The 71080-nt window shown below is 53.2% G+C and overlaps 1 protein-coding gene across 7 annotated transcripts; it reads right to left on the bottom strand.

Moving 5' to 3' along the window:
* Window positions 1-33934: 33934 nt before the first annotated feature.
* CTBP1 (C-terminal binding protein 1) lies at window positions 33935-68132 on the bottom strand. 7 transcript variants are annotated; one of them, XM_012783378.3, is made up of 10 exons: window positions 67903-68132; window positions 60218-60412; window positions 57419-57573; window positions 49259-49403; window positions 47126-47332; window positions 38416-38630; window positions 36812-36942; window positions 35943-36070; window positions 35354-35471; window positions 33935-34910 (listed from the first exon to the last, which is right to left on the bottom strand). In XM_012783378.3, exons 2-10 carry the CDS (start codon window positions 60222-60224, stop codon window positions 34724-34726), a joined length of 1293 nt encoding a protein of 430 aa, XP_012638832.1. In that variant the 5' UTR covers window positions 60225-60412; window positions 67903-68132; the 3' UTR covers window positions 33935-34723. The 7 variants fall into 7 exon arrangements, with proteins under 7 accessions (XP_012638832.1, XP_012638835.1, XP_012638834.1 ...); XM_012783381.3 differs by having other exon boundaries at window positions 33935-34907; XM_012783380.3 differs by lacking the exon at window positions 67903-68132 and adding an exon at window positions 66181-66200.
* Window positions 68133-71080: the final 2948 nt, after the last annotated feature.

The raw sequence follows: 71080 nt of genomic DNA, 5'->3' as shown, positions 1-71080 counted from the left end.
TTCTAAATCATAACAGAAATGTCCAGAAAACTTATTAATTCACTTAGGAATGGCAAAATGAGGCTCTTACACATTAACATAAAGAGCCTAATGTTTTATGGAAAACAACTATATTTTTCAAAATAAAAAACCTTAGTGAGAAAAGTGACAGTGGTTCTCCATTTCTGCAAATCTTTTTATTGTCTGGCTTAGTAGAAGCTGGGCTCTCATTTCTGCGTCTACGTTTAATCTGATAAAATGTGTCGTGTTAGTTGAAGTGTATGAAGAGAATTCAGCTTTACACGGCTATGTGGTTGGAAAAGGAAGGCATCCTTGACGGCCTTGTCAGAAAACTGTGGCTGTGGAACACAGCCTCCGAAAACTGCACAATAGGCCGGGCGTGGTGGCTCACGCCTATAATCCTAGCACTCTGGGAGGCCGAGGTGGGGAGGATCGCTCAAGGTCAGGAGTTTGAAACCAGCCTGAGCAAGAGCGAGACCCTGTCTCTACTAAAAATAGAAAGAAATTAATTGGCCAACTAAAAATATATATAGAAAAAATTAGCCAGCATGGTGGTGCATGCCCGTAGTCCCAGCTACTCAGGAGGCTGAGGCGGAAGGATCACTTGAGCCCAGGAGTTGGAGGTTGCTGTGAGCTAGGCTGACGCCTCGGCACTCTAGCCCAGGCAAAGAGTGAGACTCTGTCTCAAAACAAAACACAAAAAACAACCCTGCACCATATCCCCATCAGAGCATGAGGGTAAAAGGGTGCTCTCATGGAAATGGCTTTGACCTCACCACCCCGCGGAAGGCCCTCCAGGGGTCCCACAGCACACATGGGCAACTGCTGTTCCAAACAGACACAGGACGCTGGTTCACAGGCTCTTTTCGCACAGAGGCATGGGTTAACAGATCTGCAACTGCTCTGTGTGTTCTGGGACCGAACCGTGCGTGCCCGTGTGTCACAGAAGCCAAGTTTCTCACCGCCGAAGACGGAGTTACAGGCGAGGGAACGGGCAGGTGCGGGAGCCGTGCATTGTGGGAGAGGAACTGCAGGGCAGCGTGAGCTTGTGCTTTCCAAGTTAGATGGTGGAGATGTGTGTGCATGTGCGTGTAAGGCTGCACACCATCCTTCCTGGCTGTGTCAGCTGAGAGAGCCTAAGAGCAGCGACACACCCATAGCGGAGAACATGCCTGGCCCCAGACCTTGGTTTCTAAGCACCGTTCCCCACTGAAAGGCCCTTGGGCTCCTTGGAGATATGGCTGATTCTGAGTTGGAGGGAAGGGAGTAGATGGGCTGGGAAAATCTTGTGCTGGGGAGCCAGAGATGCTGCAGGCCGCTCTCTGCTGTGGTTCACTCAGGTGCAGTCTGGATCTCACCCCAGATCCAGCAGTGGCAGCAGCCTCAGGGCTCTCCCCATTTTACTGGAGGTCAAGGCTAGTTTAAACACAGCCTGAGTGGCATCTGGAATCTCCCTCCACTCAGCCCCCACCCCACCCCCACCTCAGGAAGGCTTTGCAACCTGGGGCTGCAGCTGTGATGTGCAGCTGGGGGGATTGCAGGCCTGGGGCACCTCCAGGCAGGGCCACAGCTGATTTGCCTGGGGCTGCCCCAGGAGGGTGCTGGGCTGGTTTGGAGGGCCAGATAAGAGAGTGGCCAGGGAGGAACTTCCTTTGGTGGTGTGAGTGCCCCCCCTCAAAAGCATGCCTGAGAAGTTTTGTGGGACATAGAAAGGGTTTTTTGCTCTGCACAGAGGGGCAGAGAGAGCAGCCTGGGGACAGGTGGGCTTAATTTCTGGAACCTACAGCCCCTTGGGTTGTGTTGGGCTGGGGTCTCAGGGGGAGCAGTTTCTGTGCTCAGGCAAAGACCCCCAGCCAGTTAAGGAGTCAGCTTGCTTGACTCCATGCTTTCATGGACTCACTGAGAACCCCTTTGACCCTCAGCTACTCCTCTTTAAACCTGGATGCTGTGTCCGACCCCCTGCTGTGGATCACATGAGGCAGCACTCCACAAGGTATTGCCCCACACAGAAGGGTTTGTGTGTGTACACAGGCAGGAGTGCTCCCACAGTACCTTCACCCTTTCATTAGCTACATGGTGAACACCTCTTGCACCTCATAGATGAGGCCACAGAAGTGACCCCAGTAGACCCGAGGCTGCAGTGGGCTGAGGTGGAGAGGATACATTCTGCAGACCGGACTCTGTTACTCAATAGGTGTTTAGTTAGTTGGTTGACACTAGTGTCCTCACCAGAGAACACTCAGTGTCCTCTGAGGACAAGGCCTTCCTGGAAGTCACTCCTAGCCACTCACCCCAAGGTGTTTTCCAGGGGAGTGTGGCACAGGGCTGTGGCTGCGGTCGGCAGGGCAGTCCTGTCCACACCCAGCCCTGTCTCCAGTGGCCCTGCAGGCCCCCCCAGTCACTGACTAGTCCCTGACTGCCCATGCCTGCTGAGGCTCGGGCTAGTGGAGAGGACAGTGTGAGTAATCGGTGGTCCCAGCACTCCCAGGGTGTTGGCAATTTTTAAAAGGTGTCTGTTAACCAAAATGAGTTGCTAATGTTGGACTTTTGGATGACCACAGGTGCTATAAAGTTCCCTTCCTAACTGGGAATGGGAGGTTGGAGTTTGTGCTGCTTAAATTGGATCTGAGCAGGCGGGTGTGGGTTTCCATGACTCTGTCTGTGAGCTGCTCAGAGGAGGCAGGACACAGGCATGCTCGGCCAGTGTTCCCTGCCTCCCAGCCACACCCTGTTCCATCCCGGAACCCAGATGCTCCCAGAGTGCTGGGGTTCCAGCTAGAAGGGGAAGGCCTTCTTTCCCGCCAAGGGCTAGCCAAGGGGGCCCTCTAGGACTGACACAACAACAGCTCCTTCGGGGCTTGCCTGTGCCCCTCCCTGAGGCATGGCGCAGGACCCCAGGCCTGCTGGGGCAGAGCTGAGGCTCCCAGCCACATCTGCTGACTCAGACCGAGAGTTTCCACCGTGGGGCAGGTTGTTTCCTCCAGAACAAATGCCAGGCATCGGTATCTGGCTCCCCAAGCAGACCCTGCCACAAATTTAAAAACTCACATGCAGTTACCCACATATGCCGGCCCACACAGGCGCGGCTCATCCGCTCCTGTGCTCACCCACAGACATGTACCAGAGGGCCTCACTCCTGCCAGATGCCACAGTCTCTGCACACCTCTGCTTTCTACAGGGTACTTCAATCTTTGGGCTGTGGTGTTCCCAGGAATGGGGCTGTCTAGCTGGCTCTCCCTAGCCCACTGCCCTTCGTCTTCAGCACCTCAGTATGCTCTCTGTGCTGGGACACCCCCACGCTGCTCAGACCACATGGCCTTGCCCTTGCAGCACCCTCTTCCTAAGTAACAACTCTTCCCAGTTGGCTTCTTCCAGTCCTACAGGTCTCAGGGAGAACACCCCCGGAACCCTAGCCAGAGGAGCACCTCCCACGGCATGGCATTATTTTCAATCAGGGCTCCTGTAGAGAAAAAAATCTACTGTAACTACTATAAGCAGTCAGGGATTTATGACAGGATGCTAAGTGGCTTATAGAATTGTGAGGAGGGTTGAAGAAAGACTCTGCCCTGCACTTCAAAGGACAACTTCCAAAGCTGCACAGCAGGACTGGCTGCCGGTCCTGCTCGGGAGCTGCCACCCACAGTAGCAAACAGCTGCCTCGCACTGGCCCCTCCCTCCTGCTCACCTCCATTCCAGGATCAGATTCTCTGAACACTCCTGGTGGGCAGAGCCTGAATCAGGTCAGGGTTTTTAGGGTCTTGGGCTCAGCTTTTCAGCTTCTGCAGTCCAGGGAGGCACCTGGAAGGGGGATGGGAACAGGTGCTGAGCCACAGCACCCACTCCCACTCGATCCTCCCCAACTTACTGAGCTAATGCTGAGCAGGGAACTTGCATGGCCAGCTCACCTTCCGGAAGCATGACCACTGTGCCAGACCTGGCTCACAGGAGGGCCTGGATGCAGCACTCCCGCCAAGTATCACAGTAAATCCCCTACTTGCACATTAGAGAGGAGCCTGGCCACAATTGTTGGGCGCAGAGCTGGGAAAAGAATTCACTGCTACCATCTGGCTATAAATACTGATGTTTTCCTCTTCTGTGCAACAGTCCACCTCTCTTAAATATGGGCCTGCCCATTTTCAGTAACATTTGCCAAAGTGCCTTTATTTATCCAAATTAAGATACCAGGACTTGGCCGGGCGTGGTGGCTCATGCCTGTAATCCTAGCACTCTGGGAGGCCGAGGCAGACGGATTGCTCAAGGTCAGGAGTTTGAAATCAGCCTGAACAAGACCCTTTCTCTACTAAAAATAGAAAGAAATTAATTGACCATCTAAAAATATATATACAAAAAAAAAAAATTAGCCGTGCATGGTGGCACAAGCCTGTAGTCACAGCTACTTGGGAGGCTGAGGTAGTAGGATCCCTTGAGCCTAGGAGATTGTGACGCCATGGCACTCACTCTAGCCTGGGCAACAAAGTGAGACTCTGTCTCAAAAAAAAAAAAAAAAAAAAAGATATCAGGACCTCAGCAAAAATGGCAGAGGAAGGACCTCTGAAAACTCTCTTCATCAAAGCAGTGAGAATACTGGCAAAAATGTCAAAATAAACTTTTTCAGTACTCTTGAAATTAACCAAAGTCTCGCAGCAATCTATGGAGAGTTATTTTACTTTATCAAGAAAACAGGCTGAACCTTGATAAGAACAGCAAACTTTGTGGTGTTTTAAATTGCCCTAGGCCCATCCCCCACTCTCTAGTTCTGTAGTAGTCTTGAGAATTAACAGCCTACATTCATGGCAAAAACCAATAGCCTGGCAGCCACTGGGTTGAACCGAATGGGGCAGGAGCTCTTTCAAAGCCTCATTTCCAGAAAGTCGTCATTATTTGACCTAGCTGGTGGTTCCCTAGAAGACTCCACTTGCAAAACTGTATGTACTTGACTGGATTCAGAGCTCACCCAGTGTGAAAGGCCTTTCCCAGGGGCTATTGTTGAAAACAATTACAGGTAACTGATGAACTTTGCAGTTGCCAGAGGTGGTAGCTAATAGTTGGAGCAAATAATAGATTAACCAAAAACATTTAAAAGAAAAAGGGTGGGAAATGAGATGTCCACAGGGAGCTGTGAAACCCTGGGAATCTAGAAGGCCACACACATTCCCAGAGCTGTGCACATGCTCAAGAAATACCCAAGAAGGCCCTAAGCTCTTACCTCTCACTTACCTTGAGGTTCTGTGCAAGCAGGAAGTGAAGGCTCATGTAGAGTTGTTAACTGCCTCACTACATGTTGAAAGCATGCCCCAACACATACACAGAGCCCCAAAACAAAAATTAGGAGACTTACTAGTTCTGGGCATTTAAGGAAATCTCTGTCCAATTATTAACTGACCACTTAGCTATTAATAATTGAGGTGAGATTTAATGGCCACACATGGCAAAAAATACAGATTTTACAGAATTAATTCAGAAAAGTTACTAAATAAACTACAGCAAGCATCAAGAGCAGCAAACCCTGAGGAGGTGGGAGAATCTGATTTCCAGAGTTGCCACATTATATTGTTTAAAATGTCCATTTTTCAACAAAAATTATGAGACACACAAAAACACAAGAAAGTATGCCCCATACATGTGGAAGAAAGCAATCAATAGTAGCTGTCACTGAGGAAGCCCAGATGCTGGACATACTGGACAAAGACTTTACATTAACTGTCTTAAATATGTTCAAAGAACTAAAGAAAAACATATCTAAATAATTAAATTATGAGAGTGATATTTCACCAAATAGAGAATATCAGTAAAGAACAGAAATTATAGAGGAAAACCAAATAGATATTCTGGAGTTGAAAAGCATAATAACTAAATTTAAAAATTCACTAGAGGGTCTCAAGAAGACTATTTGAACAGAAGGAATAAAAAGTAAGTAAAAAGGAAATAGGTCAATTGAAATTATCCAGTCTGAGAAAGAAAAAAGAACAAAGAAAACTAAAACTGAAGAGAGACTCAGAGACCCATGGAACACCATCAAACATATTAACAAATGTATAATTGAAGTTACAGAAGGAGAGGAGGGAGATAAAGGGGTAGAAAAATTATTAGAAGAAATAATGGCTGAAACTTCCCAAAGTTAATGAAAAACATTAATCTCACATCCAAGAAGCTTAAGCAATTCCAAGTATGGAACATGCAAAGAAAGATCCACTCTGAGAAACATCATTATCAAATGGTCAAATCCAAGTACAAAGAGAGAATATTGAAAGCAGCATGAGAGAACCAATTCATCACATACAAGGCATCCTCAGTTAGATTAACTCCTGACTTTTCACCAGAAACCATGGAGGCCAGTAGGCAGTGGAATCACATCCTCAAAGTGCTGGGGGGAAAATACTGTCAGCCAAGAAGTCTATATATGAAAAGACTATCCTCAGTAACAAAGGAGAAATTAAGACATTCTCAAGTAATCAAAACCAAAATTTATCACTAGGAACCTGTCCTTCAATACTAAAGGGAGCACTTTAGACTGAAGTGAAAGTACACAAGACAGTAACTTAAAACCACATGAAGGAATGAAGAGAACTGGTAAAGGCAATGACATAAGGATAAAAGACCATTTAGGAAGATTCTGGGAAGATGGTGAAGTGGGAAGCATCAGGAATCTGTCTACCTACCGAGACAACAACTGCACTGGCAGAATGTGGGTGATGTAACTATTTTGGAACTCTGGAGTCTATTGAAGGATTACAACTTCCAGGAAGGCTTGGATGATAAAGTACAGTTATTTTTGGTACAGTAGCAGCTGCCAACCACCACCACCCCAGCCTGAAGGCAGGCAGCTGTATTTATGTTCCTGGAGAAGTTTGCACACAGTTTGCAGAAGCCAGGGTGGCAAAAACAGACCCTGTCCTCCAGATATTTTGGGTCTGTGCTGTTATCACTGATTGTTATTCTGATAACAGAGGTGTAGAGAAAGAGGCAGGTGGCCATTGTTTTACTTCCCACATTTTTGCAAAAAACTAAACATAAAAGAAGACAGTAATGCAGAAAATGAGGGACAAAAAACTATAAAGCATATAACAAAAAAAGTAGCAAAATGGCAGAAGTACATCCTTCATTATCATTAATTACTTTAAATGAAAATGGACTAAATTCTCTAATCAAGAGAATTCTCTAAATTCTCTAATCAACAGAAATTGTCAGAATGAATGAAAACACATGATTCAACTCTATGCTATCCATAAGAGTCTCATTTGAGATTCAAAGACACAAATACAATGAGAGTGAAAGGGTGAAAAAAAAGTATACCATGCAAATAGTAACCAAAAGAAAACAGGAGTGGGTATACTATTATCAGACAAAAATAGACTTAAAGAAGCTTACAGGAGACAAAGGACATTATATGTTAATAAAAGTTTCAATACAGCAAGAAGACACAACAATTACAAACATTTACACACCTATCACCAGGCCATCAAAATACATGAACCAAAAATTGACCAAATTGAAGGGAGAAATAGTCTACAATAATAGTTGGAAACTTAAATACTCCACTCTTAGTAATGGATAGAAGAATCAGACGGAAGATAAATAAGGAAACAGAGGACTTAACATGATAAACCAACTGGATCTGACTGGCATATACAGAACACTTTACCCAACAACAGCATGAATATTCTTCTCAACTGCACACAGGACATTTTCCAGGTTAGACTGTATATTAGGCTACCAATTAAGTCTCAATAGATTTAATAAGGTTGGTATTGTACAACTATATTCTCTGACCACAATGGGATATAGTTAGAACCAATAACAGAAATAAAACTGGAAAATTCTAAATTTGTGGAAAGTAAACAACACACTCTTAAACAGGAAATGGATCAAAGAGTAAATCACAAGGGAAATGAGGAAATACTTAGAGATGAATGATAATTAAAACACAACATATTATGCCAACACTGATGGGATGCAGTGAAAGCAGTGCTAGGGGAAAATTTATAACTATAAATGCTTTCATTAAAAATCAAGAAAGATCTCAAATTAACAACCTAAACTAACTTTACAACTTAAGGAACTAGAAAAAGAAGAACCAAACTAAACCCAAAGCCAACAGAAGGAAGAAAATACTAAATATTATAGCAGGGATAAATAAAATATAGGATAGAAAAACAATAGAGAAAGTCAATGAAACCAATGTTTGCTCTTTGAAAAGATTAACAAAGTGAAAACGGATCACTGTAATACCCCACATTAACAAAATGAAGAAAGTTCACATAATTATCTCAATTGATGCAAAAAACACATTTGACAAAATTCAGCACACATTAATTATTTTTTTTAAAAAACACACAAACTAGGAATAGAAGGAATTACTTCAACATAATAAAATCCATATATGAAAGACCCACAGCAAACATCATACTCAATAGTGAAAGACTGAAAGCTTTTCCTCTAAGATCAAGAAGAAGGCAAGGATACTTGCATTCACTACTTTTATTCAACATATACTAGAAGTTCTAGCCAGAGCAATTAAGGAAGAAAAAGAAATTAAAGGCATCCAAATGATAAAGGAAGAAGTAAAATTGTTCCTGTTTGCAGATGATATGATCATATATGTAGAAAATCCTAAAGATTACATACATGCACACATATACACAAGCAGAAGTAACAGATGAATCCAGCAAATTAGCAGGATACAAAGTCAACAACCCCCAAATCAATTGCATTTCTATACACTTACAACAAGCAATCTGAAAAGGAAATTATGAAAACAATTCCACTTACAATAGTATTAAAAAGAATAAAATACTTAGTAATTAACCAAGTAAGTGAAAAACTTGTACAATGAAAACTACAAAACATTGCTGAAAGAAATTAAAGAAGATATAAGTAAATAGAAACACATCCTATGTTCGTGGATTGGAACACTTCATTTTCATAAGATGTTCATATTACCCAAAACAATCTACATATTCAGTGCAATCCCTATCAAAATCCCAATGATGTTTTGGCAAAAATTGAAGAACTCATCCTAAAATTCAAATAGACTACCAAGGGACATTAAGTAGTGAAAAAAATAAAAATCTTGAAAAGAAGAACAAAGCTGGAGGACTCACAATTCCTGATTTGAAAACCTACTACAATGCTATAGTAATCAATAATCTAATAATCTAGTCAATTTACTACAAGGCTACAGTAATCAAGAATACAGTAATCTACCATTTATCTTTATGCCAGAAATAAACCCTCACATGTATAGCCAAATGATACTTTACGAAGGTGCCAAGCCCATTCAGTGGGGGAAAGAACAGTCTTTTCAACAAAAAGTCCTGTGAAAACTGAACATCCTCATGCAGAAGAATGAAGTTGGACCCTTACCTCACACCATATACAAAAATTAACTCACAATGGGTCAAAAAACTAAATGTAAAACCCAAAACTATAAATTTCTTAAAGAAAACGTAAGGCAAAGCTTTACAACTTTGGATTTGGCAATGATTTTTTGGATATGACAAAGCATAGGCATCAAAAGAAAAAATAGATGAAGTGGACTTCATGAAAATTAAAATAGTTGTGTAGCAAAAGACAATATCAACAGAGTAAATGACAACTTACAAAATGGGAGACTATATTTGCAAATCATATATCTGATGAGTGATTAATATTTGGAATATACAGAGAACTCCTAAACTCAACAACAAAAAGACAAAAATTCAATGCAAAAATGGGCAAAGGACTTGAATAGTCATTTCTCTAAAGATGATATACAAATGGCCAATAAGCACATGAAAGATGCACAACATCATTTATCACTAGGGAAATGAATGAAAACTATAAGATACCACCTCACACTCATTAAGATTACTACTATAAAAAATTGTCAAGGATGGGGAGAAATTGAAACCCATGTGAACTATTGGGGGAATATAAAATGATACAGCTGCTACAAAAAATAATACAGCAGTTCCTCGAAAATTCTTAAATAGAATGTGCATATGATCCCACAATTTCACCTGTGGATATATAGCCAAAATAATTAAAACCAGGGTCTTGTAGAGATATTTGTACACCTAAGTTCACAGTAGCATTATTTATAATAACTAAAATGTAGAATCAACTCAAGTGTCCACAACAGATGAATAGACAAGCAAAATGTGGTCTATTCATATAATAAAATGTTATTCAGTCTTTAAAAAGCAAGGATATTCTGACATATGCTACAACATCAATAAATCTTGAGGACATTATGCTAAGAAAGATAACCTAGTAACAAAAAGACAAATATCATATGATTCCACTTACATGAGTTTCTTCAAATAGTCAAAATCAGAGATAGACAGTAGATTGGTGGTGGCCAGGGATAGAGGAAGGAGAAATTGGGAGTTATTTTTTAATGAGTATAGAGTTTCAGTTTTACAGGATGAAAAGAGTTATAAAAATGGATGGTGGTGATGGCTATACAACATTATGAATGTGTTTAAAACCACTGACCTGTACACTTAAAAATGATTAAGATGATAAATTGCACGTTATGTGTATTTTACTCTAATAAAAAATTGGGGGAAAATATTTTTAAAAACAGTATAAAAGTACTTGGTGTTCGTAGCCCTGTTTTCTATCTGATTTAAAAGACAACTTTCCATAGAGGTGGTACTAGTTTGCAGTCAAAATAATAAAAATAGAAAAAAAAATTAAAAAGAGAGAAAAATAAATAAATAAAAAATAAAAGACAACTGCATAGAATGATAACTATACATCTGTGCTGATGGACAATGCATAAAATGTATAAAGATTTAATTTATATGACAATGATAGTACAAAGGAGGGAGGAGAGAACAGTTGCATATGGGCAAAGTTTTTGTGTACTACTGAAATTAAATTGTGACTAATCTGAGATCAGTTATTATAAAATAAGATATTAATGTGGTCCCTGTGGCAAGCACCAAAAAGCCCTCAAGAGATATAGTAAAAGAATTGACAAATGTATTAAAATGAGACACTAGAAAATATCTATTAACATTTAACACAAAAGAAGGCAATAATGGAAATATAGGAACAAAAAGGACATAAGACATATGGCAAACAAATAGCAAATGGCAAACCTAAATCCTACCATATCAATTAAGGATTCAATGCCAATTAAATATTATTAATAATTAAACACTACAGTTAAAAGGCAGTGAATAGGCTGGGTACAGTGGCTCATGCCTGTAATCCCAGCACTTTTGGAGGCTGAGGTGGGAAGGTTGCTTGAGGAAGGAGTTTGAGACCAGCCTGGGCAACATAGCAAGACCTGTCTCTACAAAAATTTAAAAATTTAGTTAGCACATTCCTACAGTCCTAGCTACTTGGGAGGCTAAGACAGGAGGATTGCCTGAACCCAGAACTTCAAGGCTGCAGTGAGCTATGATGACACCACTGTACTCCAGCCTGGGCGACAGAGTGAGATCTTGTCTCTTAAAGGGAAAAAAAAAAAAAAGGCAGCAAATAGAAAAATGGATTCTTTAAAAACCATGATCTAACCATATGCTGTCTGCAAAAGACACACATTCAAAGACACAAATAAGTTGAAAGTAAAAGAATGAAAAAAGATATACTATGTAAACAGTAAGTAGAAGAGAGCTAGAGAGTGACTATACCAATATGAGGCAATATAGATTTTAGGACAAAAATTGTTACTACAGATAAAGAAAGACATTTTATAGCAGGAGTCTTCAAACTTTTTAAACAGGGGGCCAGTTCACTGTCCCTCAGACCGTTGGAGGGCTGTTGGAGAGTGCAGCACACATTCCACACATGCACACTGTGGGCCCTGGACCGGTCAGCTGCTAAGAAGGACAGGCAGCGGCGGCTAAAACACCCGGCGGGCCGGATAAATGTCCTCGGTGGGCCGCATGTGGCCCGTGGGCCGTAGTTTGAGGATGCCTGTTTTATAGTGATAAAAGGGCAAATGCATCAAGAAGATATAACCATTGTAAACATATATGTATCTGACAATAGAGCCCCAAAATATATGAGCAAAAGCTGAAATAATGAAGGGTGAAATGGACAATTCAACAATTATTGGAGACTTTCAACTTTCAATAGCTTATGTTCAATGATGCATAGAATTGCAAGACAGTTCAGATGTCCAAGTTCAAGTCAGTAAGAGTGAGGAAATCACATGACCACCCCTAGCTGCAAGGGAGACCAGGAAATTAGGGAACTGTGATATAATGAGTAGCTTAGAGCAAAGATTCCTAAACTTTACCAAGAAGTAAGGAAGCATTGGAATCTCTCCAACTATCGGTTATACTCACCACTATTTTGAAATTATGGGAATGATTAGGTCCACTACTAGATCTTAATATTTCATATTCTTTCACTAGATCTATTTATTTCACATAAAGAAGCATGTCACACAAAAAAAAATGATGCATAGAACAGCATAACAGAAGATCAAAAGGAAATAGAAGATGTCAACAATGCTATAAACCAACTAGACCTAGCAGACATCTGTAGAACACTCCACCCAACAACATCCTATAGAACGAACTGAATGTTGTCAAAAAATAAGTCTCAATAAATTTTAAATGATTGAAATTATGGGAAGTATATTTTCTTACCACAATGGAATTAAAGTAGAAATCAATAACAGAAATAAATTTGGGTAATCTAAAAATATGTTGAAATGAAACATTACGCTCCTTAGTAACCAATGGATTAAAGAAGAAATCACAGGAGAAGTTAGAAAATACCTTGAGATAAATAGAAATGAAAACACAACATGCTAAAATTTATGGGAAGAAAAGCAGTGCTTAGAGAGAAATGTATAACTGACACATATTAAATAATAAGAAAGATCTCAAATCAATAATAACCTAACCTTCCGTCTAAAGAAACTACAAAAGGAGAGAAAACTAAATCCAAAGCAAGCAGAAAGAAGTAATAGATATTAGAGCAGAAATAAATGAAAATAAAAAAATAATTGAAAAAAATCAATGAATACAAAAGTCGATTCCTTGAAAAATCAAGAAAATTGAACAGCTAGATCAAGAAAAAAGAAAGAAGACTCAAATTACTTAAGTCAGGAATGAAATAGGAGACATTACTAAAGAACCTGCCGAACAAAAAGATTTGTGAGAGGATCCTAGGAACAACTAGATGTCCACAAATTAGGTAATCTAGATGAAATGGACAAATTCCTAGGACACAAGCTATTGAAATTGACTCAAGAAGAAATAGAAAATGTGAATAGAGCTAATACAAACACAGAGATTGAAGTAGCAATTATTAATTAAAGAAACTTTCCACAAAGAAATGCCCAGGGTCAGATAGATTCACTGGTGAATTTTACCAAGTGTTTGGAGGAGAATTAACACAAATCCTTCTTAAACTCTTCCAAAAAAATAGAAAAGGGAATAGTTCCTAACTCATTTTATGAGGCCAATATTACCCTGATACCAAAACTAGACAAAATCATCACAAGGAATGAAACCTATACACAAATATCTCTTACAAATATAGATATGAAAATGTTCAACAAAACATTAGCGAACTGAATCTAACAATATTTTTAAAAAAAGATTATGTACAATGATGCAGGTTTGGTTCAACATGAAAAACAATCAACATAATACATCATATTAATAAATAAAAGACAAAACTACGTGATCATTTGAATAAACGAGGAAGAAGCATTTGATGAAATTCAACATTCTTTCATTACAAAAGTACTTAGCAAACTAAGAGTAGAAAGGAACTTCCTCAACCTAACAAAGGGCATCTATGAAAAAAACCACAGCTAACATCATACTTAGTGGTGAAAGATTGAAAGTTTTCCTCCTAATGTCAGCAACAAGACAAGGATGCCGGCTCCTGTTATGTCTATTCAACATTGTGCTGACAGTCTGAGCCAGGGCAATTAGGCAAGAAAATGAAATTAAAGCCATCCATGTTGGCAAGGAAGAAGTAAAACTATTTCTATTTGTAGAAGACATGATTTCTTACATACAAATCTTAAGAAATCCATACAAAAAATATTGGAGCTAATAAATGAGTTCAGCGAGGCTGCAGATACAAGATTAACATACAAAAATCAGTTATATTTCTATACATTAACAATGATCAATCTGGAAATGAAACTGGGAAAACAATTCCATATAATAGCATCAAAAAGAATAAAATACTTAGGAAAAAATTTAACCAAAAAAGTATAAGACTTGTACAGTAAAAACTACAAAACGTTAGAAGAAATTAAAGAAGACCTGAATAAATGGAAAGACATTTTGTGTTCATCAATTAGAATAATTAATATTGTTAAGATTGCAATATTCCCCAAATTCATATACAGATCTGATGCAGTCCTTATCAAAATTCCAATTCCTTTTTTTTAGAAATGAAAAGGCTTATTCTAAAATTAACATGGAATTGCAGTTAGCAAAAACTACCTTGTAAAAGAAGAACTAAGTTGGAGGATTAGCACTTACCGATTTCAAAAACAACTAAAAAGCTACAGTAATCAAGACAGTGTGGCTTAGGGATAGACATATAGACCAATGGAATAGAATCCGGAGTCTAGAAATAAACTCCTACATTTATGGTCAATTAGTTTCAACAAAGCTGCCAAGATCATCCACTGGAGGAAAGAGTAGCCTCTTCAACAAATGGTGCTAAGACAACTGGATATCCACTTGCAAAAGAATTAATTCAGATTCCTACCTCATACCATATACAAAAATTAACTCCAAATTGATCCAAGACCTAAAGGTAAAAGCCATGGGTTTTGGTCCACCACAGGGGTAGACAGACCTGGCTGAAGGGTTGGCCTCTCAGCTTTTTTTTTTTTTTTTTTTTTTTTTGATGAGACAGTCTTGCTCTGACACCCAGGCTACAGTGCAGGGTGTCATCATAGCTCACTGCAACCTCAAACTCCTGGGCTCAAGTGACCCTCTTGCCTTGGTCTCTGAAAGTGTTAGGGCCCAGAGATGTTATTTACCTGACATCTGTGCCTGGAGTGCCTCTTCCTAGGGGTGAGGGCACCCCTCCTCTTACACCCTCTCCGGGATCCCATCAGACAGAGCTTGGTGTCTTGGAACGCAGCTCTGAAATCCACTGGGAAGGTGTGGGGGCAGGAGAGAGCTCTGCAGGAGAGATGCCACCTTGGCTGTGTACACACTCCCTGGAGGGGACACAGAAGCCACAGTTTGAAGGCTTCCCCGACACACATTCTAGGCAGAGATTTGGATCCCAGTGGATAGAGGGTGCAGAGAGCTCCTGCAAGTCACCAAGGTTTGCAGCAATTCCTGCATTCTGCATCCCGAGTACATGGGCTCCCAAGACAGCAAACCCTTCCCCGTGGGCCTGTGCACCTGAGCCTCCAAGCAACCCTCAGGCTGGGGCCCCTGTTTCCAGGGTTCTCATGGGGCAGAGGGGTGCCATGTGGGTACTCCCTGTCTGCTTCTCCTCAGTAAGGATGGTCAGAGGGAGCCCTGAGCCAGAGTCAGGGGTAAGAATTCTACGCCCTTCTGCAGCTCCCCATGTGCACGATCCTGTATGGGCCACACCCTCTCAAGGCCTCAGTTTCTCCTTCTGTGGAATATGGGATGGGGCAGGGCTCCCCAGATGGCCCTCAGCCCCTCCAGCCCCGACATGCTTTAGCACAGAGATAATCCCTCTCCTCGTGACCCTGCAGGCCAGCCAGGCGGCTTTGCTGAGCACGGGACTCTGTCCAAGCTCTGAGTCAGCCCCCAGGGTCCAGCTTTGGCAGCCCCTCGCTGTCCAGCAGAGTTGGCTGTGGGTCCCAGGAAGGGGATTCGTAATTTAGGGGTTATGCTTTAATTTTCAGATTTTCTTCTTCCCAGTGGATTTTCTTCCTCTTGTTCTCCAAGATGCTATTATTGCATATCCAAGATGCAAAAAACGTCCTTTGCTGCAAATGGGCCTGGGCTGCAGTTTGTGTATATGCATTAGGGTGAGGAGGCTGAGGAACCTCTGCCCAGCGTGGCCAGGGGGAGCTAGCAAAGGGGGCAAAGCAGGAGGCACCCCCAGGGCGGAGAGGATCAAGCTTGGGACGCACCTCTCCTTCTTTCCTAATCTCTTTAACACAGACTTACAGCCTGGATCCTGGGAAGGGGGTGGTGGCGGCATAGCTCTCCCCCTGGGAGCCTCTTCTCCTGGGCCAGCCCCGTCCCAGTTCCGTCCAGCATTTGCCCTCGCAGATGCTCTCAGCAGGGAGATGCCACCTGGGAGGGAGGCTTGCCCAGGCTGCAGCTGGGACTCCAACCCTCAGGCTGGGCTCTGCCAGCAGCCTGATGCCTTTGGAGCAGAGCCAGCCTCGCTGGGGCCCAGCACCATGTAGAGGTGCAGAGGCTGCTGGGGTCTCTTCTCTGCTCATCTGGCACAGAGAGGCATGGGATGGAGACATCTGGGCACCCACCAGGCCCTGACACACCCATATACATGCACACACGTGCACACACCTGACATGCATGTTCATGGTGCCATGCACACACCCACACAGGTGCGCACATGCCATGCCCAGTGCATGCAGGCGTGCACACCTGCGCTACACTCACAGCCTGTGTCCAAGGAGGACCCTCAGCTGCTCTTGAGGATGCATCGACTAATGGTGGCTCCAGGTTCTGCAGAGAGTGCCCGATCTGCCTGTCTGTTCAGCAGCTCGGTGGGTACTAGAAGGCATGGCAACCCCTCGTCAGCCTTGCCCAAGCCCACCCCGTGCCCCTCACCCCACACCCTCATCACTCCATGCCACTCCCTCCCATCCACACAGCTATTCTGCAGAGAGGGCCTGGCCTTCTCCTCAGAGCCCCCATCTTGGGTGGGGAGAGTGGCAGGAGCAGACTGAGGATGTGGGAGGGGCTGGCTCCCTCCTCAGGGAGAGAGGCCAATGTGCTCCTGCCAAGCCTGCGTCCCCAGAACCTCCCAGCAGCAGCATGGATCCTCCTCTCGTGGGACCTGCCCCACCCTGGTGATGGGACAAGTATGAGGGCAGCAGCATGGCCATTGCCCAGCAGGCTGTGGACAGAGCCTGGGCAGCTCCCAGGGCCTGAGCCACTATTCTGCGTCCTCACACACCCTGCGACCACAAGCACCAGGATGGACCTGCTGGCCTCTTGGGGATTCTTGGGGACAAGAGACAGCTAGGGCCCTGAAGCCTGGGCTGCCACCGGCCTCCCCCCTCCAAACTGGAAGGTGGACAGGGCCCTTCCAGAGTCTTCAGTGCAGTGCCGTGTCTAGGTCTGTCCCAGGCCTGTCTTTGGGGTGGTGATACAGCCTCCCCAGTATCAGTCAGGATGCAGGAAAAAGGATCAACTCAGAGGGTTCAGCTGGAGGGTCCCCAACAAAGGGGCCACTTTCAAAGGTGGTTAAAGGAGCCAACCCCGAGGGTGGGGGGCCCAGAACAGCCCCAATGGGAAGAGAAGCCTGGAAGGGCCAGGCAGGGAGTAGAGCGGCCCAGCAGGAGTGCTGAGGGAGGGGCACACAAAGCAGTCTTCCCTCCTCTACTCCTCCCCCCCCATCCCAGCCTCCCTCCCCCTCCTGGCAGGGTCTACCCAGCCCCCCTGCCGGCCCAGCCAGGCCAGAGCACCGAGGGAGGCCTCCCTCCCTCCCATCCGAGCCCCGCTTCCCAGCCTGGAAAATGTGAGCAGGCCCCAGCCTGGGCCCAGATGCCCTGGCTCCAGCGCGCTGGCGGCCTACTTTCCGCTGGGTGCAGGGGAATGTAGGTCAGCGCTTGCCTGCCTGGCCCAAGCCAGAGCCATGGAAGGAAAAACACTCAGCCCGGGCTGCTGGGAAGAGAGGCTAGGCTGTGGGGAGGACATTCCAGCCACCAGCTCCTGCTCAGCGGGTGCGGAGGGAGCCCTGGACATAGCCCAGTCCCCGGACGTCTCTGAGGCTCGCTCCAGGGCCTGCCCAGTGGTTCATTCTCCCAGTCTGTCACTCGGTCCCAGCTGCGACCCCAGGACCAGGTCAGGCTGGTGTGTGGTCCGTCCCAAAGAAGGTGCTTCACTCTCCCCTGCTCGCTTCTTCCCCAGAGGCAACTGGACCGAGCCTACTGGCCTCTCGGTGGGCACCCCCACAGGCCACACACAGCTTGGTGGACCCGGCAGCCCCTTGCCCCTCAGACAGTGGGAAGCCCACGACTGCCTGTCAGCGCCTGCACCTCCCAGAGCCCTCCCTGCTCAGGCTGTGGGTGCCCACCCTGCAGGTTCCAGGCATCACTCCATGGGCTCCAAATGTGAAGGGCATCCCTGGAGTTGTGCCCCATGCAGGACCCCTGCAGGACCCCTGCAGGACCCCTGCAGGACCCTGGTGGCCACGGACAGCAGGGCTGGCGGGTGGGCTCTGAGCAGAATCACTATGGCAGTGCCCAGCAGGCAGAGGGGGTAAAGACTGGGTGGGACTCCAGGCCCAGGGACACCCCTGTGGCAGCTGTTGACACACTATACTTGGTGGGGCACTGGCTCCCCTTGCTACTAGGAATCTAAAGGAAGTTTTAAAGCATAGAAAATAAGTTTTGTTCTTAATGACTTCGGAAAAGATCAGCCCTCTCCCTCCCACCTCAACCACTCAACAGGGAGAATGAGTGAGGAGTACCCACCCCCACACTGTCCCTCTGGCCTGTGCAGGGATGGGGCCTGTGTCAGGACAAGGGCAGGTGGCACTCTCAGCCCCGCGTGGTGGGTGGCCCCCCTTGGAAAGCGGAGGTGAGCTCAGGCGGCTCCGGGGCAGAGCCAAGCAGCGGAGGGGGGCGCCCACCAGTGTGGGGCCTCCAGGGACGAGGCTCCCACCAGCAGACCCCAAACACCACAGCCCCAACCACTCTACTGCCAAGACACTTTAAAAAAATTTTTCTGAAATCATTTTAGACTTTAAAAAGTTGCAAAATCAGTAGAGTTCCCATATATGCTTCACTCAGCTTCCTCCAGTGCTAGCACTTTAGCACCAATGCAATGGGCAAAACCAGGGCACTAACACCGGCACCGTATTGTGAAGGAAGCTCCAGACCTCACTCAAATTTCAGCAGTTTTTCCACTAATGGCCTGTTCCAGGACTTGTCACCCCCCTAGTCTGGCACAGGTCCTTGGGCTTTGCTAGTCCTTTGTGACCTTAAGGGTCAGGCCTGGTGTGAGATATCCTGAGGCTTGTGTTTGCTGTTTCCCCACAGTTGAGTGAGCAAGGACTCTGGTCCTTCTCGGGTGTCACATCAGAAGCCACGTTGTGGTTATGTCTGTACCCGACAGGCCTGGGAAATGTCATCCCCAAGATTGGCCCCCTGGGGAGGGGAGACACCCTATCCACCCCCACTCCAGGGAGTCCCACCCTCTGTAGGGGAGGGGTGGCCTGGGAGCCATCACGATGCTACATCTAGGACTTCCCTGGCCACAGACAGTGGTCAGGTCTCATGAGCCTGGGAGGGGAGGAGGCTTCTGTCCCTTTGGGCCTGTTCCAGCACCCTCATCATCCTTCCCACCCTGTAGGGATCACTTTCTAGGGGAAGCAGGGCTGAGCTGGCACAGCCAGTGGGTGCCAGCTGGCCAGCTGGGTCCAGCTGGCCTGGCACTGTGGTTCCCTCTTCACTATGGTGGCCTGAATGGGGGTCCTGAGACCAGTGCAAGAACAGAGGATGCAAGGCGTTCCTAGTGCCCTCGCCCCCGTGGAGGCACGTGGAGGCTGGAGGCCCATACCCAAGCTACCCTATCCCCTCCTCCCCGACTCGCTCTTCCTCCCTGTCTTGACCATGAATCACATCTATCAGGGTGCCCAGCATCCAGCAGGGCTCGGCCAGGGTTGTTGGGAAGGCACAGCCTTCTCTAACTTCTCTTACTGGGCACACCCAGAGGAGGCCTCGAGTTCTGGGGTCAGAGGGACCAGGAGAAATCCCAGGTTGTCATGGCTGTGTGTCCTTAAGGGGGCCTCCATTGATAGCACAGGGCTCTGCATGTCTCTAGGGCCATGTGCACTCAGTGGGAACTTCCCACCTCTGCCATTAGGCTGTGAAAATAGCTGCGGGAAAGGGCGCAGGAAGGCGCACAGCTGAGCCATCCAAGACCAATGAGCGCTTGAGAGCATGCCAGGTGCACGAGGCCATGCGCAGAAGCGCTAAGCAGAGTGTCACTGCCGTTTCCATGGCTGCTGCCTGCTGTGCAGCCCCTTCGGGCCCCTGCCCGTCTCCTCGCCTGCTAAACCTCATGGGTGGGTGGTGCAGCCAGGGCAAAGGAGATATGTGTGTGTACTTGATGGCAGAAAGAGCATGTTACTTCCAGAGAGAATATGTTAATGAGGCCTGGAGTTCTCGACTGCACCCCAAGAAGCAGGGGATAGCGAGATGTCATCCATGGACCATGGAGGGAGAAGACTCTACCCCAGGCAGCCCACGCCAGCCCAGAAATGCCACCTATGAGCATGAAAGCAGATACTAGAGCATGTGTTGTCCATATACTGTATGCAGCAAAAATGCTGGAAAAAACAGCCAACTGACCATGACCAAAACAGAGGATATGAGATTGCTGCAACATGGGGTTGAAAGGAGAGGAAAACAGGGCTGAGCCGGGAGCTGTGCTGAGCATCAGTACACAGTAATATGCACACTATACGGGCGGCCAGTTGCTGAGAATGGCCAGAATGTAAGTCATAAACCTCTACGTGCCACACAACACAGGAGCTAACACATAAAGCTGGAGCTAACACATAAAGTTAATACAAAGGGGACTGGAGGAACACACAGCTGCAGGAGCACTCGCTGTGTCTCTTCACAGCTGAGTCTATTGCAACAGAAAAATGCAAACAGATGTAGACTTGATCTTCACATTCCTCATAGAGAAAACATAGCAATTTTTGTAAGTCCATGTCTGTTACATATTGGCTGCTAAGAAAACCTCCATGAACTAAAAAGTAGATTAATTTAAATGATTTTATTATAATCCAAAAAAAATTAAAATAAATAAAAATGCCATCCTTTCCTCTCAAAACTTAACCACTCTGAAACGAAGGGACATATTCCCGGGTAACCCTTAGGTAAACAGGGAATCAAATCTGCACATGGCTCTCTGAAAGCCGCGAGAATATAAATGTCTAACCAGAGCTGGGGGCTCAGCCACCGCAGTGCTCAGAGCCTCCGATGCATCTGTTATTTTCACAAGAAAGAATAAACATGAGGGTTCGTGCCCATCTTAAGAAAGTAGAATGAAAGCAATAAAATACATTTTAAGAAGTAGGAAGGGAATTATGAAGATAATGCCAGAAATTATTGAAGTATAATAGGAAACAAGTAAAAAGGAAAAATGATTGTTTCTTCTAAAATAAATAAAATAGACATGACTATTTTGATTTAGAATTTGAGTACATTGAAACTTAGAAACCCACAGATGATTAGGAATAAGAAAGGAGACCCAAGTAAGGGAAAGATTCATGACACCACTCAATCTGGGCGGCTGTTTGGATCCTGAAGCAAACAGGAATATTCTAGTGGATATTTTCAAGTAAGAGGAAAACATGAATAGGTGGTTACAAGAAACTGGAAAGGTGATTAAAAATGGACAAATAAAGGAAAACACCAGGAACAGATGTTCACAGCTGAATATGATCTAATTTTAAGTTGGGAAAAAAGTCATCCCAGTATTGTTTTAACCTTTCCAAGGCATAAAAATATGGAAAACTCTGTAATTCATCTCATGAAACCAGTATAATTTAATGTAAAAACCTGATGTAGAACAAAAAGAGAAAACTGTAGACCAGGGGTCCTCAAACTACAGCCGAGGGCCACATGCAGCCCGCTGAGGACATTTATTCGGCCCGCTGGGTGTTTTTGCTGCCGCTGCCTGTCCTGCTTAGCGGCCGACTCGTCCCGGGCCCACAGTGCGCATGTGTGGAATGTGCGCCGCGCTCTCCAACGGCCCTCCAGCGGTCTGAGGGACAGTGAACTGGACCCCTATTTAAAGTTTGAGGACCCCTGCTATAGACAAATATCACTTTTAAATGAAAATGCAAAAAATATCTAAATAAGAGATTGGCAAATAGAACCCAATAAAATATCTGAAGAATTATGTATTATAACAAAGTAGATGTTCAATGATTAAGTAGATGCTCAATGATTAAGTCATTTCATTATCAAATAAGCACAGAAAATTCAGAGAACCAAAGCAATAGACACAGAAATTTGACCAAGTCCAGCAATCGTAATTAATAACAGCACTAATTAAAATAGAAAAAGATACGAAAGGCTGTACATATAACAGCGGCCAAGATCATCCTACCTGGAGAACAAACTGTTTCAACAAATACAGGAATGACTAATGATACCTGCCATTGTCATTATTATTCAACATTTTCACGGAGGTTCTAGCAAATACCATAAGATAAGGAAATCAAATAATGATATAAACATCAGAAAAAATAGATAAAATGATTTATTTTTGCTGATGACATGATTATAAATCTAGTGACTCCCCTATACCTGAGTTTAAAAACTAAAAATCAGTAAGAACATTTAATACAAGACGAACATACAAAACTTAGTAACTTTCCACTCCTCTAGCAATAAGCACCTGGAAATAAAAACAGTGAAAGTACTCCGTTCCTCACAGTGGCAGTGTGGTGAGCGAGCAGGCCGAGAGCCGCAACGCCCGGCTCCCACGGCCCGGTGCCGGAGGAACACCGGCGCTCGTTTCTCTCCCACAGCAGGGGGGGCAGACAGCGGGGTGGGTGCTCTTGTTGCCACATGCTTTGGGACCGGGTCGCTCCCACCTCACTCCCCGCCAGCTTTTAGGGGTGTTGTTGCTGGCTGCAGGGTAAGCTGGCCTGCAGAAACGCCCACATCCAGCCCTCAAGAGGGGCAAAGAGCGGAGAGGCAGGTGGCGCATTTCCTAAGGCCACGTCTTCAGTGGCCCATGTCGCCCCATTTGCATTCTCGTGGTTGGCACTTGGTCAGGGCCTGGCCTGACTGGAATGCCGTCTCGCCACGTGCGTGGGGAGGGCGCCATTACCGCAGGAGAAGGGACTGGGCCTGGTCTTCCCACCATGGGAAAAACCATGCAACACTTTTGACAAAACAGATGGCGATTTGGCTTGAGAAGAACCATGAACTCAGCACACAGCCAACAGAAAGGCTGAACAAGCCGAGGCTCTGCGTGCTCTTGGGAGGACGGAGCCCTGTGGATGTTCGCTCTCCTGATGAGGGAGTGTTCACTTCCAGTTAGAATCCCAACTTTCACATTTGATGAAGTAGCCTTAAAGTGACTGTGGAAGAATGAGTGCCTGGTACGTGAAAAGTGAGAAAGAGGGTCGGCATGGGTTCAAATCTTGGCTCTGTCAGTTACCAGTGACCTTGAACAGTGACTTAGCCTCCCTGGGCCTCAGTTTCCACTTCCGGCAACGGGGATGTTGGCATGAGAAGTGCCCGCAATGGCAGCGGGTGCCTGGTGAGCACTTAACACGCTGGCTGGCTTCAAGAGTATTCTTTCACAACATACTTAACACCACCAAGGTCCAGTCCATGTGCCACTGGCAGGGGCTGTAAGTTGTCCAGTGCCACGGATCGGAGCCCAGAACCCCGAGGAGCTTATGAATTACAAAGGTGGAATTTAAAGTCAGTGGGGACCTGGTGGTCTGATTAGGTTGTAAGTGAATGACACATCCTGGAGTGAGCAGAGCCAGAGGGGCCTGGGAGCTGCGTGGCCTCTGCTAGGAGGGCTCAACCACAGAGCGAGCAGCCCTGGGTGTCCAGAACCCAAATGGGCCCAAGGGCCCCGAGGGAAGCTTCTAGATGGGCAGAGGTGGCTCCATTTCCCTGAGGACCAACCGTCCAGCTCTGAGCTCTCATGACATGGGAGCAATCTGGTAGGAATGTGTAAACCATGAGCTAACTGCTCTGGGAATGTGCTTCTTCCCCAGGCAGCCCCTGTGACAGCTGCTCCCCCTCACAGCTGAGCCGCCACGCTCCTTCCTTTCCAGCAGGCAGCCAGGGCTGCAGCCACTGCAGCCAGGTGTGGACACCCCCACCTGCTGTGTGGGCATTGCCAAGAAGCGGCAGGGTGGGGAGGGGCATGCTCGAAGGCTCGCGACCCCTCTGATGTCTGCCTTTGCAGCCCCTCTCAGGGACCCTTGGCTTCAGATCCTTAGTGCCACCAGCCAGGCACGGACACCTCCCTGACTACTAACCTAAGCCCCAGGTGATGCTTCTGCCCTGGACTGAGGTGTCCCAGCTACTTCTTGGGTCCTGCCAATCATGCATCAGCACACCTGATATTCTGGAAGGTTCCAATCCCTCCTGCATGGTGTGTCCCAACCCTGCCTGGCCCCCAGGCTGAGGCTTGTGGCCACTCCTGCAAGGTCTGCCTGGGGGGTCGTGTGGATGCCCCTGCCTCCCACAGCAGCTGGACCCAGGCTCCCCACCAGCCACATGCAGACGCCCAGCCCGCCACACCCCGTTAGGATGTGGCCAGTGGACGGAGGATGGGGCACCTTCGGGGCAGCATCCACTCAAGCCAGGGCAGCAAGTGACTCAGCGTCTCCACCTCAGGGTATCTGGGGTGGGCCTGGACGGGGGATGCGGGGGCTCTGCTCCCCACCCTGCTGGCCTTCTGCTGCAGTGTGGACCACCCTTGCCCGCCAGAGCACCCCTTCTGCCAGCTGCAGGAAAGACCCCAGCAGCTCCCAGCCCACTTGCTTCTGGCACTGGCCAGCCCGAGGCGCAGCCCTCTGGCCGGGCCTGCGTGCGCTCATGACCAGACGGTGTCGGAACAGCCGGCAACACACACGGAATAAGGGCAGAGGGACCCCACAGTCATCGGGGAGACTGCCCTGCCCCACCCTCCCCAGGGAGGGTCTGCCTCCCTGGGGACCCACAGTTTCCGTTCTCCTGGCATGGCTTTCCCCAGGCCTCCACAGCTGCCGCCAAGACAGCTGCGGGAAGCACACTGGCTGTTCTGAAAAAATAGCTTTATTGAGATCTAATTAATATGCCATAACAGTTACCCTTTTAAAGTGTACAGCTCAGAGGGTTTTAGTAGATTAACAATGTCATACAATCACCACTGTCTCGTTCCAGAACATTCTCATCACCCCCGAAAGAAACCCTGTGCCCATTCGCAGCCACTCCCTGCTATGGTTTGAATAAATGCGTCTCGGTTTGCTTCGTGCTGCTGTAACAGAACGCCGCAGGCTGTCATCTATAAATGGACATTTGCCCCCTTTGTAGAGGCTGGGAAGTCTAAGTCTCTGCAGGTTGGTGTCGGGTGAGGCCATCCTCCTCTTCCTCCAAGATGACACCTTGCACACCCACACAGCCCTTTTCACAGTGGCACTGACCCCCCCCCCCGAGTCCCCATTAGGCCCCACCGCCCCACACTGCTGCTTTGGGGACTGAGTTTCCACATGAGTCTTGGAGGGGACAAAAGCATGTGAAGCAGAGCATTGCACCCTGGCCCCCAAAACTCATGTCCGCCTCGCTTACTAAATACATTCCCCATCCCAATATACCCAAAGTCTCCCCTCATCCCAGCACCACCTCAGAAGTCCAAGTCCAGTCTCACCTGGGTCAGATGCAGGTGAGACTCAGGCAGCTCCACCTCCAGGTAACTCCCCTCCAGTCACGCACTTCCGAGACGCAGTGACGGGACAGGATAGGATAGACATTCCCCTTCCAAAGGGAGAACTAGGCAAGGAGAAAGGGCACCTGGCCCCAGGTAAGCCTGAAGCCCCGCAGGTCAGACGACAGCAAGTCCTAGGGCTGGGGGATCATTTTCCTTGACTCCAAGTCCCACCTTCCAGACGCTCTGGGGCGGGTGGCCCCAAGGCCCCGGGCAGCCCCACGACAGGCTCTGCTGGGCTCAGCCCACCCAGCAGCTCTCGCGGGCTGGGGCCTCGCTGTGGTCTGCGGTTCTGGGGTCTCAGGGGTCCCTACTCCCACGGCTCCAGTGAGCATTGCCCTGGTGAGGACTTTGCAACAGCTCTGCCCCTGTGGCCATTCCTGGCCTAGGCCTCAGGGCTGTTGGTGACATCCTTTGAAATCTGGGTGGAGGCTGCCATGGCCTCAAACTTGTATACTGTGTGTGTCTGCAGAATTAGTACCACGTGGATGCCAGCATGGCTCACCACTTGCACCCTCTGGAGCCGCAGGTCAAGCCACACCTGGGCCTGCTTGAGCCGAGTGGTGCTGGGAGCAAAGACCCAGGCAGGCAGGGAGCCCTGGGGTCCCAAGGCTGCCGTGGGGGCCCATCCCCTGAAATTATTCTATCTTCAAGGACCTTAGAAAAGGGCTGGAGGGAACTGCTACGCCCTTTGCCCTTCTGCCTTCGCCAAGTGAGGAGGCGACAGCAAGAAAACTTGACTCATGGAGCAGGCCTCAGCAGACGGCGCCTTGGTCTGGGACTCCCAGCCTCCAGAACCGTGAGCAGTAGATGTCTGTCGTTTACACGTTACCCAGTCCGCAGCATTGTGCTACAGCAGCGGGAACAGACTAAGACTCTCCCCGTTCTCCACTTCTTGGCCTCCTTCCCCACCCTGGCACCACCAGCCTCCTTGTGTCTATGAATTTGCCTGCTGGACATTTGATCATGTGATCTGTGCCCTTCCCTGTCTGGCTTCTTTAACTCAGCATGTTTCCAAGGCTCATGCACTTTGTAGCCTGACTCAGATCTTCATTCCTTTCTATGGACGAATAATATTCCATTGTATGGAAAAGCCACAATTTGTTTATCTATGGACATCAGCTGTGTCCACTTGTTTATCTTTTCATTGTTGAGCTGTGCAGTGAGTGGTCACACCCCGCCTCCCCCCCCGTAGTGCCCAGTGTCTGCACAGTGGTTAGCACCACGCTGAGCCCAGAAGAAGCCCCTTCTCTTCCAACAGCCTCACTGGGCCTGCAGGTCACTGCCCCCTGCTGAGCCTGCTGCCCTCCACTGGGCACACCCAGCCCTCCTGCAGGGGAGTGGACATGTCTCAGACCACCCAGGGATGCATTTGCTGATGGTGCAGTGGGTCCCTGCCCATCCTCATATCAGCTGCATCTCACATCTGGGGCCATGCACCAGCCCGGTGACATGCATGGCTGCCGGCCTCTGCCGTGACAAGCTGTTGGGAGACAAGGCTGGTGACAGCTCTGGCCAGCAGGGGGTGACCAGTAGGTGAAGATGGGTGACCATCTTTTCATTCTTAAGCATGTTGGTTTTTACTGCCTGCGGATGATACACATCACTTCTGCTCACTGTCATCGGGGGCCAGAATTAACCACGTGACCTACCACGCTGTGAAGGCAGTACCTGGAGTGTCTGATGGGCATCAGCCACCTCTGCCACAAGGCTGCAGATACAGACCCAACAGTGGGTGGCCCGGCACTATTTATTTAACTACTTACCCTTCCCCTATGGATTTGAATTGTCACCTTCACAGTGACATCATGCCTTGTGAATACAGGTCTACTTACCCTCTGTCCACACCCCAGCACTGCACAGGGGTGGCCAGTGGTGGCTTCTCAGTGTATGTTAAGATCTGATAGAGATAGTTCCCCTTATTGCTTTTTTATTCCAGAATTTCCTTAGCTTTCTTACTTGTTTATGGCTCCACATTAACCTTACAATCAATTTACCTAGTTATGGAGAAATTCTTGGGTGTTTTCGTTGGCCCCTGCCGCGTCAATAGGCTGGCTCAGGCTGGGATGGTGCCGTGACACGGTGGAGGGTCCCACCTAAGCGGGGTGAGCCATTGTGACGCTGGGCCTGCGGCCTCCGGCTTGGTCGGAGCTGACTCATCTCCAGCCCCAGCGGAATTTGCCGGCAGTGCCGTGGGACGGCGCCTCTGAGAGGGTGGGGTGCCGGTGGGGGGACATCTGGTGTTAATCAGGGAGACACTGGCGTCTCTGCGCCACCAGCCCTTCCCAGCATGCCTGTCCTTGCTCACCAGGACGCCCCACCCACAAACGCCCACCCAGGTCCCTGGGCCAGCAGAGCCTCTCAGCTGACAACTCAGCATCCTCCATCTGATGGTGCAGGAGGCTCAGGGATTGGGGTCCCCAAAGGGAGCGGGGTCCCTGACACAGGAAGTAACACTCTGCCCCTGGCGCCCCAGCCCCTAGCTTTTCCTGGACCCCTCCTAGCCTCTGTCTCCCTCCAGCTGGGAGGAGGGGCAGCGGAGCCTGTGCCTGCCGGCTGCGGAGGCCTGCGCCCAGCCTGTGGCTCACTCCGGGTGTCGGCTCCTTCTGCACACATTCCTACCCCCGGCACGGGGCTGGGGTGTCAGGGTGGCCCTACCCTTCCCCAGGCCAGCATGCACCATGCGTGAGAGGATGCCTGCCTTCGACCTCAGGAGCCAGGGGGCAGTGGCCAGTCCTCGGCCACCACTCAGGACACCCAGGACTGAGGGCTGGGCTGGTCCAGCCTCCAGGACCAAACAAGGCAGTGCCAGTCACTCCTTCCTCTCCTGGAGCACCTGCATGTCCTGTCTGCCCACTGGTCACCCCCTGCTGGCCAGGGCTGTCACCCAGCCTTGTCCCCCAATAGCTTGCCAAGGCAGAGGCCAGCAGCCATGTCACCGGGCTGGTGCATGGCCCCAGATGTGAGGTGCAGCTGATATGAGGACACCCCTACCGCTGGGCACGGGGCAAGCCTGATCCATTCCCACTCACCTGTTCCTAACTCTTGCCTCCCAGATCGGCAGTGTGGGGTGCCTGGAGGTGGGGGGCACAGCCGTGAACACACAGACCAAGTGCCTTCCCCGGGCACCATGTTCCAGTCATGGGTGGCAGAGACCAGCAGATGGGAAAGGCTGTGGAAGATGGGGAAGGGGGCCGGGGTCCCCGGGCCTGGGGACCCAGGGGCCCGGACCCACTACACCATCAGCAAATGCATCCCTGGGTGGTCGGAGACATGTCCACTCCCCTGCAGGAGGGCTGGGTGTGCCCAGTGGAGGGCAGCAGGCTCAGCAGGGGGCAGTGACCTGCGGGCCCAGTGAGGCTGTTGGAAGAGAAGGGGCTTCTTTTGGGCTCAGCGTGGTGCTAACCACTGTGCAGACACTGGGCACCACGAGAGGGGTGTGACCACCCACTGCACAGATGGGTCACCTGGGTCAGTTGAAGACCATGTTCTTCTCCTGTGTGGACCCAGACTGTCCAGGGGGCCCTGAGGCAGGCACAGTCTTGGGGCAGCAGAGAGGACGAACGGTGGACAAACCCAGGCCATGCAGCTTCACAGCAAGGGGAGGCCCGGCGCAAGGGTGGGGGTGCTAGGGCCTGGTGTCCCCGAGACAGCTGGGCAGCTCTGTGCCAAGGTGCCCAGAACAAAGAATCTGGCCACCCAGAGCGGGAATGGTGGTCCCTGGGCCTAGGCCCCAGGAGAGTGCCCAGCCTCTTGGCCCCTCTGCCCTGGTGTTCCTCTGCACCTGCCACGGTGGGCATGTGACATGTTAAAACCCAAGTACTCACTCATCGAGACCATACCACCCGGGCCCCTACAAGGGATAGAGGCCAGAGATCTGTGGGTTGTGGGGTCTGCAGGGCCCCCGTACCCTCGGAGGCTGGGCTTCCGTCAGGCACTGCACCCTCCCCCTCACCAGCCAAGGCTGGGGGTGACAGTGTGACCCCTGGGGCTTTGGCTCACTGGTCATTTTGTCCTGTGTATGAAGCCCTTGGGCTACTGTTGGAAAGTTGGGGGCAGGCGGTGGCCGTGCCATCCCAGTGAGTGGTCAGGGAGCAGAAGTGGCCTTACCAGGTGTTGGCACTGGCCAGGCCAACCCCATGCTGAGGCGAGATGGGGAGAGGCCCGTGGGGCCTGCGGGGTGGGGGCGGTGCTAGCCAGAGGGGCCAGAGGGCCTCCTCCAGGCGCCGGGCTCAAGGCCCAGTGGCCAGATGGTTTTCTTCTCTGTGGGGAGTGCCGGCAGCAGGGGGAGGCCTGGAGGAGACTGTGCAGCTGGCCGGCCTCTCGAGTCTTCTCCGCTGATGTTGTTTTTTGCTGGAAAACCAATTCTGCAAGTCCAGCTGGGCTCTGGCCGAGAGCAGCCGAGGGCAGGGGCAGCAGGTGCTTCCCAGCCTCCTCGGGGCCCACTTTGGGCCCGCAGGGGGGCAGGGGGCCATCCTGGGGTGGGCCCAGGGGGCCTGGCTCCTGCCCTGTCCCCTGCCCAAAGAACTGCAGGAGGCCACAGCTCAGGTGTCTGCCTGCTGCCAGGGGAGAGGACATCTCCGGCAGCACAGTGGCCTGAGGGTGGGACTGCTGTGGGGCTTTCCCAGCCCCAGCCCTGCCCCAGGCCTGGAGCCTCCTCTTCACTCCTGCTCCGGAGCTCAGCCTTATCTGCGCTGACCACAGGACCCGAGCGTGGCTAGAGGGCTGCCCTGCCGTGCAGCCATCTCAGTCCCAGCTGCCGCCTCTCTTGAGACGCAGCCATGGCAGGAGTGAGTCCTTTTTTTCCCTCATGGTTTGTGCTTTTGCCATCCTGTTGAGTGAGCCATCTAGCCTCTGGAGCTGCCTCATGCAGGCCAGCTCTTGTGTCCCTCACCAAAGGGTGCAGGGCATGGATCTGTGCCCCTCAGCCACGCCTCAAGTCCACACACGCCTGCCAACATACGCTTGCACACACACGCGTGCACTGGCCACTCTCCCGCTCTCCGTTCCTCAGCCCAGCCACCTCCTCGTCCATCTCTGCGTCAGAACCGGGCTGTTGTCACTGTGCTTGCTTTTCAGTATGTCTTAGTTTTATAAGCCCTTTGTTGTTCCGTGTAAATTTGGGGGTAAAACTGTTGAATTTGTTAAAAACAAACCACTGGAATTCTGACTGGGATCATGATGAAATTTTATGTTAATCTGGAGGAAATGTGTATTGTACAACGTGGACCCCCTGCCCACAAACCCGACGGCCTGGTCACTCTGACGGCCCTGCTCAGAGCTCAGCACCTGGCCGGTTAGCTCCCAGGCTGCTCCCGCACCTGCTGCCGGCTGGGTAGACCAGGCCCTGACCCATTTCATCCATTCGTTTTGGAGTCAGCGTAGCGGGTCCCACCCCGTGTCCCACCCCGTGTCTTACGCAAAGGAAATGGAGGGCGGGTGTGGGGGAGAGAGGAGAGCAGGGCGTGTGCAGGGCTCTGCAGTCACCAGGTAAAGCAGTCTGCAGCTACCAGCCCAGGTGCCTGTGCCGCGCAGACTAGCTAGTCTTCTGGTTAGTTCTAGTCGTTTGCTGATTTCGTTGGGTTTTCTGTACAGATGACGACATTCAAACCTCTTATTCCGTTCTTGCCTTAGAGGTTTGGCCACGCCCTCTGGTATAACATTAGACTCTGGGGAGACAAACTTTGATGCCCATTTCACAGACAAGGAGACCAAGGCTGAAGGGGGGAGCCTCACCTCTGCCTCCCGCCGACTCCTGTCCCAAGCACCCTCCCGGGGCCTTGCGGGTGGGGACCTCCGGGGACAGCTCCGCCTTCAAACAGATGGAGAGGCGTCAACAGGAGACTCATGTTATGGCTCAGAACACTGTTCTGATGGCTTTTTTTGTCCTTACATCTCAGATTCGCAGCCGTACTTCGGCGTCAGCTCCCTGGCTGCCTGCCTTTCCTCAGGGGAAAGGATTCAGTCCGACTTGGAAACGCTGGACTGAGCGTGAGGCCTTGGGCCTGTGTCCAGACCACATTCCTGGTGCCCCCGCCTGGCCTTGCAGGAGGGGTGGGGCTAGGAGGGTGCCCAGCTCCAAGGGGAGGGAGGCCAGCTCCACCCTGCTGTCCTGAGGGCAGACCAGGGCCCTCAGACCCCTCCCCAGGGCTGAGGCCAGAGGTCAGGGCGGAACCCTGGTCTTCCCATGGCCCCTCCACAGCCATCCTTCCAGCTGGACCCTGGGAGTCATCTCTCACACCCAGCAATGCCAGGGCTGAGCCATTAATACAACAGGCACCCAGAGCCCACCTTTCTCACCCAGCCCGGCCGCCTCGGGTCGGGCAGCGGCACCCACCTGCTGAGCGGAGCAGACGCCTTGGCCACGGTGAGGTGGGGCTGCCCGCGGGGCTGGCTGCCTGAGCCTGGGGCCAGCGGCCACACCTGACAGATGGGGTGGGGCCCAAAGAGAGCGTCGCACCAGCACACTGGCCCATCTCTGCTCCAGACCACAGTGGGGCTGACCCGTGAGGGGATGATGCAGCATCCAGGGGAGGGTCATGAGGAGGGGTCTCAGGTCCCCTCGGCACCCGCGCGACGCCTGCATCTGCCATGCAGAAGTCTGAGCCATCTGGAAATGCTCCTCTGGGGTGTCTACACGGTAATTTTTTCACTTAGGGACTTGGTATCAAAATTCACGTAATCTCATAAAATTTTGTCTTGTCATTGTTTTTCTAGTTGTGTAAGATATGCATAAATCTAAATTTTAGCTTTTACTCTTTGTAATATTTGTATTTAAGGCTCTAAGTTTTTCTTCGAAGTTTCACGTCAAAAGTTTAGTTGTGGGGCTGTTCTGAGGACCCGTGTGACCCAGGGAACACTCAGGGCTCTGGCTGCCCACAGCGAGCGCCCCACCCCCCACAGCGGCAGGTCTGCCCGCCTGTCCACACCCTCCCACCGACCTGTCTGCAGGCACCACGCACTCCCGCAGAGCTCGGCCGGGCCCTGCCCTTGGGGAACACCCTGTCTCAGGTCATGGCTCTGCAGGGCCCTGGGCCTGGCTCTGCGATTAGCATGACATGAATCTGCCAATTCAGGAAGTGTCATGAGTCTTGGGAGGACAAATAAAAATAGAACCACATGTGGGCATGGGCTACAGGGAAGATCCCCTATTGTGAATGGAGAGACCCCGGGGGCCGGTGGCTGGGCAGACCTGGCTTCTCTCGTATAGAAGCTGGAAGCTGACGTGGGCACAGTGGGAGGAAACAACTCCTGACCTGGAATTTTGTGCCCAGCCAGCACTCATTCAGGTGCACGGGCAAAACTAAGGCATTTTCACCAGAAGCAAATAGGTATTTGTAGGCTGTGTGACCCTGGCAGAACCATGTGGAAAGACCACTAAAGAGCCAGCCTCGGAGGCACAAAGCTGCCCCCAAAAGTGGAATGAAGGCGGATGAGGAAACTTCGTGAAGCCATTGGAGGACCTGAGGCATGACCCCTGGGCACTGCAGTGGTGGCTGGGGGGCGGCCCAGGCAACTCTTACTGGCGCTGGCCAGCCTCTGGGAGTGGAGGAGGCCCCACCCTGGCCTAGGCAGCCCACCATCCAAGGAGAGAGATGAGCAAGTGCAGCCACACGTGGAGGCCACGCAGGTGATGCCTGGGCTGCACTTGGAAGCGTCAGAGTGAGACTCTGCACTGGCAGGCCAGGGGGCCGAGGACGACGCAGGGAGAGCCTGGCTGCACGTTCGGGGAGGGGGCGCCAGCGAGGGCTCTGAACAGGGGATGAGACCCCTGTGTGTCTCGCAGCAGTGGCCCCGAGGGAGGTGCAGGAGACTCGCCAATGGGCACTGACTGGGCTTCCAAAGGAAGCTCCTGAGAACCAGGAGGCTGGGATTCTAACGAGGACACAAGTGGGTTGACCTTGAGCTCAGGTGAGGAATGACCCCTTTTGGCTTTTCTGCACAATTCTGTAGGTTGTCTAACCAGTGGTCTTGGCAGCTTCCCATGTCCATCTGCAGAGGACTTGACATCTTTCTGTCCTCCTCCTCTGGCCTGTGCCTTCCCAGGTCGCAGACCTTCCTGAGGGAGGTGTGCCAAAGAGGGAGGAGTGGGACACTCTGTGGGACAGGACAGTGGCCAGTCAGGCCGTTGTGCAAGCAGAAAACAGCACTCACAACCATATGGCATGGCCCGGCATGCTTCGCCCCCTCAGACGAGCAGCCAGAGGACAGGCCCGGCACACACAGGGACCCCCACTCCGCCTCTGCCCTTCTGCTCGTCCCCCCAGGCTGCCTGCTTCCCAGAGGCTGAGTTCAGGCCCCGCAGGACTAAGAGTCACCAGTGTCCTCATGAGACAAAGTCACTACAACAGATGCTAGGCACGTCAGCTCTTTCTGGGATTTTTATTTCTTTAAAATAATTCATACAAATGGTTACGGTCACAAACATGATTTTAACCAAAATATTGCTAGCCTAACACATCAGCAGGACGGCACCGGTGCAGGTGGGGACGCTGCCGTCCCTCCGCATCCCCCAGGACAGACGTCGACGGGCAGCGAGCACACTTGTGTGTCACCCACACGCTCCTCCCTCTGAGCTGCCTTGTGATGCCGCCTCCATTTGGAACAAGGGGGTTCATGCCAAAATTAGGAAAAACAGCTTTTGTTTTTCTAAATTATTCTAAAAATAAGACAAGCAGGTAGAAAAAACAATGCACTGTGTGGCATAAAAAGAAACACGGGAAGGATTCATTGTCCTGAGAAGTTTGCCAACTGCCTCATTCCGGGGCACGTTCCAACATATAAAAAGAAAAAATAATCTCAAATCCACTTGCTGAATGCTCCCTCAGGTTTTCTTTTTGTTGACAGCTAAGCAAACAAATCCTTTGTAATGTTCTAAAAACTGTACACAGACAAGAACATTCATGATAGAATTAACTACTAACTTCTTTTGCTTAACGAGGAACGCAAAGGACACAGGACAGTGAGCCAGCCCACGGGACGGGACAACTACAGTGGACACGGGGGAGGGCCAGCGCCGCCCCTGCCTCCCACACAGCCCGGACCAGTCTCTGGAGTGCTGCGGCTACCACGAAGGCGCCGCCTCTGCCCGCTCCAGTCCGAGGGTTGCAGGGCCCTCTGCCCAGGCGCTGGGCCTGGCGAGCTCTTCCGGGCTACAACTGGTCACTCGCGTGGTCTCTATCCGCCTCGGGCTTGACAGTTTGGCCAGGAGAAGGGGCATGGGGTGGGTGGGCCACAGGGGGCAGGCCGTGGGACAGGGACATGGCGCTGGGGACAATGCCTTCCACGGCGGCCGGGATGCCAGTGGGGGCCACACCCACAACGCCCGGGGGGTACCTGCTGGGAGAGGGGGTCTGCATGTGATGCCCGCTTGCCACTCACCCGAGGCATGACACCCAGGGAGGCCAGAGTAGCAGGTGGCTGCTCCTGCGGAGAACTGGCAGTGGGCAGTGAGACACTGTGCTCATCAGCACAGACACTGCCCACCTGTGTGAGCCACTCCTGGTGCAAGGAGCCATGAGGCCTCACCTGGGGCCCTGGCCAGTGGTGGCCTCTGTCTCGTGGTCTTGCATTCATCAGGCCCTGATGGCCACCCAGTCCAGGCTCCTTCCTAGAGGCCCTGGTCCTGATGGGCCTCCAGTTAAGGGGCCTGCACCACTCCACCCTGAGCCTCCATGCCCAGCAGGGCCCAGGTGGGTCCTGGCCTGAGAGTCCCACCACAGGACCAGAGTACCCCTCGGCCAAGGGCCATGACAGAGGCTTCCCTGTGCCCACCCACTCACCTGTAGGCGGCCCCGTTGAGCTCAGGGTGCACGACAGCTGGGTCCATGCTGGCCCAGTGGGTGGCGGCCGTCAGGTGGTCCTTGTTGACGCAGTTTTTCAGGCTGTCTGGGATCCGGCCTGAGAGATGCAGAAGAGAGGTTGAGACAGCTGCCACTTCGAAGGCACCCCAGGACACATGCAGCTCCACAGGCACCCAGGCCGCGGGGCCCCTCGGCTGCCCATTCCCATTCAGCTGCCAGGCCCACTCCCTCAGGCACGGCAAGGTCCTGTCTGTCAGGGCCCCATCACCCTCGCAGCCGGGAACCCCCACAGAGCACAGCTCCCTGAGCGCCGTCTGCTAAGCCCAGAATTCCAGGCAGCAGCGTGCGAGGCTCGGCCCAGCGGGTCTTCCCGTGTAAGACACGACACTTGGCTCCACCCGGCTCGCACCCCAAGAGGGCCACATGCCCCGCGCCGGCATAAAACAGACTTGGTAGAACGAGAGGCGCCTCCTCAGCTGCCTGGCAGATGGGCGCCTCCAAGAGCCCTAAGAGCACCAAGTGGTGGCAGGAAGGACGCCCACAGCCCACCAGGCCACCCGGCACCCACCTGTGATGGCTCTCCTGATCTCCCGGGCCGCCTCCTCGCGCATCTCAATGGATGCCTGCTCGCTGTACCACGCGGCGTGAGGGGTGCAGATGAGGTTGGGCGCGTCCTTCAGGGGGCCCTGGCTAAAGCTAAGGACAGCGCACAACATGGTGAGAGGCCCGAGCACTCTGGCCAGGGTGGGCCCTGGGACGCCACAGACCGTCAGCCCAGGCAGGCTGAGAGCAGCAGCAGGACCACCGTGCCCGCCAGGCGCTCCGGACAGCAGTGGGGGCGGGGCGATCCCATGGAGGGGTCTCCTCTGGCAGAAGGGTCTGTGGCCCCCAGGAGCTGTGGACTCCCAGACATCCCTCCGCACACGCACGCACACACACACACACACACTCTCTCTCTCTCTCTCTGCCTCCTTGGGGGCTGAACACCAACCCAGGCCAGTCTGTGGCCCCCAAGAAGGGCTTCACTGCTGTGGGGGCCTCCAGAGGTGCCCGTGGCACTGATCTGAACCGTCCTGGCCCACAGCACTGCCCGCCCACCGAGCCCCAGCCGGGCCCCAGAAGGAAGGTCAGCTCAGAGTGGCCGCAGACTGGACGCGAAGCCCAGCGCGGCTATATCCTGAGCCCTTGGATGCCTGAGGCCTGGGCAGTTTCCCACGTGGAAACCGCTCGTCAATGCGCTCCCCGCCCCTCGCAGCACTGTGGCCGAGGCAGGCCTGGCACCTGGAGGCTCTGCTCTTCCCCGATGCAGCGGCCAGCGAAAGGCCTGAGCCTGGGAACTGCCGGGCCCGGGCGAGGCCCCATCTCCAGGTCACGGCCTAGCAGGACCGTGGGCACAGCCTGCCTTGGGACCACTCAGGCCAGGAAGAGCAGAGGTACCTGAAGGGCTCCGACTCGTGTACGTCCAGGGCCGCGCCGCGGATCCGCCCCTCCTTCAGGGCCTGGGCCAGCGCCTTCTCGTCTACCAGGCCGCCTCTGGCTGTGTTCACCAGGAAAGCCCCTTGTCTCATCTGGGAAGACATAACAACGACGCGGAGTAGTTAACACAGAGCCTCCTCACCTACTCCACGGGCGCCTCTGCAAGTGGGCGCTGCCTCCCTCCTGCCAGGGAGGAACTTGGGGCAAGGAGGGAGGCCCGGCAGGGATGCCGCGCAGACAGTGGGCAGCCACAGGAGCGAGAGGGAGAGGCCTGGCTCTACCTGGGCAGGCCGCACAGGCCCAGCCGGTCCTGGAGAGCCACGGGCTGCAGCAGACGCTCCACTCGTGGCTCAGCTTCCTGCTGCCCCAGCACTGCCCCATGGGGGCTCAGGACCTCACAGTACACCCAAAACTCCCTGGGATGATAGAGCCCTAAGGGTGTGGTCTTCAACATGTCAACCTTGCCAGGGAGCCTTTGTTCTGAGGGGCACCGAGGAAGCCTCTTTATTCCAACACTGGTAAAAATAAAAAATGAGCCTAAGGCCCTTAGAGTTGGTTTCCCCCACTTTCTGATAAGGGGTTTCCTGTGAACCCCATTTCATCCCAAGCAAGTTCACCCAGCCGTGTGGTTGGGCACCGGTCACCTGGCTCAGAAAGGCTTTTCCTCGTGAGTTCCTGCCTGTTACAGTTGCACGTCTAGTTCTTGTGGACGGCACAACTCTAACAGTGCCCACCCGCGGGCCATGCCCTGTCCTCTGAGAGCCTCCAAACCCACTGGCTCTGTGAACAGAGTAAGGGCGGCGGGTGCACGGCCTCATGTGCTGTGTAGCTGTGGGGGTCTGGGGCAGGCAGGACAGACAGGTGGCCCCACCATGTGTATACACACACACAGAGGTGCACATACATGTATGCACAGGTACCTGCATATGCACACCACCACGTGCATGCACACGACCACTGGACAGGCACGGAGCTGGAGGCCGCCACTCTGGGCTCCAGCTCCTGCCCAAACCCCAGCAACTAGACGGGAAACGGGAGGGCTGAGACCTCGTGCTTCACGTACACTGAACTGAGGCCAAGGCTAACTTTTTGGAGCAAACGTTTCTGGCTATGGATTTAAAACCTTAACCTGGTGACACAGCACTGAAGGACACATCAGCCAACCCCACACCCTCAGGCCACCGCATCTGTCCCCATTTCCAAGGACAATGGAACTTTAAGGGGATTTGACATTTAAAGGTAAACGAGTGGTTCTGCCCTTGCTATAGCCAGAGGAGCATCTGGGAGCCCCGCACAGAACTCAGAATGCAGAAAGGGCGTCTGTGCTGACAGCGCTTCTAGGGCAGGGCTGGAGGACCCCAAGGGGCTGCTTAGGGAAAGCAGGACCTCACTCCCAGGTGCAGCTGGGTTTGGGAGGACCTGCTGTCCCCCGCCACCTGGCCCAGTGCTGGCCAGAGCAAGATGGCCCTGGGCGACTAGTCCTCTGTCCTGCCTACAACCCTGTGAGCCCCTGTGGGGCAGGAAGGCCCCATGGGGGGAGCCCCACGTAGTCCAGCCACGCCCACCTGCTTCACGGTGAAGTCATTGATGAGGTGGTGGTTGTGCTCGTTCAGGCCGCAGTGCAGGGTCACGCAGTCACTGTGGAAGAGCAGGTCCTGCAGAGTGCTCACGCGCTGCAGCCCCAGGGCACGCTCAACACCGTCCGACAGGTATGGGTCATAGAAGAGAACGTTGAAGCCGAAGGCCTTGGCCCGCAGCGCAACCGCCTGCCCCACACGACCTGGTGGGGTCGAGACACGGCATGAGACGCAGGTCCCCAGCCAGGACATCTGAGGGGGCTCCCGTGCCTCAGCGTGCCTGTCCCCCAAGAAGCAACCCCAGACCCCACAGCTGTGGCCAAATGCTGCGGTGTACACACACATGCCGCCCGAGGCACATGCTCCCGGATGCTGGGCACCATCTGCCGAGTGGGAGCATGCCATGGGGAGGCAGAGGGGAGGCAAGAGCCCCTTGGCCCCAGCTCACACCACTGCCTGCTACACCACCCCCGCAGCCTGTCCACAACGTGCCACACGAGCAGCAAGTGGCGTCCACACAGCCTGCGCACGCCCTGCACACCGAGGCCACAGGGCTCACTCCTACAGGCCCCTCCTCTGGCCTATTTCCAAGTCCCCACAGCACATCTTTGGCATCTCAATCCTGGCAGGAAGGGAACCTCTGGACCAGGGGTACCCAGTGGGGTTCACATCCCATTAGATGGGGTGGCAGAGTAAGCCCATCACAGGTGGTGTGCCTGCCTCCCTCAGGTCCCGGCCACGGCCCCACTGGTGCCCACCCGTCTCCCCCGCCATCCAAGGCACCGCAAAGCTGGAGGCCCTGGTGCAGGGCTGGGTCCGGCTCCATCCCAGGGAAGGGCTGTGAGGTGCACACACCCACTGCACATTGGCTGTGCCCGGTCCAACTCGAGGAGGCCAGACACAGCTGAGAAGGACACAGGACATCACAGACTACGAAGGTCATCTGTCCTGCATCATGCAAGAAGGGAAGGCACAGGAGGAGAATGGGTGGGTGGCTAGGGTACGCCTCCCTAAGCAGGTAGAGTCTATGAGAGACAGGAAGGTGGCAGGACAGCAGGAACAGCCAGTGCAAATGCCCCCTAGCGGCAGCCTGAGTGCTGAAGAGACCAGGCAGCCAGGCAACAGGGACGAAGGGCTAGGGAGGCAGGACACAGCTCAAGGCCAAAAGTACCCTTCCAGCCACTCCCTGGGGAACAAGCTTAGGGACAGGGCTAGTACACCAGTCAGAAGAGCCAAGGACTTGGTCCAGACTAACTAAATTCTAGAAAGGGATGAGCCTGTTCTATCCTGGGGACAAAACCGGGTGTGGGAACAGACCAGTGACAGGTGGGAGCACCCTGCAGGACCCTGAATTCCAGAGAAGCTCCCCAGGCACAGGGACAGTCCCGCTGCCCACCAACCTCCCCCACAGTTTCTCCTGAGCATGCAGGGGGAGCTGAGAGCTGAGTAGGAAAGGAAGGAGCAGGGAAAGAGACAGAAACAAAAAAGAGATTTCCCACACTGCAGAAAGCGGGGGACTGGGCAGAAAGCTGGAAGAGACCCTGCTGTCTCATGGTGCTTAAACGGAAAGCCCAGATGTCATCTGGAGTTGCTGGTGTTAAGCTACTTAGAGCTATAGGCCAGCACCAGCCTCGCTGAATCCAGCTCACCCAAGCTGCTTGACAAAGGAAAGTGACCATTCTTAAAAGATCACATCTGAAATGAAGCATTCATTGGATGGGTCTAACAGCAGAAAAAGGATAAGTGAGCTCAAAGACTGGAGCTCAAAGCCAGTAGACATTATCCAAACTAAAGCAGAGACAAAAGAATTGGAAAAAAAAATTTTAAAGAAAAATGAACAGACTGTCAGAGACTTATAAGATAATAATAATAAATAGTCTAAAATATGTGTAAATGGAGTTCCAGAAGGAAAGAAAGAAAATGGGAAAAAAGAAATATCTGAGAGGTTAACAGCGGAGAATTTTCGAAACTGATGAAAAACATCAACTCACAGATCCCAAGAAGCTCAGAAAATTCCAAGCAGTAAATACACAGAAAAGCATATCCAAGAATGTCACAGTCAATCTGCTAAAAACCAAACATGTAGAAATGATCTTAAAAACAGCCACAGAAAACAGATATACCCCATTCAGAGTAAAATAATAAATATGGCTGACTTCTATTGAGAAACAATGGAAGCCAGAGGACAATGGAATGACATCTATAAAATGCTAAAAGACAAAGTCCACCTAGAATTCTATACCAAGAGGGAATACCCTTCAAAAATAAAGGTAAAATACATTTTTAGACAAACAAAAATTGAGAGAGTTTGTCACTAGTAAGCCCCATTTCTAAAGATCTTTTAGGCCATAGGTCAATGGTACCAGATGGGAGCTAGGATTTGGAAGGGAAAAAGATGATAAGAAATGGTAAAGACATAGGTAAATACTGAAAACAAACAAACAAACAAACACTGACAAACTTCCATAAAAGACTACTTTATACATGGAAGTAGAAAACAGGTACCTCTAGCAAAAAGAACAAAAGGGAGGGAGTAAAAGGAACCACCACACTGTTTTAAGGTTCTTCCATTCTTCATGAATATGTATTAGTATTGACAACTCAAGGAAGACTATAATAAAAATATATATTATAATCTTAGGCCGGGCGCTGTGGCTCACGCCTGTAATCCTAGCTCTTGGGAGGCCGAGGCGGGCGGATTGCTCAAGGTCAGGAGTTCGAAACCAGCCTGAGCAAGAGCGAGACCCCGTCTCTACTATAAATAGAAAGAAATTAATTGGCCAACTGATATATATATAAAAAATTAGCCGGGCATGGTGGCACATGCCTGTAGTCCCAGCTACCCGGGAGGCTGAGGCAGAAGGATCACTCGAGCCCAGGAGTTTGAGGTTGCTGTGAGCTAGGCTGACGCCACGGCACTCACTCTAGCCTGGGCAACAAAGCGAGACTCTGTCTCAAAAAAAAAAAAAAAAAAAAAAAATATATATATATATATATATATTATAATCTTTAAAGTAAAAACAAAAAATACCACTGAACAGTACAGATTAAAAAGCAATAAAGGGCATAAAATGGAATAATTTATTAAAAATTTGATTAATATAAAAGGCAGCTAGAAAGAACAAGGGAAAAGAGGATAGGACAAACAGAAAATACATAGCAAGATGGCAGACTGAAATCCAAACATCAGTAATAACATTAAAAATAAAACACTTAATTAAAAGGCAAAGATTGTCAGATTGAATAAAAAAGACCCAGCTATACGCTGTTAATAAAAGACACAGTTGAAAGTAAAAGGATGAAAAAAGATTTGCCACCCAAACACTAATCAAAAGAAAGGGTGACAATGTTAACAACAGACAATTAGACCACAAAAATACCAATGACAAATATCACACTTAATAGAGAAATATCAGAAACTTTTTCTCCAAGGCCAGGAATAAGACAATAATGCCACACTCACTGCTCCTATTCGACATTGTACTGGCAACCACAGCTAATGCAAACAGGCAAAAATAAAGAAATAAAAGGCACAGAGATCAGAAAGGAAAAAGTAAACTTGTGTTTATCTGCAGATGACGAAACAGTGTATGCAGAAAATCCAAGTGAATCCACAAACTAGAAATTAGTAAGACAGTGCGATGAGGTCAGTTTACAAAAATCAAATGTATTTTTAAATACTAATAACCAACCCCTGGAAAACAAAATTACAACATATCATTTATAATAGCATTAAAAATATCAAATATATAACAATATATTTAGTGAACTATGTGAAAACCTTCCACACTGGTGATTACCAAACATTGTTAAGAAATATCAAAATAAATGGAGAGACGTCATGTTTGTGTGCTGGAAGACTCAATGTTGTTAAGAGGTCAGCATTCCCCCAACCGATGTACGAACTCAACAAAATGTAAATTGACAAGCTGATTCTAAACTGGACATAGAAATGCACAGGACCACGACAGCAACATGATCTTGAAGAACAAAGAGAAAGGGCATAAACTGCCAGATTTTAAGACTTAACTACAGTTAAGATGGGTGGTGCTGGTGAGAGCAGAGACAAATAGATGGGTGGAACAGAAGAGCCCAAAGACAGACCCCTTTCTTATGTGGCCAACTAATTTTCAACAAAGGTGTCAAGTGCCAAGGCAATTCGACAGGCAGGACGACCTCTCCAATACCTGGTGCTGGAGCACCTTGCTCGCCGTGGAAAAGAGTGAACCTTGACTCCAACCTCATGCCATGCACAAACTGTAATTTCAGATGGGCCCTAGACCTATATGTAAAAGCTACAGCTATGAAGCTTCTAGAAGAAAACACAGAATATCTTCATGACCTTGGGGTAGGCAGAGATTCCTTAGGACACAAAAGCCATTAACCTATAAAAAAATGAGTGATAAACCAGGCTTCACCAAAACTGAAAACTTTCTCATCACAGAAAGTTAAGAAAGTGAAAATTCAAGCCACAGACTGGGAGAAAATATCTGCAGCACACATATCTCTGACAAGAACTTGATCCAGGCTATACAAGAAATTCATACAAACCAACACTAAAATGATACCCAAATACAAGAAAAACACCTGAAGGGTACACTTCACAACAAAGGAGCTCCAAATGCCCAAGAAGTACATGAAAGGGTGTTTCACTTCCCTTAGTTATCAGGAAACTACAAATTAAAATATTAGGTTAAGTATGAAGTGTCCGATTTCCTTAAGTACTAAGTTTAACAGTTGATATTTCTAACATTTCACTTTGATACTTCTTGTTTCATTTTTATTGTAAAGGTACATCCTCAGTCTTTCAAACGCACATTTTGTCTTGTGATTATCTTTCAAATTTTTTTAGAGCTATTTTTATGAAACCATGGCCAAGTCAAAAATTTGTGTTATTTTCAAATATCAGTTCTGTCATGGAACCAATGCAGTTCAGACAGCTCAAAATATCAACAAAGTGTTTGAGAAGGATGTGGCTAATGAACACACAGTACATCGATGGTTTGAGAAGCTCCATTCTGGTGATTTTAATCTTGAAAATGAGCCACACGGGTGACCTGAGACCAAGTGGATAATGATGAGCTAAAAGCTGCAGTGGAAGTGAATCCATCTCCACCTATATGTGAATTAGCAGCAAGGTCGGACATTACTATTACAACAATATTGGACCAATGGAAACAAATGGGCAAGGTAAAGAAGCAGGATAGATGGGTTCTACATGAATGAAATGAGTATCAGAAGAGAAATTGTCTCGAAGCTTGCCTTTCTTTGCTATCACAACGTAATGGTGAACCATTTCTATACCCTATTGTTACATGTGATGAAAAATGGAGTCTTCTTGACAATCACAAGCATTTGGCACAATAGTTGGGTAAAGATAAAGTACATAATCCAAAATCAAATATTCATCAAAAAAAGCTAATGGTGTCTGGTCCAGCACTGATATCTAGTACAGCTTCATGAAACCTGGTCAATTAATTATAGAAGATATCTACTGCAACCAATTGGATGAAATAATGAGGATCCTTGTGGTTAAGCAGCTGAGACTGGTCAGTAGAGACAGGCCAGTCCTCTTGCAAGACAATGCTCAACCACACTGCACACACAACACTGCTCAAGCTACAGCAGCTGGACTTGGAAAGTCTCTGTTATCCACCATATTCCCCAGACCTTGCACCAACTGACTACCCCTTCCAGGCTTTGGATCACTTCTTGCAAGGAAAAATATTCAATTCTCAACAAGCTGTGGAAAGCACGTTTCATGATTTCATTGCCAGTTGCTCTCTTCACTATTGGCATGAACAAGTTTACCGTTAAGATGGCAAAACTGTGTCGATAGTTTAGGTGCATATTTTGATTAATTGTACTGCTTCTTATTTAAGATATAATAAACTTTTTGATTTGAAATTGGATATTTCATATTTAATGACCTAAATAAAAATGAGATATCACTAAATATCTGCTGGAATGGCTAAGATTGTTAAGACTGACAATACCAAGTGTTGATAAGGACATGGAACTACAGGGACACTCAGCGCTGATGACGCGAATGCAAAGCCATGCAACTGTCTGAAGAATGGCTTAGCAATTTTATCCAAGTTAAACAAAGTTCTGCTCTGTGACTCAGCAATTCCACTCCTGGGTATAAATCCAAGAGAAATGAGTATTATGTGGACAAAGGGCTTGTACAAGTGTGCTCATAGCAGCTTTATTTTTAATAGCCAAAAATTTAAAACAAAAAGTCCATCCACAAAAGGCTGGATAAATGAACTGTGGTATATTCATAATGAAATCCCATTCATCAATAAGACTGAAGAAAGACATGAAAGGTTATATATTTTATAATTTCATTTCAGCAGAACAGATAAAACTAACCGATGGCGCTGGGAACCAGGATTCTAGCTCTCACAGGCCAGAGGCAGTGCTTTGAATACAGAAGGGCAGAGGGCACTGTCTCAGGTAGCACGAATGTGCCATGTCAATCCTAGTGGTAGTTCCTTGGGTGTAAACATGTAAGATGTTTTCCAGTGTGCACTTAAGATAGTGCGTTTTGCAGAAAGAAGGGAAGGAGGGAGGGAGAAAAAAACAAGAATAAGATGTCAAGCGTGGGCACTGGTAAACCCACACAGAACAGAGGAAACGGCTGTTTCACCTGACTGTGCATGGGTAACACCAATACAGCAAGCCACGCAAACTGTTCACTACTTACACTTACAAGGCAATCACCACATCATGACAATTGCAAACTTAATCATACATATTCCATACTAAGAACAACCTAAACACAGGATGTGCAAAGGGAAGAAGCAGGAGAGCTAGGGGGGCCCTCAGAAGGGGCTTGAGGGGCTAGCGCCCAGGGAGGGTGTCCACACCCAGGACTCTCCTAGGGAAGGTGTGGACAGGGGCTTCAGAGACAGGCCAAGAGGGCTGGAGGCATCCCCACAGGTGCTCTGCAGTCAGGGATACCCAGCAGGTGGCCAGGGCAGGGGCCATCCCTGCACCCTTAGATGGCTAAACCTGCTCTCTTTGGCACCCCAGATGCCAAGAGGGAGCTCTGATCTGGCTACAGTGGGCCACCGTAAGGTCCCAGCAGAGCAGAAAGAATCATGCCAAGAGCTAGAAGCTGAGGAGGAGAAGCCTGGAGAGGAGACCAGGGGCGGCGGCACCCCGCAGGCATGTGGCACACAAGGGCCCCCACCTCACTGCACCCCCACAAGCTGGCTCTGACTTGACAGGAAGTTAATGAGAGTAGAGGCTGGAACACCCCTGGACACCCTGAAACCCCCACAGCAGAATGGCTGGGCCAGCCTGCCGGTGGCCGAGAGCCCAGGGAGCCAGGCCCCCAGGCCTCTCCAGCCAACAGACCACAGCAACCCCAAGGACGAAGGCGGCCCCACCCTGTCCTCCCACAAACCACACAGGCCACAACCCTGAGGCAGGAGCCCTCCAGTCCTCCGACTGGTGGAGGATGGGGGATGGGCATACCCAAGGCTCTGGCCAGCCCCTGAGTCCATGTGGTGACATCAGCAGGACAGTAAAAGGCACATCCAGTGAGAGACAACCTGGGTCCCTCGCATGCCCTCCACTGATGCAGGCATCCTCGGCACTGACACGACCTGACACCCTCCCATTCCCTGAATGCCAGTGGGCAGGGCAGGTGGGAGGTTGGAGGGTGGGCTGCCCGGACGCGCAGGGGCGGGGAGATGCGGAGGGGCTGGCAAGGGCAAGTCCTGGGCACAGCAAGTTGCTGTGGGCCCTCATGGGGCGCTTCTGGCACACAGGCAGGCGGCCCTCAGGGAGCAGTGTTCTGGGAGGCACACGGCACCTGGCGGTCTCAGGTAGTGCCCAGTGGTCTTGGAAAAGGGGCCTATGCCCACTTCATGAACCCTTAATCACCTCCCCACTGGCCCCACACGATGCTCTTCCTGAGCCCCTCGCTGGGGACCCCTCTCAGGCCCCTCCCAGCGCCATTCTCCCTTAACACATCTGTTCCCAGCACGCACACACATGCACACACAGTTTGCTTATCTAATCTCGGCCTGGGGCCCAGCCCACATGGGGGACTGCATGTGTGGACCCAGAACAGTGCCCGGCCCGGGACAGGAGCCTGCACAGCAAGCAAGTGGCTGAATGAATGAACGAATCAGTGAGCGAGTGAGTGAAGGAGGATGAAGTGAACCAACTTCCACCTGGGGACAGGGCTCAGGGGCCAGCGGGGTGGCTGCGAGGGAGAGCCCAGCAGGGAACGGTGGGAGGAGGCCCCAGGGCCACCAGGGTGAGCTCGGGCAGGACCATACATATTTGGTGTCTGTGTCCGACAGTGACATCCACATCTGCCGTCCATGTGACACTCATGTTGGTCGAGACATCAGTGAGTGATGCCCATGTGTGATATTCATGTGACACGTGTGTTGAGACATCCGTGCATGGTGTCCATTTGTGACATCCATGTGTGCCCATGTGTGACGTTCATGCACTGAGCTATCTATGTGTGACATATGTGTGTGTAAGGAGCATGCCTGGTAGTTCCCTGGCCCCCACCCCACTGTCCATCCTCAGTCCTGTTCTGGGGGCTTGGGGACGACTCCTGCAGCCACAACCCACCAGGGCCTCATCTTCCTCTGAGCACGAGCTGAGGGGCAGCAACAGCGGGCACCGGGCTGAGCCACATGCGCTGAGGTGGGGCTGATCAACGCACCTAGTCCGATGATGCCCAAGGTCTCCCCACGGATCCTGGCAGCTCCGGAAGCCACTTCACGGATCTGCTCCACGCTCTGGACCCGTGTGCCTTCCCGCAGCGCCTGGTGCAGCCAGGTGGTCCTCCGGTACAGGTTCAGGATGTGGCACATGGTCGAGTCGGCCGTCTCCTCCACAGATGCGGCCGGCACGTTGCAGACAGCGATCCCTGTGGGCACAGGACACGCACGGTGGTCACCACATACTGGGCCCCGACCTCTGGGATGAGCACCCAGGGCCACCACGCTGGAGCTGATCTTTGGTGTGATCCTCCACCAGTGAGAAGCCAAAGGATGCATCCCACAGCCACCTCGGGAGGCCATAAAACAAACGTGTCACTCGGATTTGGTGGCAAAGCAGAGTGACTCAGCCCTGTATGCATCAGGGTTGAGCCCATGTCCACTCCTAGTACACTTCACAGTGCACACACATGGTGACCCCTCAGTGTGCAGACGGGGCTGGGGGACAGGCAGGGAGGCTGCCCTAACCAGCCCCCAAACACAGCTTTGGGAGCTGGGGACATGCAGGTGGCCAAGCAGAAGCTCACATGCCCCCCAATTCCTCCCGCCTGGACCTCCTGGTGCCCCACCCTCCTGAGGAGCCACTGTCTGCCTCTCCAGGATGTCCCAGGCCAGGTGGGGCCACCGTCATGCCCCAAGCAGAAGCTCCAGGACCTGGGCAAGTGACGCTGTCTTGCTCCTGCTCCATCCAAGCCACGGTGCTGCTTCTCCCGACAGCCGGGCCCAGCGTGTCCGTGTGGACCCCTCCCTGTCCCAGGGCCGACCCTTCCCCTTTCAGCCCCACCTCTCCCCTGAGCCCTGGCACCGCTCTGCCCTTGTCCTCACTTGCCCTGCCCCAGGGCCCCCTCACTGGTGAGGAGGTGCTGGGAGGCCAGGACGGGCCGTGCTGTCCTGTGGACTGTCCCATGTGCCAGGGTGGGGCCTGGCGTGGGGGTGGCACATACAGGGCTGCAGAGGATCCAGGAAGGGATCCCGCACGGCGCTCCAGGAACAACTCTCTCTGCCGTAAAACAGAAACGAGAGGGTCTGAAAGAGGCCAGCCGCGCAGCCCACGGAATCTGGGATCAAAACCGCCACCTGCGGTGGACTCGGTCACGGGACTTCAGACCCCTGCTGGCCAAGCCTTGAAGGGACGAGGCACCAGGCTGTCCTGGCTCAGAACAGGGCCCTGGCCTGTGGAGCCACATGGACACGGAGGTGGCATGTAGTAGGGGACCCCGCACAGAAAGCTCTAGGTCTGCTACCCAACACCGTGGCCCTCCCTGGGATGCTGCCTGCAGATCACAGCAGGGACCGGGCCAGCGCGAGGCTTCAGCGGTGCCAGCCAGCAGCAGGCAGGCAGCTGGTGCAGGCATGAAAGAACACCCAGAACAAAGGTGTGGCTTCCAACGCCACCTGCACTTCCCACAGAAACAAGATGGTCTGACTTGCAACACTTTAAACTGCATCCTAGCAAAAGAGAGCAAAGCCACACACTAGAGACGCATGTGCCAACCACGGGCCCTGGAAAAGCACGGCCCCACCCCAGCAGCCTGTTACCAGCTAAAAGAAACAGAAAAGAGGCTGAGTGCAACAGGGCGTCCCAGCAAACAGCAGGCTGTACTCAGCGTGGGACGGCTAAGCACTGCTTCGCTATGTTTCAGTGCGTGCACACGTGCTCGCATGAGGACTGTGTGTGTGCACTGCGTGTGCTGTGTACCTGCACGTGTGCATGTCTCAGGGTACCACACACTGCCTTCCCCACTGCCTTGAGAACAGAGACCCATAACCCCCTAACAGGGATGTGCTGGCAGCTCTGCCCCTCATCCTAGGGCCAAGCAAGGGGCCAGACAGATCGAGTGCTACCCAAAAGACCCGGGACCGGTGCTCTGGGCAAGGCTTTCTGGCAAAATCTGCTGCCACCTCACCCCTACCCCAGAGGGGAACTGCAAACTACTTTCAGCCAATCCGGCAGCCTGCAAAGGGATACTTGTCACAAAGCAGAACTTCAACAGATAAAGCAAAACATGACAGGGTCCCGCTGTGGAGACACAGCATGGACGCTGCAGGCAGAGAAAGCCCCAGAACCACCCTACCTAAGTCCCCAGCCGACTTGATGTCGATGTTGTCAAAACCACTGCCAATTCGGACAATTATTCGAAGGGCTTTGAACTTCTCCAGGTCCTCTCTGGTCAGCGTGATGGTGTGGTACATCAGGGCCCCCACGGCCTCATTCAGGACCTGGAGCAGGGAGAAAACACAGCGCTGAGCGTCACGGCCGGTCCGCAGCCCCCAAAGCCGTGCTGGCTCAGGCTGGGCTGCACCCACACTGGGAAACTAGCCTGTTGCCCTCAGGCTGTAGCACCCCAAGAACCAGTCCAGACCCTAGGGGTGGGCCGTGTGGATGCCTCTCCCAGGGCCGCCCCGAGGTTCTGGCAGTTTCCGTGCAGCCTCCACCACGGTGTGCGCTTGCAGGCCCTCACCGCTCAGCCACTGCCAGGCCCGAGCCAGTCTCTTTCAGCTTTGGCAGCTGGGCGCGCCCCACTCACATCTGCCCAGCCTCACCAAGAAAACTGTGGGTCCTCATCCCCAAAAGATGGGGACACAGGAGCAACCCAGCCACAAGGACACCCCAGCTAGGAGGACAAAGCCACAGAAGTACAAACATGGCCCCAAGACCCCCAACAGCCCTCTTAGAAACACTGCTCACAATGGCCCAGATGAGACATGAGGCCCAAGGCCCTGTGACACCAGAGGTCCCAGAGCACAGGGCACAGGCACACACAGCACAGCCCACGTGCACAACCCAGTTCTCGAGACCACTGCGTTTCTTGTTTCCAGTTTCTGTAGGAGACAGCCCCAGCGCTGCGCCAGCCTCCCCGCCACATCCCAGGCTGGTTGCCACATGGTTAGAGCTGCCTCTGCCCCCGCCGAGGGTCGGCAGCTCCTGGGGCGCCCATGTCCCAGAGGGGAGTGAGGAAACGGGCACAGGCTACCCACCAGACCTCAAGTGGCCTCACAGCTGGAGGAAGAGCCCCAAGGAGGGTGGCACACAGCTGTGCCCCATGCACACAGGCTCCGGAAGGGACACTCTACAGGGATGGTCCCCAAGTCCAGGCTGTGCCCATGTGTGCATATGGGAGTCCTGGGACCTGGACTTAAGTGGAGCAGCAGGCAGCCCACGGAGGAGCTGACAGCCCACCTGTCCCCTCTCGCCTACTGGACACAATCCATCCCTTTGAGCCTGGCACAGCCGCCCTTCTGTCCTCCCGGCTGCCAGGGGCCACACAGACCAGGGCATGCAGGGTCTAGGCAGCAAATCAGGGAGCCTGAGTCTGTGGCCACCAGCCAGCCATGACATTCTCCATAAGGAAGGGAAGGCTGGGTACTGCCACAGTCCACCCTGCACCGGAAGAGCTGAACTCTCAGCTTTGGGAGGCAGGGCATCCTCTGAGGGGACACACAGACGGGCAGGGAGCTCACATTGGTTCACAGATAGGGATGATAGCTGCCCTGGCCTCCTGGGAGGACTTCAGGCCATACAGCCCAACAAGACGTAAGGGGGCGAGGATGCCAACATCAGAGCAGCATCCAGAGCCCACGAGAGGGACAGGAGACTGACCAGCAGCATATGAGCACACGAGCAGGCAGCTGGTATATAGCCAGGCAGTGAGACTGACCAGCAGCATATGAGCACACGAGCAGACAGCTGGTATATAGCCAGGCAGTGAGACTGACCAGCAGCATATGAGCACACGAGCAGGCAGCTGGTATATAGCCAGGCAGTGAGACTGACCAGCAGCATATAAGCACACGAGCAGGCAACAGGCAGCTGGTATATAGCCAGGCAGTGAGACTGACCAGCAGCACATGAGCACACGAGCAGGCAGCTGGTATATAGCCAGGCAGTGAGACTGACCAGCAGCATATGAGCACATGAGCAGGCAGCTGGTATATAGCCAGGCAGTGAGACTGACCAGCAGCATATGAGCACACGAGCAGGCAGCAGGCAGCTGGTATATAGCCCCAGGCAGTGGGGCGAGGCTGGACCAGGCCATCCTGAGCTGTGTGGACTGGAGACAGGGTGACCACAATGTCAGGGAGGGGACACCCTGGCCACCTCAGCAGCAGGCGGGGCTGGGGCCAGTCACTTGTAGATGAAGGTCTGCTGGCGCCCACCATGGGCAGGTGGGGCTTTGCACACAAATGGGGAGAAATGGACAGCTGCTGGGGAGCCCAGAGTCGGGGAGAGACTTGGTAGCAGACGTGAGCTCCAGTGGGCCTCCCACTGAGGTATGTGTAGAGGCGTCCCGGCTGCAGACAGATGGACGGACAGACCTATGCTTCCTGGACTTGTGTGCAGGTAACAGCCTGCTTTTCATCCTGAGGATTTAACACTGGTCATCAACAGTCTTCAGAAACTGGATTCTTAAACCGTGGTCAGTCCAACACAGAGGGCCGACCGGGTCTATCTGAACATCCCTGCTGCTGAGGCCTGCAGGTTGTTTCCAATGATGGCACTTCTGCGATAGAAATCTTTTTTATTGATAAGTTCTTAGAAACTAGTGAGTCCGCTGGAGGTTCCCAGCAGCACTGACCAAGGGCCCATCGACTTCCAGCCAGCGCCAGGCACTCCAGAAGCCCAGTGCGAGCTGGGATCCATTACCACGGCTTTAATAACTTACCCATGTACATTTCTTGATAAATTTTTTTCATGTCCTTGTCCTTCTTTCTACTGAATGTATTTTAATAACATGGTACTGGATGAAGATGTTCTCAGAGCAGAAATTTGAACAGTACTCAGAGGCCCCAATACCATAGCCCTGCCACATACCAGGCTGGCCTGTGCTCAGCTGTAGGACAAAGGCCACTAGAGCCTGGGCTCTGCCACACTGACAGCTGTGCTGTCCAGAGGTCTGCAGGCCAGGGCACCTCAGCTGCTCCATCAGCCTCCAGGTCCATCCCCCTTGCAGGTCCCCTATGTTTCCCTTCATAGTTATAAAGTGGCTGCTCCAGCCCCGGATATTGCATCAACCTCCCAGGGAGTAAGTCTGTAGAACATAGGTGCAGCCAGGTGTGTCCCTTTAGGTCATGAACTAGTAGCCTCCCAGAAACCACCCTCTACCAGTTGTGTGGCCAGGCAGGTGGCCTGACCCCTCTGCTCAACTCTAGCACAGGGTAACACAGGTCCCAGCCTCGCAGAATGTTCACAGCAGGCCTGGAGAAGGCGGAGTGCCCAAGGAGGGTCAGCTGCCACTTGGCTGGAAACAAAACCCTGGGTGCTCCTGGTAGCAGCAATTTCTGAGTGAACTCACTGGCTACCCACCCCAAACCAAAGCTGGAGTTTGGCTGGTCAACAGTGCCCTGGCAGGCCGGGCCAGGGCCCTGCACACCCACCTCCTGCCCCGTGGAGAGCATGTGGCAGGTGCAGCTCCACAATCCCCCTCCTGCCTGTACTGCACGCCCCTGCACTGTCCTCATCTCGCCAGACACGTGCACAGGTGTGGCTTATTCTGTGAAACTGCTGCTCACACCATGTCACCCCGTCCACTGTTTGTTTCTCCATGACAGAGCGGAGCTGGGCTGAAGACTCTGCATGCTTTAAATTTTCACAGAAACCGTCAATGCACTATCAAAAGAAAACCTGGCAGTGGCAGTTTCTGCCCCTCACGAGAAATGCGCCTGCGCTGCACCATGGCGGGCATGGGCATTACCTGGCTCTGACCTCGTGTGACTTCTGCACCCGCAAGTACCAGGGAGGGGCATGCCTAATGGGGAGCACTGTTTCTACCCAAAACCGCCTCCCTCGCCTGTTCTCTGTTGGGATTTTTCTTTTTCCTATTTATTGGCAAGAGTATTTCAATATTTTAGATATTAACCTTTAGGCGTTACACAAATTGAAAATACGCAACCCCCATCTCTCACTTGTTTTTATTTTTTTAATATAGTCCTTTTTCTACGTCATTGTTTCTAATTGTCATTTAATCAGACTGACCTTTCCTTTCCAGTGCCACATTTTCCATATAACTTATTATATCTTCTGTTTTGTTAGGACCTCAAGGTAATAAACACATTCTCCTTCAAATCTCTCCTCACACCTCCAGAACTCGTGCAGACGGCCGCTGCAGCCTGAGGGGGCGGTCTCCCCACGGAGGTCCCAGTGCCCCACCAGGCGGGCTGTTTCTGGTCCTGTCCTGTCCACTGTGGCACTGACACTGCCTGACGGCTCCGCCTCGGGGCCTGGACACACCTGAGGCTCGGGTGGGCACAGCACAGCCCCGGGCAAGGGGCCACCTCGCAGTGGCGGGGTCTCTGTCCTCTCGGCTTGTGCCTCGGTACTGAGGTCAGAGCCACGGCAGCCGTCTCTGTGCCGGCCACCCCTCCGGGGACCGTCTGACACACCACCACTCCTACACCGCCAGTTTCGTGTTCTTTCTGGGTTCGTGCCATGCCACTGTCCACGTATCCGCAGCACCGCTACACGGCAGGGACCTTCCGGCAGCCTTCCCACCCCACCCTGGCCTGCAGGCGCTTCCAGCTCCGCCCAGGTCCATCCGCGCCTCAGCAGCCCCTCCCCAGAACGGCCCTGTGGCCCAGCTGCACCGCCCTGAGGTGGAAGCACCGTTTCTGGTCCCCAGGCCGTCCTTCCCAGCTGCTTGGCAGACGTGCAATCCCAGCTGAGCATGCTTTTCCCACAGAAGTTCTGAAACTGGCAGCGTGGGCCGGGCGGTCTGGTCTCCTGACCCTGAACAGCAGAGCATCTCGGTGCCCTCTGACTTCTTCCTAGGATTGTGGCAAGAGAGCTGAAATCCCCACTTTGCTCTGGAGTTTTTCCTCATCTTGTCGCATTAAGAACATCACCTTCTGCCCTACACCCAGATAACACCCGACATCCAACCAGCTGCGAGGGAAGTTTCTGCTCCCAGCAGCAGAAATTCCTGAGTAGTAGGGACCCATTTCCCTCCCACACCAGCTCCTGGAGACATCTCCACCGCCATCAGGGTCCCAGGCTCTTGCCTTGCTGGTCCCCATCCCCGCATAGTCTAGGGTAGCTGCCCAGGCTCCACCCATCACATTGGGTTTCCAGGCTGCAGTGAGAAGAAAGAGGGATCCGCACACAAAACTTCTGCTTACCTCTCCTTTGTGGGAACTTGGTTACTTGGCCACACATAGTGGCAAGAAAGCTTGGGAAACAAAGTCCCTACTGAGGACTACATGCTACGGAGACACGGGGACTTGAGGGCACAGCCAGCACAGGCGGACTCCGGCATGGAGCTCCCAGGGGGCCTTTCCATCTCAGTTTTCCCCATCGCTTCCAGCTCTTTCCTCTGAGATTCCTTGACTATCTCTAAACTTCCCATTACAATTAAATTTTCACTCATATTTTTCATTTCCAAGGGCTCTTTCTAGCTCTCTGATGATTCTTTTCCGCTGCACCTGCTCTGTACAAGGCGTTACTGTACGTCTCTCCACGATATAAATTAGCAGCTCTTTTTTTTTTTTGAGACAGAGTTTTACTCTGTCACCCTGAGTAGACTGCCATGGTGTCAGCCTAGCTCACAGCAACCTCAAACTCCTAGACTCAAGTGATCCTATTGTCTCAGCCTCCTGAGTAGCTGGGACTACAGGCATGCGCCACAATGCCTGGCTAATTTTTTTCTATATATGTATTTTTAGTCGTCCAACTAGTTTCTATTTATTTTTTTAGTAGAGATGGGGTCTTGTTCAGGCCGGTCTCGAACTCCTGAGCTCACACAATCCGCCCACCTCAGCCTCCCAGATTGCTAGGATTACAGGTGTGAGCCACTGCGCCCAGCCAGAATTAGCAGTTCTTAATGTTTCTTTTAGTCAAAGAATAAAACAGAGTGCCATCTGCCTATCAGGTAGGGACAGTCCACCGTCCCTCTGAGGCCCCACCCTTACCCTCATCCCCCAGCCAAGGTCTCTGTCCACTTATTTATTTGCATCTTACATGAACACAGAGTCCCACTCTGTCACTTTGGCTGGAGTGGGGTGGCGTCATCATAGCTCACTGCAGCCTCAAACTCCTGGCTCTAGCGACCCTCCCGCCTCAGCCTCCCGAGTAGCTGGGACTACAGGGCCGTGCCACCAGGCCGGCCTAAGGCAGTTTTGACACATTATGATTTTAAAAGAAAACATCTGTTTTGTCTTAGTTTTCAAATTTATTGGCAAAGCTTCAGTATTGCTTAATGATCTTGAAAATTTTCTATCTGTATGTCTTTTTCATTCCATATATTGTTTATAGTTTGAAATCGTTTAAGATTCACAAGAGGTTGCCAAAATAGCCCATAGGGCTCCTGCATGCTTGCTCCACTTCCTGTGAGGACCTCGTCCACAACCAGGCCACCGTTCAACCCAACGCCAGTGCCACATGAGGGCTCAGGTGTGCGCCTTGCTCGGTTTCTCCGTTTTTCCCTTGTGTGCATGTGCGTGTACCAGCCTCTGTAACTTACCACACAATGACCTGAGTAACCACCACAACAGCGGGACACGGAAGTGTCCGAAGGCCACACAGAAGCACTTCCCGTAACTCTTCCGAGCCGCCCCCCACCGCTTCCCGCAACCCACCCCGGCAACTGTTTCCCAACACTGTCACCTCCTTACTCGAGAATTAAAGGAATGAAACACTACCCAACTCTTCGAAATCAGTCTTTCTCACTGGCAGAATGCCACAGAGACCCACCCAACACGCTGCAAGTAGCAACAGTTTGTTCCTTTCCTTGCTGAGTAGGATTGCACAGCATCTGCTGTGAACCATCACGTGCAGGTTTGTGCAGAGCGCCACTTCCCTAGGGGCGTCGCCGCTGGGTCCTATTGTGAGTGCGCGTTTAACCCTGAAAGAAACCTCCAAAGCCCTTCCAGAGCGGCTGTCCCAGTGGAGGTGCCCTGCAGACTCACTGCATGTGTTCTTCCGTCAGTTTTGGGGGCCTTCTGCCATGATGTCACCACATTTCGCTTCCTGGCTCCTTCCCGCCCTTGTTCCCTGGGGTTTCCCTGAAAGCTGCCTGCTCCTCACCATGCCCTCCCATCCCTGTTCCCCTGCCCCTCTGTCCCCCTGCCATGTCTGGACTGCGACTCCTCCCACCCTCCTGGCTGCTGATGCCCAAAATGGCTGTGAAATCTTCCCCACGAGTCCTACTTCTGGCTTTGGCAATTTGTAATTTGTAATTACAGCTTGTAATTTTTCCTCCTCTAGATCTGCTACGTGACTTTGTAGAGTTACCAGCTTTCATCTCTTCAGCAGTCGTCCCGAGGCGGCAGCTGGAGCCCTTGGTAGCCGTGCCGGCCTGTCTGCTCCTGCGGGGCTTGCTCACGGCATCTTCTCTCCTTGCCGGCCCAGTTACCTGTGACTGCATGTGCCGCCACTGCATCTTCCTCTACAGAAGGTTGTCCCTGCGAGGCACCTGGGGCATAGCAGGGCGGGGTCACCCATGATCCAAGCTCAAAGTCTGATGCGGGTGCTAACAGGCTGCTGCAGCATGAGAGAGGGCGTGTCAGAGTCTGGCTCCCGACTCCAGAGTGTGTTCCCACGGGGCCTCATCCCCACCGGCCCATGCTGCTGCCGAAAGCAGAACATAGCCTGAGCTGCTTCTTCCAGAACAGCAAATAGCCCAGGCCCAAGGGGGCGTGGCCTGTTCATTCCCACAGGTTCTGGGCCTCCCCTGGTGGCAGCCTGTGACTGGTCCTGTTCTGTCAGCTCTTCAGGGCTTGTTAGATTTTCGAAGAACTTTGGCTTCTTCATCTGCCATCAGTGGAAAGGCTGTTCCCAAGTCCCTGGGCCATGACCACATGTAGTACAGACTGGCCTATTTTCCCTCATGGGGGAGCCCTGGAGTTCCCCGACCAGACGAGGGGTGTGAAAGCTGCCAAAGCTCCCCGGCGCGGCAATGCCGAGACTGCCGGGTGAAGAACGGTGCTGACCGGCACAGGAGGACGCAGAGCATTCTGGCCTCCAGCAACTTGGGCCAAATTCCCAAGGATGTCCATTCTGGGAAAACGCTGGTTATGAAAAAAATGAACCAAGAAGCTAGCACCAAGTCTGCTGCCTCCTCCTGACAAGGCTGGGCTGACTATGGCAGGGGCTGCTCCTGACCCAGCGGCGCTCAGACTTACCATGGCCAGAGGCCAGCGCCACATGCATGCTCCGCCACGGCCCACGGCCCAGCTCGCACTCTGCACCCCTCCTCATGCCCACGCAAAGGTCTGCCAGCCCAGGTGAAGGTGTGGGGTGTTACCTTCTCGTGGATCTCCTGCGTGGACTGCGCGTCACAGAAGGCCACGGTGGCAACATCCTTCAGGATGGGCATCTCCACTGTGCAGTCTCGGCCATCAAGCAGCGCCACCAGGGGCCGTGGGTGCAGGGGCCCATTCATGATCGGAGGTCGGACGCCTGCAAGACAGGAGCAGAAGGCTCAGCTCCTGTAGCACCGCAGCCCAGGCCATGCCCGCCAAGCCACTGCCCACTGCCCAAGGGGCTAAGGAGGGCCCTCCCCGAGAACCTTCTACTCTGAATGTCCAGTCATGTGGACTTTTGTAAAAAGTAAATTAAAAATTGGTGGGAAAAACAACCTGGCCTTTGCTACAACTCAGTGAGACCTGCGTGGACACAAACGAATGGTAACTGTCCCCCAGGGCAAGAGCTGGGGACCCTCAGAGACCTCGGGGCAGGTCTGGGAGGTGGAGAGCTGTGCTCCGCCCAGCTGCAAAGCCACCCTGTGGACACAGGAATGTGCAGATTACACGCAAAGGCTTAGGGGAACACCCCAGTGCAGCTGCTCAGGCCACCTGGCGGATCCCAAGTGTGCTTTTGCAAGAGCCCTGCCTGGCACCATTTCTGTTTGTAGATTTGAAAAGGCAAGAAACAGTGCAAAGGGAGAAAAGGGTTAAACCCTGTTAAAATACCCTCAGAACCCCTGACTCTCCCAGAGCAAGAGGTTGAGAATTATTAAAAACCAACTCTTTCCAACTGTGACACAACTAAACCTCACTTGAGGTCCAGATGGAGAAATAAGGGCTTCAAGGTGTGGCACAAGCCCCATCCGCCCTGTGCCAGGCAGATAGCACTGTGGCCACCGTCACCCCGTATCTCGGGCAGCTGGGCAGCACCAGAGCTGGGGCGGGGGCCCAGTCATCCACCCCTCAGTGCCTCACAGACTCGCTCCCAGACACCGAGCAGCCCTAGGAACAGCCAGCCGGTGGGAGAGGCAGTGGAGAGGACACAGGGCAAGGATCAAGAAGCAGAGTGTCGAGCAGGCTCTGCCACAGACCACGGCCGCAAGAGGCCCTGACAGCTGCCCCTGGTGGCCACACCGCACGCTCAGCTGGGTCTCGGGCCCTGGCCTGCCTGTGCGTGTGCAGAGTTTGGCTGGCGCCCGAGCTGTCAACACCTGGGGAGCAGGGAAGAGCCTCTCAGGATCTCGTCAGAGGAAAGCAACGCCCTGCAGGCAGCCTGGTGCAGCTGTGCACATGGCCGCCGTCCACATGCAGCAGCAGTCACACTGAGTGTGCTTCCAGGCCACGGTGGGCGCCTGCTGGAGATGGTGCACAGGTCGCCACTGACCACTCAAAGCTAGAATGCAGCTGGGTTTGGGTTTGAGGCTGCCAGGCCAAGGCTCCAGGCACAGTGGGGCCCATACCCCTGTGCTGGCCACCAAACACGCCCCCTCCCAAGGTCCACAAGCTCCAGCTTGTCCCAGGAGAAGATGCTGGCCATTCTACCCACTCATCTCCTCCAACAGTCAAGGTGCTGGGACCCACCCAGGCCAGCTGCTCTCCAGGTGTGGGATCTGCACAGTCGAAACAGGGAGGCGCTGGCAGCCCTGTGGTCTGCCTTTCCCTCCAGTCCTCTCTAGATGGGCGCCCACCGCGGTGCACTACCCACTATGGACACAGCCAGCTGTCTCCACCATGCCAGCCAGCAGGGACATGCACACGTGCAAACATGGCTTGGAAAGGAGTTATACTTCACACTGAATGCCAGGTGTTTAGCATGGAGTGAGTTTATTATTGGCATTTTTAAGTGAATCGATAAACACCTAATCTTATATTCCTCAGCCTTAGTTTCCGATGAGGCAAACGTGGACAGACATAACACATGTGCCCAGACCTCTCAGGTCCTCAGCAGAGTGTCTGAACCCGCACCCGGGCAAGGCAGCAGACACCTCACCGTGCACCTGGGGCTCAACCTGGTGGGAACCCAATGCTCGGCTTCACCCTGCAAACAACTCAGCTACGTCAGAACTGCCTGGGGAGGACGCCCAGGTGCTGGTGTGGCCAGGGCCCAGTGCCTCATTGGAAGGAAGGGGAGGGGCCCTACAGTCCAGGGGGAGAAGACGAGTGCACCAGGCCCCACCACATGGGGCCTACCCCCACCCACAGAGCTGCCCCAGACCACCAAGCCAGGGGTCTCCCAGACAACCTGCCCTTGAGCCCTTGGTGGGCTTGGAGAACATGCCCAGGGAGGAGGCCAGGCGTGACTAACCCGTGCTGGACTAAGTCTCTCAGCAGCAGCACCATAACCTAGGACTATATTCACTAACTCTGCACTTCCAAGGCCTGAGAACACAAAGGGGCAAAAGGAGCGAACTCAACCACAACCTGAGGTCCTGCCCTTCCTGTTCCCTGGCCGGGTGGCGGGTGGCTGGGATTTCCTCGTCTTCACCTGGGGCTCCACAGGCCCCGAGGCCCCACCCTTGGTCTACTACAGGCAAAACCTGGTCTCAGCACCCACTGCGCACCTCTCTGGGGACCCTTTCTGACAGAAGCCAACAGCAGATGCTGTGTGAAGGCCTAACCGAGGCTGCGCTCTGCTGCCTGCTGCTGGTGGCCCACCAGAAACACAGGGGAACTCGCCTTGGGGGACAACCCGTGTTCCTGCCCAGTGCACACAAGCTGTGGCGGCAGCTGGGCCTGGCACCCACACAGCCAGACCCCCCAACATTAAGGACAGCGAGGTCACATGTCCCCAGTGTTCCTCCTTCACACATTTGCAGAGACCGGCTTCAACCTACTCAGACTCCAGGACCCCTACCAACCTGACATTTCTTAATATGGGCTTGGTTTCCACGACCATGAATTCGACTTTTCAAAGCTTTTTATCTTCAGAATCCCCAGGCAGAACCGCGTCCTGTCTCGGAGCCTCATCCCACGTCTTTAATTGTCTCGAGCCAAAGCGCTCATGCTTCTGATCCACGGCAACCACTGAAGCCTGCGTCGGGTTCAAAGTCTTACTAAAAATCAAACACAAGAGACACATTAAAACACCATGGAGGGCCGACTAAAACTCTCAAGCTCCAGGAAACGCCACCAAAAAAGTGAACCGTTTTGCTGCGCTGCTACACCGAGGCTGCCGGCTGGAACCTACCTGGAATACAAGGGCTGCTGCCGGCCAAGGGCCCCTGGCTCCTGCCGAAGACGGGCAAGATGCCCACCCTGCATTAGTGGTTCCAAGCCTGAGGCTGGCCCCCAAGGTCACCCGGACATGGGAACAGCTCCTGGTGCTACAGCCACCCCCATGGCCTCTGGCCCCACCCAGGCCCCCCAGCATTCAAGAACCAGGAGCCGAAGGCATAGATTGTGCAGCTGCCTAGGCTGGGGCAAGGAAACTGCAGTGGTGGGTCTGCCTGCTGGTTCTGGAAGCTTCTATGCCATGTTGCCAATTCCTGGGGCTCTGGGACCAGGCAGGGACACTGGACTTCCAAGAAGGCTGCCTGGGGCAGGGCCTCGGGATGCCAGCTCCCAGTGTTCCACCCACACTGCCCGCCTGGGCCCTGCACTGTGCCACCTACCATCCCTGCACGCAGTGTCCCAGCAACCGTCAATAGATCCTCCCAAAAACAATGCTCAGCACAGGGAGCTGAGGGCATGGGCCATGACACCCAGATACACACAGGGCAAGGAGCACCTGGGGGCCTTCCTGCCCGGCAGACAGCCAAGAGCTGTCAGGGATGCAGCTGGGAGGTTGGGGATAGAAGTGAGCACCAATTACCCGGCCCTCGGGAGAGTTCCTGAGCTGCCCAAGTGCCTGCTCCCCAACCCTGGCACGAGGGCTCCATACAGGGGCTGACTCTAATGCAAGAGGAAGGGCTCCTGCCCCCAGGCCAGGTCACATGACCTGTGCTGAGGCCTCCTGCACTGCTAGGCTGCATGCCCAACACCCATATCCTGCACGAAATAGAAACTAAAAGGACAAGAGAAAACTGCATGAGTATACGCGCCCACCCCCCAGAGCTAGCCCTGCCAGAAGACACAGCACCTCACCATCCACACTTGTTCAGACTCATCAATATGTTTTACTTTAGCCCGGTACTGGTCAATGTTCACCAATACTCATCAAAACAGCTCATGGTAGCCCGGTACTAGTCGGAGTTCATCAATACTAGTCAATACTCATCAATACAGCTCACTCTAGCCCAGAACTAGTCAGTACTTGTCAATACTCATAAATACTGCTCAATGCTCATCACAACTGGCCAATACTCGCCAGACTAGCAGCTCTGAGAGGAAAGTCCAGGCGGAAAAGCCCACCCAGCCGCCCAGAGCTCCTCAGGCAAACCTGCAGGAGGAGGGAGGGCTGAGGACTCCGTGGCAGGCATGCCCCGAGCCACGCAGAGCTCCCCGGGCTGTGGGGCTGCACCCTGCACTGCAGGACCCAGAGCTACTGGCTCCCCTAACACCACCAGAGGTTCAGGGTAGACAGAGGCCCCAATCCTGGAAACACCCTGGGGCAGGCGTGGCCTCCTCCACGCCGGGACAGCTCTCTCCGCCACCTGCCCATCCTTGGGCCACAGCTCACCCACGAGGCAGCCCCATGTCAGGCAAGGCCTCCCCTGCTGATGGCTGTTGCCCAGTCCTGCAGCCCCAACTTGGCACAGGGCCCAGAGGCCCTGGGGCACCTTGCCTCACACCTGGGAACTGGCCTCCCCCGGGCCTTCCCAGGGGTCAAGGACTCCGTACCTGCTGAGGACGGACTCACCTGTACCTGCCCCCGCTGAGGTGAAGGCATGGGGCTCCTGGAAGGGGCCCACCTGCCCCGGCCCTCATCAGAACCGCACAGCTGCACACACCTTCCAGCCTAGCGTCGCGGTGTCTGAAGAAAACACAACATGGGAAATCTGGCTGTTTCCCGCTCGCAGACACTGGTACCGGCTCTGACTTCGTAAGAACACAAACCAGGAAGAAACGGGGGGATGAGTGCAGCTATGTGTCGACTCTGTACCCTCTTCGTGATTTTTATGTAAATATGAAACTGTTTGAAAATAAAAATTTATTTTAAAGACAAGGCAAGAGACAGCAGCCCCCCAGGTTCCCTGGTGACAGCAGGTCCCAGGAGGCTGCCACAGAGCACCAGCCAGATGACCCTAGGGCCTCCTGGCACTGTGCTGAGTGCCCCACGTCACCAGCTGGCTGGCTCCTCCCTCCTGTGGGCCATGCCTGCCCACTCAGCCCTGAGCCATGCGTGTGCTGGGTGTGGGTCCTTCCCACTAGGTAGTTACTCCTGGGAGGGACCAGGAGGTGCACCTGTCACTCCCTTGGACAACCTCAGCAGGACCACGATCCTGCTCTGGGCTGTCGTCCGTCACCCCAGGCTGCGCCAGCCCCGACCAGCTAGGACCCCAGCATCCCGGCCACTCAAACCTGCCAAACTTGGCTGTCCCAGACTCACCACGAGCAGCCCCTCTCCTCCCCAGCTTTGGTAACGGGCCCCACCCCTCCTGCTCAGGCTCAGACTCAGCAGCCACTGATGATGGTCTGTCCCCCTCATCCCTCCAGCCTCCCTGGTCCTGAGAGCTCCCTTGCCCCCACCACGGCCTCAACCTCTCCCTGTCCTCACAGAAGACAAAGTACATCATACCTCTGCTTAAGACTCTCCAAATGCGCCCCCAATCCTGAGAAAGAAACCAAGCTCAGCATAGCTCCTCCCTCTGCCTACAGCCAGACCCTCCGGCAGGACAGGCTTCCCACAGGACTGTGCGGCCAGCTCCTTGGGCCACCTGCCACCCCCTCCTTAATGCCACTGCCCAGAAGGGCTCCCCTCCAACTGGAAGGGCCTTGCCCTGTCCCATCCCCTTCTAGGTATTACTCTGAGCTAGAAAGCTGGCATTGGCCTGGGTAGCCTTCTCTGCGCACAAAGCTGCCCTGCCAGCTAGCCCCACCGAAACAGCACCTGGGTGTTCATGAGCGTCTGCTTTGGCTGCCCAGGCATGGAGGCACGAGGACTAGGACCTGGCTGTGCTGCCCAGGGCAGGAGCTGACCCAGAACCCTTCCGGGCCGAGATGGAGCCACCTGCTGCCTGGAGGGAACCAAGCTTCTGCCGGGAACAGGCCAGAGAAGGCGAGGGAGCCCAAGGACAACATGGAGCCCCTGGGCAGAGAGCACAGGGCCATGGAAACCCCCACCAGGATGGACACCACCAACGTCACCCTGACACAGACACAGTACTTATAGGGACAGCATCCATGAGAAACAGGGAGGCACTCCACTCCTCGGGGCCTGCTGGCGCTTGCACTGCAGATCAGGGAAGACACGGAACAAAAACTGTGCTAAAAGGCACGATTTGCCACCAAGACTAATCTCCAGGCATGTCCTGGATTCACATGTCCCCAGGCATCTATGTGCATGTATACACAGGTACCCTGTGGACTTTCGGACACCGCAAAACTCCCGCAGGAAATGAGAACTTTATCCTCACTGAAAGACTGGCACGTTATTTAGGACCATCTTACTCTCCCTGCCCTTCCAAATGTGACACCCTAAAGAGGCCACAAGACGTAGAAGTCACACAACGTAGATGTCTCACACTGAAGAACAGGCCTCCATGTCCCAGATGGGCAGTGTGAGCCACGCCGGGCCTGGGGAGGCAAGGGCCACCCTAGGGAGGGTGCGGAAAGTGTCCGCTGCTGTCCCAGCCTCCCCAGCCAGCCAGTGCTCACCCTGCTTCGCTGCCCACGAGGGCTGGCAGTGGTCTGGGGCTGACCAGGGGCGCTATGGGACCACCCAGAGAGGTGACTCGGGTTAACATTCAGCTGACGATGGACACCCGAGAGATTTCTGGCTTCGTGGGAGAAACACCAAGTTTCGCGGAGGCAGAGACCGTGCACATGTGCGGTCACCGGTGTGGCGGCACCTCAGGGATCGCTCTGCGGGGCAGCGGCGCGCCAGCTGTTGCGCAGACACGGAGCACTCGGGCTCAACACGTCCACCCCACAGCTGCGGACGTCCGGTGATGGTCAGAGGACCCCAAGAGAGGTGCCAGCAAGCTTTCCCTCAAGTGACATGGTTAGGTCATGTGGCACAAATGGCTCAGGTGGCAAAATGGCTGCCTCCTCCACATCCTGGACACCCTGGGCTTTGAGCCAGGCCTCAGCTTGTCAGCACCAACAGACACGTCCTCCCTCCTACCACTAGCAGAGTAAAAACTGCAAATCTTTCTAGAAGGAGTCACCACAGGGTGATAAAACCTCACAGTGCACATGCCTTGACTTAGGCAGTCCACGGGGATATCAGATCACGGGCGGCACGCAGATCTACCCACGGGCGGGCCTCGGTGACACGCAGCGGCACAGCTGAAACTTCCCAGCACCACTGTCCCAAGCTGCCAACAACTAAGTCCCGGCTACCCAGGCGCTGGCCACATGAGGTTCAAAGGGCAAGTGACAGTCGACAGAGGGAAACCTAAAAAACTGCTGGGCTGGTTCGAGCTGACTGGAATCGCGCCACGGGACCCTGAGGGAGTCACTGGCCCTCTCTGAGCATGGGGCCTTCCTCCTGCAGAGGTGGTCACTTCTGCCACAGTGCTCCTCCAGTACACATGTATTGAGCACGTATCAAGTGACAGTTTGCCAGACAATCAGCATCCAGACAGCAGTGCCCCAGCGGCAGGCAGAGGCACACAGGCCTGCACCTCCGGTCACTCCTGAGCCAGGCCCAGGCCCACAGGCTAGGGCTTGACTCGGGAACCTCGCCAGGACCTCAGCAGAGGCAGGACCAGCCCCCCCCCCAGCCAGGACTCCCCACCACTGTAGTGTCCTCAGGTTGACATGTCCCGAAGGGACATCCCCAGCCATGGACCCGTCTCACGGAATTCCAGGGAACCCACGAGAGGCCCTAGTTAAGGCCGAACAGGATGAAACTGAGGCTGGGCAGTGGGAAGAACGTAAGAGCGCTTGAGTGGTCAGCGGGGGTGCCCATGGGAGGCCAGATGCAGCCCAAGTGCTTACAGACAAGTGCTTATGTCTTTATAGACGACACCCAAATTAAAGCACATGCCCTAAGACAGGCGGTAAAACCACAGAAAGAGAAGAGGCACCTGCAGCTCTGGCGGAACAGACAAGGCTGTGCCCAGAGTGAGACACGGTGGCAGGTGGGGTCCCAGCTGGAACCCACCTCCCTAACAGCCCCCAGGTCGGCAGAGCAACACTGACAAACTTCTGGACGAAGGGCAGCTCCGAGACTGCAGCTGTCCTCAGTAACTACAGTAAACACTCGGCTCCTGAGCACAGTGCCGCCCCCCCGTGCCCACTGCATGGCCCAGCGCAGCCCTGAGCACCACACATGCTCATGGCTTTGACGTGCACATCACCACGGTTACCCCGTGTTGCAGATGGGGACACAGAGAGGGTCCACCCCGGCCAGGGCACAGCCAGAATCTGACCGCGGGGCACCCACACCTGCACTATTGCCCACCGTAGTCACTCCTCCAGGAGGTCAGTGAGGACACCACTCCCATGGGAGCTGGCCTGCACGCAGCTCATGGGCCCCCAGATGCCAACATGGGGCGGGGAGGGGGGTTCCTTCTCTGCACTCTCTGTATACAGAACACGTGCTCTGACGTGTTTTTACACACGGTGAACGGGGAACCCAGGGGACATGGGGGAGTGCACAGACATAGGAGCCCTGGAGGAGGAAAGGCTTGGGCTGGAGGAAGCAGACCACCCTGTGCCCCCAGCCCGCCCACCGTCCTGGCTCTGGGCCCCACTTACAACCTGACTCACTCACCACATTCCTGTTCAGAGCTGGAAAGAAGCCTGACTTCCTTCCCTCTTTACTAGCTAGAACGTCATTTTGTCCTGAGTGATCACGAGGAAACCATCACCGCGAGAAGGGGTCTGGGCCCTGGCCAGGTTGCCGGCTTCTTCCGTTTCCACACACAGCACAGGCTCTAAGGCAGCCCTCTGCAGCATGCCCAGAGGCAGAGGGCTAGGCTGGGCACTTGGCCAGAGAACCTGCAACCCTGCCCACTCAGGTGCAGTGGTGGCCTCCTCCCTCTCACAGGCCTTTGGGAGCCAGGAGCCTCTGGCCCTGACTTCCCAGCTAGGATGGCCACAGCCTCCAGGAGGGTGGGACGGCTAGGAAGAGGAAAAAGCCAGAGGAGCCCCTCACCCATCCAGGCGCCCCACCCCGCCCCTCCCATGCCACACCCTGGAACCGCCCCTCCCAGGAGGAAGGCCCTAGCTGACATGGCAGGCTCTGCAAAATGGCCACCGGCAGACAGAGTGGCCTGCTAAGGTGCTTCCAGGGCCAGGGCCATGACTAATGCCTAACCCCAAGTCAGCAGCCCAGGGGCACCCCAACCAAGCCTAGTCCCTTCCTGGCGCTCAGCCCTCAGGCTCAGGCCCCCCAGTGCTGCATTTCCTGCCAGCGAGAGCACACAGCAAACGGAGAAAGGTGCCCTCGTGACAAGCAGAACTGAATCCAAACTCCCCCGAATTATCAAGGTGGGAACTAGCGGCCCAGAGCCGATGCGGGTGCAGAGACCACGTGAATGGCTACCTACGTCAGGCCCCCAGCTGAGGGCTGTCAGGGGAAGGGCTGCCCTCCCCATCAGCTGGACCATTAAGATTCTACATATTTTTTAAAATGGATAAACAACTCATATGGTGATCTGAGCCCTGCTTCCAAAACTAAGCACAAAAACAGCCATGACGGATGGGCAGCTGAGCGCCTGCTCTTCAGGGACAACCCCCCAGTGTGAGGGCCACAACCTTCCCTCCCTGGCCACCACACAACCAGCTGCTGAGAAGACAGGTCTCTCTTTCTTATAAAGCAAGTCGCTTAGAGTTAATTCTGTGCAGTGAGCTAGGAAGCAGGTGAAACACACAGCAGCAAGCATGTGCCACCCTCCTGGGACCATAACCGGGAGGAACCTAGCATAAGGCCCGTAAGTCAAACTGGCCACCCAGGCTGGTCTGGCTCCGGCAGGTGGACTGGACAGGGCTGGAGCCAGAGGCCAGGTCTCGGGGCCATGGCCAGAGATTGGGGTCCAGTAGGGCGGGGGCCAGGTGGGGCTGAGGCCTAATAGGACCAGGGTGCCTGGGGCAGTCCCGGGGTCCGGTGGCGCCGGGGATCCGATTGGGCTAGGGGATTTGATTGGAGTGGGGCCGGGGTCTGGTGTGATGAGAGTCCGATGGGGCTAGGGTATGGCTGGGTGGAGCCGGAGGTCCACAAGGGCCGACCCCAGACCCGCGGGCCCCTTTGTGTCACCTGCGCGGGCCACGGGCGGGGCGGGCGGAACATTGGCGCACGCGCACTGGCACGTCGCAGCTCGCGCATGCGCAAGACCCCCACCCCGCCCGCGGCGACGCGCGGCCGCCGGCGCGCACGCGCACTCGCACACAAAGGCGGCGGCCCGCGGGCGCGCGCTCGGCCCGCCTCTGCCCCCGCCCGCCCGCGCCCCCGCCCCGCCCCCGCCGGGCCGGAAATGCGCGCGCGCGGCCTTACCGAGAGGCAGGCCCTTGTTGAGCAAGTGCGAGCTGCCCATTGAAAGACGCGGGCGGCCGCAGGCCCCGACGAGTCCGGCGCGCTCCGCCGCCGCGAGCCCGGCGCGTGGGGCGGCCTCGGCGCCGTCCGCTGCTCCGCCCGCCCGCCTGCGCCCGGCCGCCGCCGTGCCGAGCCGCCGCCGCGCCGCTGAGCCGCGCTCCGACCGACCGCGCGGGCGGGGACACGCGGCGGCGCGCGGCGGCGGGCGGGGCTTGCGCCGATTAGTCTCCTGTTTCCAGGCGGGAGCGCCGTGCTGGACGCACGCGGGCGGTTGAGGACGGCGGAGGGCGCCCCGCCCGGCCCGCCGCGCCCCTGCGCCTCCGCCCCAACGCTCCCCCCGCCGCGTCCCACGACCCCGGCCACTGCGTCTCGTGCCTCTCTGTCCCCGCCCCACCGCGACCCCTGCCGCCGCGCCCAGCGCTGTTGCCCCACCGCGCCCCGCCATGCCCACCAACCCCGCGCCCTTGTGCCCCAACGCGCCCCCTGTGCCCTGCCTATGCCTGCGCCCCTTTCGACCCCTCGCCGCGCCTACCTACTGGAGCCCCGAGTCCCCTGCATCCCGGGGGGCTCCCGGCCGCCTGGGCGCGGCTGCTAGGGGTCAGGTCCCTGGCGGGCGCAGGGCACAACAGGTGCAGGCGGTGGTCTGCGGGTTCCGGGACCCCCGGGAGGAGCTGCGTCTTGAATGACCGCAGGCACCGAGAGGACAGAGCAGGGGCGTCCATGGGCGGGTGGGCCTCGGCAGGTAGGAGGCTGGCATGGCCGGAGGGGGCCCAGGCCGGAGGGGGCCCAGCCCGGAAGGTCCTGGGCGCACCTGGGCAGAGATCCAACCTGGCGCTAAGGGCGAGATGACCGGGCGATGGAGGAGTTCCTGAGCCCAACCCCGGGTCCCTGGAGTGGGAAAGCTGACCTTTGCCCTGGGATTCTCAGGCTGGGAAGAGGTCAAAATAGTTGCCCTCTTCGCTTAAAAACAGCCAAAGGTAGTAGAGGATTCTCAAGTCCATCTTGTCATCTGTACGTTTTTAAAAATCAAGTCACTGAGAAGGGTGGGCAGATTCAATAAAAGATGACAGGTATCAAAAGCTTTTAAACCCTGGTTAGTACCCCAGTATGGAAATACCTTCCACATTGGATCCACTCATGTGTATGGGAGAGATGAGAAAACAAGCAAACCTCTTAGAGAACTTTGCTAGACACAGAAGCACAGGGGTCCCAAGGGAAAGGTTCCTAGAGTGACATTCCAGTTCCAGGACCCATCGTCGTCCCGTGTCTCAGGGCTGCTCATGCAACATCGCTGGGTAAGGCCAGCCAGCTTCTCTGGTCCCTTCATGGCGTCTCCTATGCAGAGACCCAGGGCACCCCTTGGCACCTCTAGTTCCCACAGCCTCACAGCCGCCCCCACCCCCATTACCTTTCCTGCATTATCCTCCCGGGTTGCCCACATCTTTCTGTCCCTGTGAGGGCTGTGGAAGGCAAACCAGATTCTGTTATCTCCTGCTCAAAACCTGTTATGGCTTCTCATAGCACAACAGAGGAAACCCAAGCATCTGACCACAGTCAGAGAGCCCCAGACCTGGACCATCTCCAAATTCCCCTACCTTCCTGCCATGCTCCAGGCATGTGGCCCTTCTTCCCACCAGCCACAGGGCCTTTGCACGTGCTATTTCTGCTGCCTCCTCTGCTCTTCCCACAGATACCTTACCCTATGCCTGGTGTAAGAGTTATCCTTCTGTCTGGGCTTGGTTCCTGCTATACTCTCAGCTCCCTGAGGGCAGAGTTTCTGGCTCCCCCACCCGTCAGTTTGAGGTGAGAACCTGTTCCATGGAGATGTGAGGATTGATGCCTGGCTCTGAATGTGGCCGTGCCATGGTGCCTCCTCCACCCTCAGGACTGGCCAGAGGCACCAAGCTCACAGGCTCCTGCCTCTGGGTGAGGGTCTGGGTGTCAGTCAGGCCACTCTCACTCCTGCATTGCCCCGAACCTTTGTTCTCAGCCCTGAAGACCCTGAATTTACCGTCAGAGAACTGGTCAGCAAATGAGAGGGCCCTGCCCTGGCTGTCCCCACCTCAACCCAAGGCCTGGGTTCCTAGCACGTAAGGAAGTGACATCCCGCCTGTGGGACTCAGCACAGCCATGACCTTCTGGTGAAGCTATCCCTGTCCACTCCCATCCCAGGAAAACTCAACACCTGGAAGGAAAACATTGGAGACCTTCCCCCCTCCCTTTACCAAGAGTGGGGTTCGTACCCAACGACCCCGGGAGCTCAGCTCTGCCTTCCGTTTGAGTAACCGAAAGCCGAAGATGCCCTCTGCCCTGGAAGCCCACAATATGTCTCTCCTTTCAGGAGAGATCCGACCCTCCTGGCCTGGTCGCCAGGTGCATTGCCCCTGTGCCCAGACTTCTCGGAAGGAACTGGAGAATGTTTCTAGGGCCAAAGTTAGTATTGTACTTTACTCCCTGTGGGTGATCCTTTGTGTTTTAGTTACTCAGAGTCTCTGGAATGTCCAGATAATTGCACAATCTAGAAAGCAATAGTGTTAAAATCGAATAAGGCTTAAAAATCCTACCAGCTGTAAGACACTCTAGTTTTGCTCAGTGGTTCTTGAGGGGACGTCACAGGCTGACCCGAGAAAGCTGTCTCTCCTTCGGGCACTGAGCGATGGACTTAAGACTCAGCTTCTGGCGGGATAGAAGTGGGTCTGCCAGTCCTCATTCCCATGGCCGAGCATGCGTGCCTACTTCCTCTCCTCCCGTCACTGTGACTCAGGTGTGCCCTGGCATTTGCTGGGCACTGCGTGCCTGCATGAGACTCAGCAGGGGGGAACTCGGCAACTTTGGGGGTGGTGAGCCCCTGCCAGTGAGGCTGGTGTGAGTCATGGAAGAGGGAACACATGTGGGGGAAGGGGCAGCCCTGTGAAGGTCTGAGTAAAGAACATTCCAGAAAAGTGAGCAGCAAACTCAAAGGCCAGACATAGGTGCAGGGAACAAAGGACACAGCTGGAGAGACCCAAGTGACAGTGGAGCTTGCATGACAAGGCTTGCAGGGTTGGGGCTTGGGCATTATGCCAGCGTCTGAGAGGGGACAATGTGGTCATTGCAGTGCACAGGGCAGGGACCCACTAGAATTGTTATCAGCTCTGTG

Source organism: Microcebus murinus, chromosome 16 (assembly GCF_040939455.1).
Source record: "Microcebus murinus isolate Inina chromosome 16, M.murinus_Inina_mat1.0, whole genome shotgun sequence".
Taxonomy (NCBI): domain Eukaryota; kingdom Metazoa; phylum Chordata; class Mammalia; order Primates; family Cheirogaleidae; genus Microcebus; species Microcebus murinus.
This window is presented reverse-complemented; position numbering and strand designations above follow the sequence as displayed.

Bases quoted from the DNA above. Each gene is read 5' to 3' on its own strand.
- CTBP1 (XM_012783376.3), bottom strand. From the start codon at position 67,942: ATGGGCAGCTCGCACTTGCTCAACAAGGGCCTGCCTCTCG. The intron at 36,943-38,415 runs GTGGGCGTGGCT...ATGTCTTCCCAG, and splicing joins ATGACTTCACCGTGAAGCAG to ATGAGACAAGGGGCTTTCCT. The intron at 35,472-35,942 runs GTGGGTGCCGGG...TGCATCTCTCAG, and splicing joins GATCAGGAGAGCCATCACAG to GCCGGATCCCAGACAGCCTG.